This window comes from Mesoplodon mirus, assembly GCF_964341445.2.
Source record: "Mesoplodon mirus genome assembly, chromosome: 16".
NCBI lineage: Eukaryota > Metazoa > Chordata > Mammalia > Artiodactyla > Ziphiidae > Mesoplodon > Mesoplodon mirus.
In genome coordinates, this window is record NC_138992.1 from 66,916,962 (window position 1) to 66,989,050 (window position 72,089).

A 72,089-nucleotide genomic window follows, 5' to 3' on the forward strand; every position below is an offset into this window, starting at 1 on the left:
TTTGCTTTGCAAAATCTTTTGAGTTTCATTAGGTCCCATTTGTTTATTTTTGTTTTTATTTCCATTACTCTAGGAGATGGATCAAAGAAGATCTTGCTGTGATTTATGTCAAAGAGTGTTCTTCCTATGTTTTCCTCTATAAGAGTTTTATAGTGTCCAGTCTTACATTTAGGTCTCTAATCCATTTTGAGTTTATTTTTGTGTATGGTGTTAGGGATTGTTCTAATTTCATTCTTTTACATGTAGCTGTCCAGTTTTCACAGCACCACTTATTGAAGAGACTGTCTTTTCTCCATTGTATATCTTTGCCTCTTTTGTCATAGATTAGTTGACCATAGGTGCGTGGGTTTATCTCTGGGCTTTCTATCTTGTTCCATTGATCTATGTTTCTGTTTTTGTGCCAGTACCATATTGTCTTGATTACTGTAGCTTTGTAGTATAGTCTAAAGTTAGGGAGTCTGATTCCTCCAGCTCCATTTTTTTTCCCTCAAGACTGCTTTGGCTATTTGGGGTCTTTTCTGTCTCCATACAAATTTTAAGATTTTTTGTTCTAGTTCTGTAAAAAATGCCATTGATAATTTGATAGGGATTGCATTGAATCTGTAGAAGCTTTGGGTAGTATAGTCATTTTCACAATATTCATTCTTCCAGTCCAATAACATGGTATATCTCTCCAGCTGTTGGTATCATCTTTAATTTCTTTCATCAGTGTCTTATAGTTTTCTGCATACTGGTCTTTTGTCTCCCTAGGTAGGTTTATTCCTCACTATTTTATTCTTTTTGTTGCAATGGTAAATGGAGTGTTTCCTTAAATTCTCTTTCAGATTTTTCATCATTAGTGTATAGGAATGCAAGAGATTTCTGTGCATTAATTTTGTATCCTGCAACTTTACCAAATTCATTGATTAGCTCTAGTAGTTTTCTGGTGGTATCTTTAGGAGGCTCTATGTAGAGTATCATGTCATCTGCAAACAGTGACAGTTTTACTTCTTTTCCAATTTGTATTCCTTTTATTTCTTTTTCTTCTCTGATTGCCATGGCTAAGACTTCCAAAACTATGTTGAATAATAGTGTGAGAGTGGACATTCTTGTCTTGTTCCTGATCTTAGAAGAAATGCTTTCAGTTTTTCACCATTGAGAATGATGTTTGCTGTGGGTTTGTCATATATGGCCTTTATTATGTTGAGGTAGGCTCCGTCTATGCCCACTTTCTGGAGAGTTTTTATCATAAATGGGTGTTGAATTTTGTCGAAAGCTTTTTCTGCATCTATTGAGATGATCATATGGTTTTTATTCTTCAATTTGTTGATACGGTGTATCACATTGATTGATTTTGGTATACTGAAGAATCCTTGCATCCCTGGGATAAATTCCAGTTGATCATGGTGTATGATCCTTTTAATGTGTTGTTGGATTCTATTTGCTAATATTTTGTTGAGGATTTCTGCATCTATATTCATCAGTGATATTGGTCTGTAATTTTCTTTTTTAGTATCTTTGTCTGGTTTTGGTATCAGGGTGATGGTGGCCTCATAGAATGAGTTTGTGAATGTTCCTTCTCTGCAATTCTTTGGAAGAGTTTGAGAAGGATGGGTGTTAGCTCTTCTCTAAATGTTTGAGAGAATTCACCTGTGAAGCCATCTGGTCCTGGACTTTTGTTTGTTGGAAGATTTTTTTTTTTTTTTTTTTTTTTTATTTTTTATTTTTTTTGTGGTATGCGGGCCTCTCACTGTTGTGGCCTCCCCCGCTGCGGAGCACAGGCTCCGGACGCGCAGGCTCCGCTGCCATGGCTCACGGGCCCAGCCGCTCCGCGGCATATGGGATCCTCCCAGACCGGGGCACGAACCCGTATCCCCTGCATCGGCAGGCGGACTCTCAACCACTGCGCCACCAGGGAGGCCCTGTTGGAAGATTTTTAATCACAGTTTCAATTTCAGTGCTTGTGATTGGTCTGTTCATATTTTCTATTTCTTCCTGGTTCAGTCTTGGAAGGTTACACCTTTCTAAGAATTTGTCCATTTCTTCCAGGTTGTCCATTTTATTGACATAGAGTTGCCTGTAGCAGTCTCTTAGGATGCTTTGTATTTCTGCGGTGTCGTAACTTCTCCTTTTTCATTTCTAATTTTATTGATTTGAGTCCTCTCCCTCTTTTTCTTGATGAGTCTGCCTAATGGTTTATCAATTTTGTTTATCTTCTCAAAGAACCAGCTTTTAGTTTTATTGATCTTTGCTATTGTTTTCTTTGTTTCTATTTCATTAGAAAGTTATCTGTGGTTGTGCTCTAGCAAAATAAATGCAGAAATCAAGAAGGAATAAATCATATGACTCTGGATAGTGAATTCAATCAATAAACAGAAAAGAGAAGTCCCAGGAAGAGAGCTGTGCACCAGACCAGTCTGAAAGCAGCAGGTTAGAGTACTCAAGTAGAGGGGTCTTAAAAATGGTGGTTGAGAGTCCGCCTGCTGATGCAGAGGACACGGGTTCATGCCCCGATCCGGGATGATCCCACATGCCGCGGAGCGGCTAGGCCCGTGAGCCATGGCCACTGAGCCTGCGCGTCCGGAGCCTGTGCTCCGCAACGGGAGAGGCCACAGCAGTGAGAGGCCTGCGTACCGCAAAAAAAAAAAAAAAAAAAAAAAAAAATAGGGGAAGGGCTTGATAGATTGCTTGTCATAATTGAAATTTGAAAGAAATTGGGAAGAAAAGTAAGACAGTAATTCTGGGAAAAACCAAACTGGGAATATAAAAAAGGTAATTGGTAATTGTAGAAAAACAAAAACAAGAAAGGAAATATATCAGAGTCTATGACTTTGTTCTACAGTGAACACTTTTTACATAGTCAATAATTACAAACTATATTGATTTTTAACTTTTAGATCAATCTATAGTCAACACACAGAGTGCTTTAACTATAGCTATGTAAGTATTAACACTGACAATCTAAAAGTACAGTTGAGAGATCCTGGGATATCAAGGTGCAGGAGGGTGTGTGAAAAGCTGAAAGGATACTAACATTCTCATTTTACAGTCCAGAGAGTTAAGAGATATTCTTTATATAGGAAGGATCAGGAAATGATTCTATGAATGTATTACTTAAAGGTGCAAGGGAAAGATGTAGAAGAAAAATTAAAAAGCAGGTCATTAGGATAGTGATCAACAATGAAGAATGAATAGAAAGTGGTACATTTTGATGGAATGCCATGCAGTCAATAAAACATGTCATTTAGATATAGGAAAATGTTTGAGATATTATTTTAAGTGGAGAAAAGTAGATTATAAATTTTTAGATATAAGATGTTATCTAGCAATTTCTATATGATAGGTTTGTAGATTTTTAAAAATACTCCATTCATTGTCTACAGTTCATCCATTCGAAAGGTTTATTGGGTATCTACCATGTTTTAGCACTGTTCTAGGGGCTGGAGTAACAAAAATGGCAGTTTATAAAGAAAATCAAGTCTCTGCCACACAGTTGACAGTCCAGCAAGGAAGATATATATTGTACCAGTAAGGATGTAAAAATGTGAGCTTTATGATGGAGGACATTCATGATGTTAGGAGAACATGGAGCACAGGTCCCAAACCTAATCTAGGAATCTGGGAAAGATTCCTCCGACCAATTACTTTTAAGTTAAGAGGAGGGGGAGGCGGAGGAGTTGTTGTTAGGCAGAAATTCACAATTAGGAACACAGTCTGATCCCAGTTACATAAAATATGTGAGCTCAGGAAAAATTCTCAAGGGAAACAACAAAATATTAATGGAGATTACATTCTGGAATGTGAGGAATTTTGTATTCTTCTTTATACTTTTCCAATTTTTTCTAAGTTTTCTGTAAGGAGGATGAATGGCTTTGATAATCAGAAGAGATTAATAAAAGTTACTGTTACTAGTGAAGCAGTTAGATATTTGTGCTGTTTGAGGTCCTCTCCCTAGCCCTACCTATGGAAGTTACAAACAATTGCCAAACCACCTATCCACCCTCGGCACTGTCAAAGGCTGTCATTGGAGATGGTAGATTCATTTCAACAAATGTTTCAGTTAGCAAACCTGGATTATGTCTTCATTTGCCATGAACTTTGCTAGTAGAAGCATATGCTGGGATCTCCTCAAAAGTCAGGGAGATGCAGATGGCAGGAATATGCCCAGCAGGTACCTATTATTTCTAATATTTCTTTATTCATTGGACTGCTGTGCCATCTTTTTAAATTAAACTATACCCTGTATTATGTTCTTATTGAAAAATGCGGTTGAAAGCATGAAGTAGTCCCTGTTTTGTGCCTGTATTTCTTGGATTGTGTTTTTAGGTTCTAAAAGCATTTAAATTGGTTCTCCAGTGACTCCTTTCAAGAAGTTATTCCTACATGTAAGATTGAATCTGTCAGTGGTAATTTTTACAGACTTGGGTATTTAGCTTGCTGTACATATAAGTCCTCTTGAAATATGTTATTTCTTCAATCACACATTTGTATCATTATTTTGAGAACCACATAACTCTATACTTTATCAAAAGATCTCTTTTTTCCAAAGTAAACTAAGGTGGAAAATCAAATTAATGCAACTTAAGTTGGCAATGCGTTTAAAAACCTCATGTTATAATGACGAGATTCAGCTGACAGGTAAATTGCAGTGTGTGCACAGAGATCAGGTGCTAGGGCATCAGCATGCACAGAGAGTCTCTGTGCTCTCATGCCTTAGGAGATTTATCAATATACGGAAGTCGGAGAAAAGGTAACTCAGGATGGGTGTGTGAACATGTTGCTTTACCTAAATTCATCTTCTCACTTCAATTTGTTTCTGTGTCTCTGCTGGAAAAGGCGGTTCAAAGGGTATTGCTATATTATGGAAATACTACAACTGGTAGTCAAAAGAACTGGATTCTAATTCTGACTTTTATCACTAACTAGCTGAGAGACTTCACGTAAGTCACTTAACCTCTCTGGTTCTCATCAAAACTAAAGGATCTCTTCCAGTCATTTCTAATGTGAATGCTCAGTGATTTGATGAGATCTAGCTTTTGACTAAATTGTGGCGAGTAGGGGCTACTCTGCACAGTTCCTCCTCCGCTGAGATCTAGGCCTTTTGTTCCTCACCCCTAGTCAGAGCCACTTTGCCCAACCAACTGCCTACTCTAGGAAAATCTCACAGCAAGGATTCAGCAGTGCTGAGGGAGCTATACTAAAACAACATCCTCCATATGGCCCAAGAGGAGAGAGATCTGAAAAGGTTTGGGGTTAGTCAAAGCCTAGTTGTATCTTCTCTGGAGGAACCTCCCGGTCTCCCCAGCTAAACCCATGGTCTCATCCCTTTCCTAGTTCTTCTTCTGTATCCGTTAACCTTAACTTCCCCTTTCAGATCTACTTTCACCTCCAGGTTGGTATCCAAGCTGAGATATGCCAATGGGGACAGAAGAGGGCTCTTTTCTTACTAACATAAAACACGGTTTTCCTCTAAAATCTCAACCAATTTCATAATTATGATCTTCTATTAACAACTCACATCTTCCCCAGAAGACACATTTCTTTCTCTGTTCTCTTATGTCAAAACTACATTCCATAGTGCAATGATCCAACTATGGGCTGACTTCTCTGGAAACTGCCAGAATTTCTCTTTCTACCTTCCTTTTGCTTCTAAGAGCAGTTGTGGATTATTATAGACCCAAAAATAGGAGTTGAAATAAGCATTGCATCATTTGTCATGCTAGCTACAAAGGAAGTAGCAGAGGTAACCAGGAATGAGGAAAAGGAAATTTCTGATAAACAGCTCTGATGGTTATGTAGAAGCTGAATTGAATCATAGACACCAGAGTCTGGAAGTGAATTTTGAATTGCAGAACTAGAGGTAACTGCCTCCCACCTATATGATAGTATTGATTTATTTTGAAATTTGAGTGTGGTTTTATAGGCATTCCATTCTGTGGTACTGCCAGAGAGCATTTCTTTATTTACTAGTCTCCCATGTAGCACATTTGAATTTGGAAAAAGAAATAATTAAAACAACAACCTGGGTGCTCCTGATGTGGATACTATCATGGATATTAATAGTATTTGGAATCAAAATGAAGGAGGTTATCTTTTACAGACTCGATATTCATCAGTGAAAACATGTAACTGACAAATTCAGCCCTGTAATCAAGCAGTTTAAGCCTTTTCCAATATAGAATAGGAAGTTAGAATGAATGCTTCTTTCATTGGGCTTGCATTGAGTAAACTAGATAAAGGAAGTTTAACTCACTCACCTCTCACTGGTACTTTCTCTAATTTGGAAACAGAAAAGTCCGAAATTAATTTCAGATTCTGAGAGAGGAGACAAAGGAGGAACAGTGAGTTTCTGGGAGAACTTAAAATCTTCCCCGACTGAACCTGGTTCGTGCCTCTTCATCACGGGAGTACCTCTTGCATCATTTAAAAAACTTGGGCAGTGTTTCAGGAGACTTATTGGTCTTGTCTCTGCAGACTCATAATGCCTTCATCTGTTCTTGGGAGGAAAAAGCAGTTAGAGGCTTAAAAGCTGGACGTCTCTGCACTCCCATCTCCTTGTTCTTCATTCTTATCCAGGCAGAAAGGTAATGGGACACTTTGTCTCTAGCAAAGGGCTATTTTTCCAATACTGAGGTGTTGCCTGACACAGCTGGTCAGAGAAGTTAGGTGGGAGAGGGGAGGGGAGGATCCCGTGTCACCCCCTATCACTGGTTACTGCTTTTCCCACAAGACCGTGTGTTGATAGACGTCCCTTCCTCCCCCCTCTCAGTCACTGTCTCTTTCCTGACCTTCAGCTTGGCCTTTCCTAGTAAGAGGTCAGTATGTTTTCACTCTTGGGAAATCTCATTCAAGAATTTTTGTCAATGGACAAGTCATAAGAAGCCCTTCCATTTTAGGGCTCGTTGACGTCACCAAGGAGGCGATAAATATCTGTTGATATAATTGGATGTGAGATTCAGTGTTGAGAGAGCAAAAATTCTGCCCCTCGCTCCCCGGCAGGGCCCTGTGATTTATGCAGGAGCAGAGGCAGCACGCAATCGAGCTGTCAAGAGAGCGTCAGCTTATTAGGCAGATGCTGCGTGGTTTCTGAAGAGGGTCGACGCTATAAAATCCCACTCCGGGCTCTGGTGGGGAGAAACTCGGAGCCCAGGGCCGTGGAGAGACTGAAGAGAAAGAGAAGAAGAGAGTGGGGAAAGAAAGGAGAAGGGAAGAAAGCCCCGGAGCCGCTCCTCTGCAGAGCGGCGCAGCGCTCCGCTCACCTGCAGAAGCGCCTCAGAAGGTAGGGAGCGCCTAGACGGAAACGCGCCTCCAACTTTGCACCGCCGGAGCGGCCACGGTGTGCGCCGCGCAGCCAGCTGTCCCTAGGCGTGCGTGTGTGTGTGTGTGTGTGTGTGTGCGCGCGTGTGTGTGTGTTTACCGGCTGTGCCTCAAGATTCCGATAGTAGCTGGGATGTGGCTAAAGCGAACTTAGACGGCTGCTCGTCGTTACCCGAGCTGGCAGTTATCCCTCGCTGGCTGCGTAACTGAGCCCCCCATCCAGCCCAGCCGCCGAGAGAAGGATGCAAGGACAGGGGTGGAGAACGACGAGGAGCGGGTAGCAGTTCTCAGTTCGGAGGAAAACGCTGAAACATCCGGAAAGGGTGGGGTGGGGGTGGGGTGGGGGGAGATGTGTAGGACAGGTGAGATCTTACATTTGTAGGTCTTCTCTAGAGTTTGGGGGACCGTTACAAAGGGCACTCAGGGACCGTCCCTTCGTGAGTCTCGTAAGAAGGGTCAGTCCGGCCTGACGAGGGGCTGAGCTTTGGCGCCGAGCCCCGCAGGCGTCCCTTTTCCTGCTCCCCGTCTCGGCCTCCCTCCAACTCTGGAAGTCCGAGTTTGCGCGCTTCAGCACCGCGGACAGCGCCCGCCCGAGCCCCCGAGCCAGATCTGTGGGTGTCGTCCTGTAGGAAGCATCCCCCCCCCCGCGCCCCGAGTGCACCTCCCAGTCGAGCTCAACTCTGATCAACTCTTGCTTTCTCTCTTTCTCTCTCTCGTTCCGCCCTCTGCCCACCTGGGTGCCGCACCTAGCGCCCCTAACATGCGGCTGCCGCTGCTCGTGTCCGCGGGCGTCCTGCTGGTGGCTCTCCTGCCCTGCCCGCCATGCAGGGCCCTCCTGAGCCGGGGGCCCGTCCCGGGGGCCCGGCAGGCCTCGCAGCACCCCCAGCCCCTGGATTTCTTCCAGTCTTCGTCGCAGCCCCAGCAGCCGCAGGCTCGGCCCGGCCTGCTCCGTATGGGGGAGGAGTACTTCCTCCGCCTGGGTAGCCTCAAAAAGAGCCCCGCTGCTCCGCTCTCGGCCGCCTCCTCGCCTCCTGCCGGCAGCAGCGGCAGCCGCCTTTCGCCGGACGAGGTGGCCGCCAACTTTTTCCGCGCGTTGCTGCAGCAGCTGCTGCTGCCCCGGCGCCCGCTCGACAGCCCTGCGAGTCCGGTGGAACGCGGCGCCGAGAACGCCCTCGGTGGCCGCCAGGAGGCACCAGAGAGGGAGAGGCGAGCCGAGGAACCTCCCATCTCCCTGGATCTCACCTTCCACCTCCTCCGAGAAGTCTTGGAAATGGCCAGGGCTGAGCAGTTAGCGCAGCAAGCTCACAGCAACAGGAAACTGATGGAGATTATTGGGAAGTGAAACGGTGCGTTTGGCCAGAAAGATTCTGCATTTAACACAAAAAGTAAAAGTAAAACATCATGCCGTATTCTGTACCACAGCATTGCTCTGATACCATGTGTTTATTTTTATATAGCTTGAGACGTAGAGGATGTACAGCAAGAGCGCCCATACTCCTTAGCGAGCGTGCACGAAGCGTATTCACGTGCAGTAACAGCAACATCCTGTCATTTGTACCGTGTACTTATAGTTTCTGTTTCCCGGTGTCTTTAACAGTGTTTTAAAAGAGAGTATAGACCCAGGAGGAGATGTTTTGAAGAAGCAGACAGAAGTCTCCCAATTGATTTTGTTGTGGTTTGAGCCAAAAAGAATGTCATTCTCTTGGGTGGGTGAGACAAGATCTGTAAGCTCTTTGAACCAACTTTTCCTTGTAAACGTTTCAGTAATAAAAACAGCTTTCCAATCCTTGGTCAATTTGGTTGTGTAAGAGAATGTTGAATATTTATATTTCTAATAAAAGCTGCCAAGGTAATCGTGACTTTATTTTTCCTCTTCAGTGCTCACACGGGAATATACCCTGAGCTCCTTACTTCCTCCAAATTGACTTCAGCCCAAGAGAAAACAAAACTCCTTGCATTTTATTTTCTACTAAAAACACAAACGTATGTCAGTGGCTTACACTGCAACCACCTTGGACTCATCTCTGCACCTCAGATGACTCCCCTGAGGTTAAGTAATTTGGAAAGTTGTTTCCAGTTCTAAGTATTGGTAATTCTGTAAATGGAAGATTGATTCATAATGGAAATAACATCTAACCCTGATTACCTATAAGATGTGAAATAATTGGGGACAGTGGGGAAGGAGGAAAGGAAAAGAGGACAAGGGCTGTGGCGGGGCTTTCCTCCAATTAGGGGCCAAAATGCTGCTTTGTTTTCCCATGAGAAAGGCTTACTTTATCAAACGATTACTTTGGTACCATTAATTCTCTTTTTTTCTAAGCTATTTTCCACTGCTGTCTTCTAGTAGGAGAAACTTAATAGCCTCTCCACTTAAAAGAACTAAATGTAGTTGCTGTAAAATGGCCCTTGGGAACATTTTTTTTTATAAAGCACATTTTGACTTTAATAACTTCACACATACCTCATGTATGTCTATGCCAACCCTAATCACTTTAATTCTTAGGAATACAAACTATCTCTATGCACTTCTAAAATCTAACAGCACACCTAATTAGTTTTACAATGCACTCGCCTTTGGTAGTTTAGTTATAACTTTAAAAATTCAATCAAATGTTTAATACTTCAAAATTAATTTGGATGGATGAGGGTGCTTCTTCCCTTGAGACCCTTTAAATTCACTTGATTAGTGGATTAATAAGATGATATGAAACATAATAAATCATTGTAAGACTAAATTGTTAAAAACAGCATTTATTTAAGAGTTCATACAGAGTAAAGTTAAACTTATATTTTGAAGGAGGCAAAATTATGGTGGAACAAATAAAGCATGATTTAAATACATATATTTGTACATGTATAATGTGTATTGTGTGTGTGTATATATATATTTAAATACATGCAGTTATTCTACAGTTCAGCAGATTGGTGCCTCAGTGGATACATAAGAAAACAGACAGTTCCTGTTGAAAAGTCTTTTTTAGTTAAAGTGCCTGATATCTGCATATCTAAAACTAAGATTAGAAAAATGTCACAAGAAATGTCCTTGGCCTTTAGCCTTCTGGACTATGAAAGTGTCACCAGAGTCAAAGAACATTTCTGGCTATCCATTCAGCGACATCTGTTTTGGAAAAGAGGAAAGCTTCGTGAAGCATCTCATATCTTTGGTCAATGATTTACCTTTTGTCCATATATTGATAAATCAGTCACTTCTGAATTAACACTGAATTTCACTGACCACCTGCACTGTTAAAGAGGAAAGAGAATAAGAGCTACTACGATTTCATAACAAAAGACGGTGCCTATTAGAGATGAGAGTGTAGTGCCCACATTTTTCAACACCTGCCACTTGTTACTGAAACACACACACACATAACCACACCTACAAACCCTTCATAATGTTTCCCACACAATAAAAGATTTGCGTAAGATCAAGTTCCTTTTTTCCCAATGCTTTCTGCAACTGTTTTCTCAAAGCATTGTTTTCCCTCAATGTGTTAGCTAAGTCATCTGGAATTAAAGGGTATTTTTGGTAGAAATCCTGTTCAGAGGTCCCTTTCATCACCTGCATACTATTAGTTTCATCTAGGTTCCCTGCTGCCTGTGTGAATCTCAGCCAGGCAGACAGAGGTGCAGCAGTTGGAATGAACATCATTCATTCAGGGAGTTCAACCAGGAAAAGGAGAAGACATGGCGAGCTGGCTGAGAATCAGCTCCATTCCCACTCCCTGAAGCTGCAGCCTGTCCCTGGAGGGGAGGGTCCTCAAATCCAGTCTGCAACAGAAGAAAATCTGCATCAGAGGAAAAAGAGGCCAGTCTTTTTTGAGTTGATCCAGTCACTTTTCTATTGAGGAGAAAGGATAATAATAATTATATAGGACATAATTATTATTAGGAATGGAAAGCAAGCTCAGGTTATCTTGGCTATGGCCAAGAGCCATGAAAGGAATTCACACTCATGATCTAAAAAGGGGCAACGGTAATGCATGCCCCTTGGGAACCAGTACAGTCTATTCTACTTTTTTTTAAAGTCCACTTGTACATGATTTACTGAGGTGAAAATAACATTAAATCTACTAGGAATTTGGGTTTAGAAAAATCTTCAAAATAAATAAAATCCTGATTTAAATGACTTCACTATATCACATGACATATAATCTCTCCACTGCTAAAGTAGGAATTTCTACCAGCATGTGAAGAATATATATATATATATATATGTAATTTTTGCAAAACTGCAGGCTTAGTTTTGAGCAAATCATGAATAAAAGGACTTTTTTTCTCCAGGCAATAAAATCTAATTACATAGACATTCCTAAAGAGATATCTATCTTTTATAGATACCAGACAGATACAAGTTACGATTTTGAAGTCATTGATCTATCTAATCTCATAAGTGAAATTTATTTATGATGCCTTGAGTTTAAAAAATAATCACTCAGTGGAATGAGGGACAATCATAAAGAAGTCTTGCTGAAATGCAACTTGATGTAAAAATGCAGACTGCTTACATTGAGGGTACCATGACCAACAGTTCTTCCTCAGAGAACTACCAAACGCAGACTAACATTCTGATGACTTCACTGGTAAAGTTATCCCATGGGATTAGAATGCCACTGATACCAAAGCAATGAGGTAAGCACATGCATTCAACCCAGAAGCCCTGGGTGATGTTATGAAGCTGCTGTATGAATGGACAGTACCTGGCACAGGCAAAGCAGAACTTCAGTAAGTATGTTGTCTTGTTGCCACTCAAACTAGTTTCAAGAGAAAAATGAGTGCTTGTCCTGCACTTCACCAGATTTTACCCTAAGCATATACTGGGTGCTGATGTTTCAAGTTCACTAAAATTTTCCCAAGTCCTTATGGCTTTAGGATTATCCTTCCCCCTGCCATGTTGTTCCCTGATAGAAAGTTAAGAAGGGCCATGGAATCATATTAGCCACAGTAGAATAAAACTAAAGCAGGTAGATGTCTATAAAGGAATAGTTGAGACATCAAGTGTGATCGGGCCTTTTTTTTAAAGAAGATGTTGGGGGTAGGAGTGTATTAATTTACTTATTTATTTTTGCTGTGTTGGATCTTCGTTTCTGTGTGAGGGCTTTCTCTAGTTGTGGCAAGCGGGGGCCACCCCTCATTGCGGTGCGCGGCCCTCTCACTGTCGTGGCCTCTCTTTTGCGGAGCACAGGCTCCAGACGTGCAGGCTCCAGACGCGCAGGCTCAGTAGCTGTGGCTCATGGGCCTAGTTGCTCTGCGGCATATGAGATCTTCCCGGACCAGGGCTCGAACCCGTGTCCCGTGCATTAGCAGGCAGATTCTCAACCACTGCGCCACCAGGGAAGCCTGATCGGGCTTTTTTTAAAAGGCTGTTACTAGATTCTGTTGGTAATGGGTTAGCCACTTCAATGTCCTTGAAGTTGACTTGGAATAAACATCGTCCTGACAGAAGCCGGTGCCTATGCTGAACTCTTCTCTTCCCTGTCATAGTCATCTTACTCTTGCGAATCCTGAAACAACCCAAGTGATCTAGGCATATCATTAATGTGTAAAGTACTTTTCTCTGGCCATTCTGTATGAGTGAAGAGTGAATTCTGCCTAGATGAACAGACCATCAGGCTTCATTTTGTAGCCTCTTGAAGGCAATTTCTAATCTAGAGGAAACTTCCATGACAGTTGTTCTGAAATATCTGAAGGGTGAAACTAGAGTTGGGTAAGGTATTTTCTGCAGAGGGACAGAATCTTCGTGACACTGCTGGTGGCTTGCAAGCCATTTGGGGCTGCTTTTGGAATCTGTATATATTCTAGTGCTTTTTTTTATACTCGAGATTAAAATCTACCATTTTCAATGTTTTAGCTGTTAATATCCTACAGCCTTCAAAACTTGGTATTAAATAGTTTGGGTTTGCTACTTTTACACTCTCATGTTTTCAGTCAGTTATTAGATTCCAAACAATATGGACCAATGCTGTCTTTCAGAGAAGAAAGGCTGGTGCCAGAGCAGGGGCCTAAGAGCAGAGATTATCCTGAGTATCTATAGGTGATTATACCGTCTCCCTGGTCTTATTTATGTGAACTTGAGGACCACCCCGCCGTGAACCATCTCAGCAAGGAAGTTTTATGCAAAGAGGCTTAGCCTGGTTTTGAATCCCAGACTAACAACTTATTAGCTGTATGACTCGGGCAAGTCACTTAACCTCTCTGAGCCTTAGTTTTCTCTTTTGTGAAATAGAGGTGACACCCTATCTCACAAGGTTGTTGTAAGGGCTGAATAAATAAAGTAATGCACTAAAGCACTTTGCACACGACTCACTTATATTAACTGCTTCATAAATGTCCTTTTCCTCCCTCCCTCCTTTCCTTTTCCTCCCTCCCTCCTTCCTCCCTCCCTTCCTTCCTTCCTGCCTCCCTCCCTCCCCCTCCCTCCCTTCCTTCCTCCCTTCCTCCCTCTCTTCCTCCCTCCTCCTTCCTCCCTCCCTCCCCCTCCCTCCCTTCCTTCCTCCCTTCCTCCCTCTCTTCCTCCCTTCCTTCCTTCCTTCCTCCCTCCCTCCTTCCTCCCTTCCTTCCTCCCTCCCTCCCTCCCTCCCTTCCGTCCTTCCTTCCTTCCTCCCTCCCTTCCTCCCTCCCTCCTTCCTCCCTTCCTTCCTCCCTCCCTCCCTCCCTCCCTTCCGTCCTTCCTTCCTTCCTCCCTCCCTTCCTCCCTCCCTCCTTCCTCCCTTCCTTCCTCCCTCCCTCCCTCCCTTCCTTCCTCCCTCCCTCCCTCCCTTCCTTCCTCCCTCCCTCCCTCCATCCCTTCTTCCCTCCCTCCCTCCCTTCCTTCCTCCCTCCCTTCCTCCCTCCCTCCTTCCTCCCTTCCTTCCTCCCTCCCTCCCTCCCTTCCTTCCTCCCTTCCTCCCTCCCTTCCTCCCTTCCTCCCTCCCTTCCTTCCTCCCTTCCTCCCTCTCTTCCTTCCTTCCTTCCTTCCTTCCTCCCTCCCTCCCTTCCTTCCTTCCTTTTCTTCTCATATTAGCAAAGAGGCTCCTCTGCCACACAGAAACACCTGGGGACTGTCTGTGAGGAACGATATACAACAGCCAAGACGCCCCAGTAAAGAAAGACAATTGTATTTGTGATGCTCATCTTTCCAGAACTGGACATCATGTGTAAGTTTTAGTTCCTTTGGCATGCTGTAATCATGGTTAGTCACCACCCAGTCCAGTGTACCTCCACATGGCCCGACTTTATATATGGCTCTCTCATAAAGGAAGAATGAGTTAAAAACTTAGAAATCTTTCTATAAGCACAGCCCATTCAGTCATAAGCGGACATTTTCCTTACAGCCTTCCCCAAGAGAACTGTGTATATGTATTCCTTTAAATCGTTTTCCAAATGCTGGCTCTCCTTCATCACAGGAAGTGCTATTTCTTGGGCATAAGGATGTCTCATTGAAGCCGAACAAAGGACAGAGAATGATAAGCACTGACCTCCTCTACCTGCTTTTGAGTTTGCCCTGCATTCCAGTTTATTCTGAGATGTATGACAAGGGGAAGAAAGGATTGTTAGTCCGACATTATTTCTGAATTTTACACACTTTCCTCAGGTAACAAATGAACAAACTTACAACCATCATTTAACACTGCTCTGTCAGCACAGGGCTTCAGATAAGTTTAGAAATGTGAGTTTTAGTCATAAAATAAAACCAGGAAATGGAACAGGGAGGCAGAATTTTCCATCTCAACTGGGAGACCCAGTTCAGTCAAGATCCACAGAAGACTAGCCGAAGGGAATGATACACCTTTGCTTAAAGGAAAGACCATTCTTCTCACATGAACTTGACCAGAAATTCTGGGTATTCATGAACCAGACTCACTCAGAAACACAAAATCTTTTCTTTTCCTTTGATTTATTTCCTGTTACTATCAAATGCCGTTTGAAAGGGAAAAAAAAAATAGTGTCAGATTCTGATGCTAGGCTATCCTTTCCCTGCCCTGAAGAGCAGGTGGTAAGAGTTGCTCCTGCTTAGGGCTGAGTGATGTGTAAGCATCATCCTTGTTATGTCATCGAGAACCATTTCTTGCTGATGGGGATAAAGTAGCATGAATTCTGCCAGAGGCCTGTGGATATCTTTCTCTGTGTATAGCACAGTTCCAGGTTATGGCCAGTGTTTGCTTGGCCTGAACTGTGCATGGTATTTTGAAAAAGGCTTGAATTAGTTGCAAACATTAAAAAATTAGGAGCAAGGGTGTGGAAAAATAGAAACTCTTGTGCACTGTTGGTGGGAATGTAAACCAGTGCAACATAGCATAGCGATTCCTCAAAAAACTAAACAGAGAATTACCGTATGATTCTGCAATTCAGTAAGAATTGAAAACAGGAACTCACACAGATATCTGTACAACCATGTTTACAATGGCACTATTCACAATAGGTGAAAGCAACCCAAGTATCCGTCAACGGGTAAATAGATAAACAAAATGTGGCATATACTTATAATGGGATATTACTCCATCTGAAAAAGGAAGGAAATTCTGACACAGGCTACAACATGGGTGAACCTTGAGGACATTATGCTAAGTGAGATAAGCCAGCCACTAAAAGACAAATTCAGTACAATCCCACTTACATGAGGTATCTAAAGTCGTCAAATTCATAGAAGCAGAAAGTAGAATGGTGGTTGCCAGGGGTTAGGGGGAGGGGGCAATGGGAAGATATTGCTTAATGGGTATAGAGTTTCAGTTTTGCAAGATAAAGAAGTTCTGGAGATTGGTTGCATAATAGTGGGAATTTACTCAGTGCTACTGAACTGGACACTTCAAAATGGTGGTTAAGGTGGTCATTTTTATGTTATGTATTTTTAACCACAATTAAAACAATATTTTTAATTAGGAGATTTCCCATTAAAATCTGGATTAGCAGGTCCTCTTGGCAAAGCAGAAATTTAGCAACCCAGAACCTACAGGAAGGGCTGAGCAGCACGGTCACTTTGGGCTGGGATGCACTCGCCCACAGAGTTTTCCACAGTGCTCACCATTCCCTTTTGCCTCCCCTGCTGCAAGGCTGTTTTCAGCGGTCATTTGTCACTATGCCTGTACACTTGCTATGCTCAAAGTAAGTTAAGAGGAAAGCAAACAATGTCATGTATTATGTTTGTGCTCCTATCAACATTTTTTCTTTCACCTCACCTGCTTTTTCATTAATCGTACCTTCTTGGTCTCTAAAGGCACACAAGCTTGTTGCTCTTAACAGAAGGTTAGTTTTTAGTAGGAAGGTGTCAAAGAAAAGAGAGGATAATACTCAATGGAGTCTTTGGCTTGATTTTTATGCTAAATGGGATGAATATTTTAAAAAAGCCAACATGCTTCTTGTGGCAATATTCTTGACAATCAAAGCGTGAAACTGCCTTCGGCGTTTCACTAAGGCCAAATGTGTCCCTGGACACTTAGAGCAGGGGATATGATATAACTGGGTGCCGTTTTGGAGGAAATGCTCTTGTTTGGGCTTGGGGGCAACACCAGTAGCCCCCTTTACCTAAATGCGGCTTGACCCACTTGATTCACTGACTGAACAAAACAAAACAGACGCTTTTCTGATATTCACTCTGGCCCACATTTATAAGAGGAATTATTTTTTGCTAGCCCGAAATAAAAGAGTGATCTGTGCCAGGTCATTTTGATGAGTAACCAGTGCCCTCAGACTGCCTCTAAGCTTCCCAGGGCCTCCGTAAGGTGCCAGCCTCAGCCCTTCCCCAAATGAGCATCGTGTACACCACCCACGATTCTGATCCATTACAATGTAACTGTCCTGCGTTCCATTCCCTCAGGCTTATCCAAGTGATAGTAACTGATTGGATAAACTGAATTGCAACTGAGACATTAATGGACGCTGATGGCTCCAGGTCCACCCCTGCCAGTTACCATTTTACCTAGAAATGGCCCGGCCTCACCCTGAGGGCCGGGCGTTGTGGACATGTCAGCCACATGCCCAGCACGGAAGGAGGTGCTGGGGGCAGTGAGGAAACTGTGTCCAGCCCCACACCTGGGCCTCCCCCTCCTCTCTGCCGCCGTGAATGCCAATCACAAATTCAACCTGACGGAAGGATCTGGTTACCATGCATGTTAAATGCCAGTCTTTCCAGGTCAATCCAAAAGAAGCCTTGAGCATCCACAGTGAAAGCCATTTGCCTTAAAGGAATGTGGGTGAGAAGGGTAAGGCTAGACTTGAGGCCACTGAGTGGGCGACCACCAGTGTCTGTCCTGCACCTGCTGGGCTGGGTCAGAGAATCAGAGCCAGATGCTGGAAACAGGTGTGAGGAGGAATGCCGAGGTCAAGGGTAGAAGGTTTATTCAGGAAGATTGAACCCAAGCATTGGCCTGCCCCCTGCTTAGCATTCCTGAATCTCAGGCCCTTGGAGAGCTTAAGCATTATGGATTCCAGACTGGAAAAGAGAGTACAGCCAAGACCCTGGGCCAGTCATCAGTGCCTGAGAAGTGACTGGGGCATGGTCTGTGACTCACAGCCAAGGGTCGAAGCCCTGGAAACTGGGTTGGGCAGGTCCATCGTGGGCAATTCTTTCACAGGAGCGCAGTCATCTCTGCTCAGTGGCAGAACAGTCAAGGTACGTTAGGGATGCAGTACAGAGCTGTGACAATACAGCATGCTCTGCACAGATGCTAGAGGAAGGAGAAAGGTACCCCTCGCCCCACCAAATGAGCCCTGGAAGGAAAACATTCACTAAAGAGCATTTTTTTTTCCCTTGGGAGAGTTTACAGTTGTGCACACCGAAGGGTGGAAGGGATGGATGAAGGGAGTTGATCTCGGGGCTTCGTTGCCGTTAGCTGTCTCCCTCTTGCTAAGTTAGGGAAGATCAGAAACCAGGACTATGAGACGAGAAGAAATTAAACTCACTTCCTTCTTCTTAACCTAGAGGAAGATGAGTGGTGTACTCTCTGTGGTCTGTTTCAAACATGGTGTCTAGGAATTGATGGGGTCGGTGGGGAGCAGGAAGGAGGAATGAAAATGCTGATATCACAGTTCTGCAAAAACCTACAGGCAGCCCTATTCTCAGGCACGGACCTGACATTGTGGGTCCGGCATGGAGTGTGTGTGTGTTCTCAGCCTTTCTGAAAGGAGAACTGAATTACAAAGGATGCTAATTAGATCATTAATTCCTCACAAACGGGACTTCTTTGCCTTGTGTGGGGGAAACAGGCAAACAGGTTTTCCAGGGCCGTGGGAGGCTGATGGTATTGCTGTGCCCAATTCATGGACAAGAAAGCATGGGATGGTTGAGCAATTGGCTCAGAGTAACGCGGTGGGTTATGCTGAGACCATAAACCCAAGGAGAAAAGAGGCAGCGAGTGCTGCTGAGCATGCGAGACTCAGGGCGCAGTCTGACGCCACCCCAGGAAGTCAAAGACAGGGAGGCAGGTGGGTCAGCAGCCTGGGGTGCAGCTGAAGGACTGGTGCACTCATCTGCAATGTATGCGCCCATCACTGCAGGCAGTGGAGGCCGAGAACCGACTTCTCTATGCCCATGTGTCATGGGTGGTGAGTCAATGCAGAGAACCCTCGGTCACACTATTTTTGCCTCAGTCACATCAACCCAGGAAAAGTGGGGGTTCACCCACTTTTCCTAGATGTGGGCACGGCCTCCATTCTACTGCACGCACACACTCCGTGGTGGTGGACAAGGGGTCACTGGGCACCAAGCTCCCAGCTGCTCCATGATTTGGAGCAGGTCACTCACCCCCTATAATCCTCCACTAAAAAATGAGGAAGTTTAACAGTTCGTACTGTGCAGGGTTGTTGTGAGGTTTGAATGAGAGAATCTCTGGCAAAGACCTTGCCCTTTAGTTATGGTCATTACCACGTGGCACTGGTTTCTCACGATGGTGGATTCCTTCTTTGCTTTGTTGGTTGTAGTGGGGAAAAGCCCTGGAAATCACTGAGATACATAAATAAAGACAGAAAAATATCCACAGGATGTACAACACCAACAAGAGTCTTAGAATCAGAATAATAAACATTTAAAAAATACGGTAAGCAGGGCTTCCCTGGTGGCGCAGTGGTTGGGGGTCCGCCTGCTGATGCAGGGGACGCGGGTTCGTGCCCCGGTCCGGGAAGATCCCACATGCCACGGAGCGGCTGGGCCCGTGAGCCGTGGCCGCTGAGCCTACGCGTCCGGAGCCTGTGCTCCGCGACGGGAGAGGCCACAACAGTGAGAGGCCCGCGTACCGCAAAAAAAAAAAAAAAAAAATACGGGAAGCAAAACCCAACTAGCTATGTCATAACACCTCCCCCAGAGAGCTGTCCCCAGTGCCTGCGTTACTGTTTTCAGGAATCGGAGAGCTGTAGGCACAGGTTGCCAGGGGAAATGAATTCATTACGCTGCTCACACACAATTTACATTACATTTCCCTCTTTAAAACAGATACATCCATTTTAGCTTCCTATTAAAGTGACTTTTACTAAGGAAGCTATTTGATGCTGAGAAATATAGCCTACAGTTTCAGTATAGAATTTTTTTTTTTTGGCCCTTCTAGAAAAGTCCCCAAATTGACAGTTATTAGGATGTCACTTTCCCAGCAGGAAAAAAAAAAAAAAAAAAAACCCAGAAAGAGAAAATTGCAGCTGCAGGATACAAATGAAAAAGCATTAATAATATTCATATAATAGTCTCATTAAAACTGACTTCTTTAAATAAAAACCTTACTCCAAAATTTTTTCTATGTAAAAATGCCTGCATTTCATTATCAGAACTTCTTACAATTTCCGGGACTATTAAGTACTGGACAATGTTATGCAGTAAATGTAGGCTAGTCCTGAGTGCTGATTGGTTGTCTCTCTGTTTTTACCAAGTGAAATTCCAGCACAGTCAGGGTGCCTGGCTTATCAGCGACTCGATTCATGAGCTAATTTGTAAAACACAAGCAATTGCTCTCAGTGGGGGTTTCTATTTGAAAATAATTTGACACCCTGAGTCTCTCAATTAAATTTAGAGAACATAGTTAAATTTTCATTCATTTCAGTTTGTTTTGGAAAATTAAATAGATCATTTCAAAGAACACAGGACCTATAGTCACACTCATGGGAAATCATATCCTTTCCTTTTTTTTTTTTGAGGTACACGGGCCTCTCACTGTTGTGGCCTCTCCCGTTGCGGAGCACAGGCTCCGGATGCGCAGGCCCAGCAGCCACGGCTCATGGGCCCAGCCGCTCCGTGGCATGTGGGATATTCCCGGACCAGGGCACGAACCCGTGTCCCATGCATCGGCAGGCGGACTCTCAACCACTGCGCCACCAGGGAAGCCCCGGAAATCATATTCTTGGTCTCTTGCTTTATTTTTTTAAATGTTCTGTGATACCTTGTGAAATTGATCTTGCTCAGAAAAGAAGCTTTCTGGACGTATAGCCTCAGGCATCTCTCACCTCTCAGTCCCTAGTGGCAGCTGGAGTTGATATTTGCCCTTAAGATCGGAGTGAATGATTTGGTCTCAAAGGTTATTTGCATGAAAATTATTTTATCTTTGTGTGTGTGACAGCTCGTGGGGACCCAGAGCTCCACACACCTGCTTTTCCTTGGAACGTTGGCTATTGTTCATCCCAGTTTAAGAAAATATTAATATTTTCAAGGGGACTGAATCTTGGGTTAGTGAGAAATTTGATAAGATCTCGGGTCTAGGGACACATGTATTGGTTTCTGAGACTCTAGGAAATAAACTCTGGGCTTTAAGAATCTTGGCTAGTGCCATGTGTCTTTCTTTCCTCCTTCTTGCCTTCTTTCCTTCTTTCTTCTAAGAAATGTTTCTTATTTTCCCCTGGAAACACCTTTATAACCTCACGGGACAACATTTATAGAACCTGGGTTGGGGACTAAGATGGCCATGGGCTGGTTTTCCTTGGAGATACTTCCCGCACTGGACTCCACATATCCCTTTTGCTATTTTAGAGTGAAGAGCCCAAAGGTGTGGGTAACCCACATTGTCCCTGATGTTCTGTCTCTGAGCTCATGATATATTCAATAGGAAGCATCTGGGAGCACTCAGGAAGCATCTGGGAGCACTCAGGACAGGAGGAAGGACCACCTGCACCTTCTTGTCAACACTTGGGCTGGGAACCTTGGACCTTCTCAGCCAAGAGGACAAGCCCAGGGTTGGAAGTCCCTGGCCCACGACAGGGTGGCCTCTGTAGTTCCGTGGAAAGTGGTGTAGCCAGGACAAAGAGTGAACTGGGCCAGAGGCACGTCATTAAAATGTACAGACATATTAGCTCATAAAGCAATTTACACTTAAGCTAAAAATAGGGCCCCACAGACCGGTGAAAACCAATCATCAGACTGTAAAGTTCAGCCTTGTCACTTAAAAGCACCAGGCACCTCAGCCATCGTGGCCCTTGCTATGCTTGGCCCTGTGCGTGGCTGTGAAAGGAAGGGGATACCGGTGTGTTGGATTTAGGCCGTGAGGTCTTCCGTGGCCAGCCGTTTGGAACGTCTTAAGGATTGTCAGCATCTTCCTCCTCCAGGCTCTCCCCATCGGCCCTCTAACTTTTCTACCCAACCTTAAAAAATAGTATTGATCTATGAGAGCGAGGACCTCTCTGTATCCATTCAAGCAGGCAGACACAAAAAGAGTTATTTTTTTTAACACTTATCTTGGGATAAATTCTTGAAGAAAATATAACAATGCTAAGATAGGCACCTAAACAGAGTTTCAAAATACATGAGGCAAAGCGGATAGAACTGCAAGGATAAATAGACAAATCCACAATGAGAGTCATAGATCTCAAAATTCCCCTCAGCGACTGATAAAACAAGTAAGCAGGAGATCAGTGAGGATAGAGTGAAGCTGAACAACACTCTCTGACCCGGTGGACATTTATAGAACACCCCACCCAACAACAACAGAAAATACAAGGTTTTCAACTGCACATGGAACATTCACCAACTTAGCTCATATTTGGGGCCATAAAACAGATCTTAATACATTTAAAAGGACTGGAATCATATAACAAATATTCTCTCTCCACAACGGAATCAAACCAGAAATCAAACAGAAGGCAATCTGGAAAATCTCCATACAATGAAATACTACTCAGGAATAAAAAGAAAGGAGCTACTGATACATGCAACTGAATGGATGACTCAAGAGCGTTATGCAAAGTGAAAAAAGCCAGTCACAGAAGTCTATATATTGGACGTTTCACTTATACAGTCTTCTAGAACTGGCAAAACTATAATGACAAGCAAAACAGCAGCTGGGATGCAGGAAGGAGATTAACTGCAAAGGCACATGAGGGAACTTCTTGGAGTGACAGAAATACTCTATAGCTTTACTGTGATAGTGGCTACACACTTGTCAAAATGTATTGACCCGTACACTTAGAATAGGTAAATTAAAAATTCACATCATTTGTCATCTCTTCATTCATCTAATATTCCGTGACTACCTTTACTGTGTACATTCTAAGTCTTTGCTCTACTGGGCAATGAGGCCTAAGTACCTTTAGGTGGACTTAGACATGGACTTTGTGGAGTTTATAGCATCTCAAAGGGTAAAATCACAGCTGTGTAAACATTCAGCTAAAGGGGTGCCTAGGAGGAGATTTGGAAACAGTTTAGGAATTAGGGATTTATGTAAGAGCTTCAAGGCAAGAAATACATTTTGAGAAATGCAATGGCTAATCTATTTCACTGAAAATCTATTATTATTATTGTCACCCAGAATGATTTGTGTCAGGCCTAAGTCCATAACCCTCCCAATGAAAACATCCTAAAACAATTGATAAAATTCTTAGTACTAGATTTTTCCCTCTCTAATGTTGTGTAAATAGATGAATCCTTTCATCGAGTAGTTGCTTCCTTTTCCTCATGAGAAAACTAAGGCTCAAAGAAATTAAGTGTCCAGAGTCACACGCAGAAGGGGCAGGACAGGAGCCTGAGTCCTGTCTCTTGATTTCATTGATCTTTCCGGAGCCCCAAGCCTTCGCAGAGCAGCTATCCAACTTGTTTGTCTATTTTCAGACTTGAAGAATGGAATGTGGAAAGTGGATATTCTATCCTTGCAACTACAAATAGCTACGATATGGTGAAAGCTTTTAGGGTCTCTGACCAAACTACAGCTTCATGCTCTGGTGAACTAGATAAGCTGTGGTTCTTTACAGAGGTAGACGTGGCAGAGATTTTAATGTCAACAACCCCCTTTCCAAAGCAACTGGCTTTCTGCAGAGGGGTGTGTGTGTGTGTGTGTGCGTGTGGTGGAAGTGGGGCTGGGGTCCTCCGACCTTGAGGCAGCTGCCATGGTCCAGAGCAAATGTCAGCCAGAGCAGCTGCCCAGTTAATCTACCAAATAGGGAGACATTTCTCTGGAAGTCCCTGTTCCCTGTACAGCTCTCATCAAATGGTTTGAATAAACTCTTCCAACCAAAGCCACTAAGCCTCACTGGGAAGGGAGGAAGGGGAACATGGAGGGGCTTTCAATTGTTGCTGCTCCCACTTCTGGAAAAATCTAATTGCCACACATATGCCCAATAAAATACCCAGTTATCCATGAGGGTGGGTGCGGTCCCTGTGTTAACACTTGGGTGTGATTTGCATGTAAGTAGGTGGGAAGAGCAGGGCGGCAGAGGAAGCAGGTTGGACAAGGAAATCACCCAGGAGATGCGGCTCACAGAGACTGCTTTCCAAGGGCAGCTGACCTCATCACAGTGTGCTCCCATCTTATTATTGCCCTGTCTTCTGAGGTGGACTAGGGCGTGGTGCAATTTTTAAAAAAAATAAAATTTAAAATTAACACATGAAGTAGATCGAATGCTATTTCCTCCAAACTCTCTTTGCATTGACTGAGCATACAGCAGGCCTGGTCTAGAAGGGTGGGAACTTAGAGGGCCATTTTGCAGCTAAAGACCAGTTCATGGGATTTCCCTGGTGGTCCAGTGGTTAAGACTCCACACTTCCACTGCAGGGGGCACGGGTTTGATTCCTAGTCTCCTGATTGGGGGACCTAAGATCTCACACGCCTTGCAGTGCGGCCAAAAAAACAAAAACAAAAACAGTTCATGTATATGGGCTTTGCACAGTGTGATATAGGGCTGAATCCAAACCTTGTTGAGAAATTAGTTTTTCTTTGAGAATGAAGGTGGGGAAGGCAACATGTACCTCTGATCTAACAAAAAGCAGAATCCCGGTTCACCACGGGTGCAGAGTCAACGTCTGTTTTTTTTGCCATGGCCAATTTCTGACGCATAATCTGCCTACGTAATTAGGTGAAGAGAGAAGGTATGTGGTAAAGTAGAGTTAATACAGCATCAGAAACCACAGGCAGCAAAAGCAAGGGCAGGCTGTGTGTATGGCCATGAGGAAAGCACCTGGAAACATTTGCCTTCTTAAAAGGTTTGCAGTTCCACTGATGGGGCTGAAGTGAGTTTACAGATCAGCAAGATCCTTAGATGCTTCTGAAAGTCTAAGGCAACCTCGTTTCCTGACAGGGGACCATATGCTTAAGAGAGGTAAGACTACCAGTGAATCAAGGGGAACTTTTGTGTCACATCCTCAATGTTCAGGGAAAGACTAATGATGAAGTGTGAAATTCTAACAAGCTAACATTGCGTTGGACAAATATTAATCTAGTGAGCTGGGTTCTGAGGTAGTGAAGGTGAATCAGGCCTGCGAAACCTTCACAGAGGTGGGGAATTGGATGCTGTGGTGACATCTCTGTCCATCTGTTCATACCCTCTTTCAGGCAGGGATCAAAGAGTGGTCCTGCATTATGAATAGGTTTCCTTCGCTACGTGAACGGCCCTTTCTCAAACACCAGGAATGACACAAGCACGGTTCTTTGAAATAAGAAGGTCAGTTCACCCTATCCACCCCGCCCCACCTGCCTCAGCCTCGTGACAGGCATGTGAATGACAGCGTCCATGACATGGGCTCAGTGGGTGGCAGACAAGAAGCATGACTCTCCCCCTGCAGCCTCGGAGAAGCATTCCACAGATATATGGCCACAAAGCCCCAAACCTGAATTCTCAGAATGTAAACTGAACTCTTCAGACAATTATTCAGATCCAGTTATTCAGGATATTCCAATTATGCATGGAGTTTTCTCTCTCCCCATTGGCCCCACTGAGTCCATGGCCAGTACTTCCTCCCCTGCTTTTCACCACAAATAATGACAGGAGGAGGAGTTATGCACCTGAGCGGATGATAAGGACACTCAGAACATTCTAGGGTACACAGGTTTCCGGCTGACTGTTGGACACTGGGGCAGGTCCTACTCACACACAGTTATAGACATGACAGGGACCCATGGAGAGCCTACTGCCATTGCTGAGCAGACAGCTAATGAGGCAGAAAGGAGCTATGATGGGAGCTTCCAGAGGAGTCAATGTCAACCAGGGAAAAGTCAGCAAGCCAGAAATAGCTGAGTCCTTTCAGCACTAGTCACCCCGAATCACTTCTGAGCTACAGACACAGGGAGCTGGGTCTTGGGTCCAGCAAGGTCATTTACTCAAAAGCACGTGGGGTTTGAATCTTTAAATATGATTCATTAAGCTGATACTTTTCAAAAGGCTGCAAAAGGAGTAAGATGTCGGTCCCTAAGCAAACCTCCTAAAAGTAATCAAGAAAAGCCTTGACCATGAGAAAGTATATCAAAAATAATATGCTGTTTGCTGGCTTTATGACTTTTCTTTGGTTCTGATTCTTTATGGCCAGTAGATGAACATTGGCCTTCTGGCTCCTTATGCATTCAGATCTCACCTGGCTGAAATGTCCCTGATGTGGCTGTCCCCATGGCACCCTTCTCTCAGGGCTCCCCTCTCCCAGGAGAGACACTGTAGAGTCTGAGGGTTCAGAAAGAACTAGAAGTCACCTGGTCCACCTGCCCATCAACGCAGTTACCTGGCCACCACCTGGGCACCTCTCTGGTGAGGCAGATGAAACACTGCTACGTAACCGATGGAAACCCTGCGTATTCCTGAATCAGGCCTTTGCTGGTCCTCGATCTACTTTAAGAGCGTGTAAGTCCTCTCAGCATTATGGACATCTTTTGAAACTGGCCTCCCCTAATGGCTATTCTGGAGGGTCCACTCCCACTGGATTACTGAATAATTGCCCACGGAGTCTCTGTTCTGAGTCAGGATCCCCCTCCATGCAGGTTTAGATGATGGAGTGATTCTCCTCAGGAAGGTGCCTTAAGGCCACGAGTACTGTCTAAGAACTTGGTTCTTTTTAGGTGGCTGAGCCTCAGAGTTGGGGAGAAATCCATCCCTGGGCCTATGGAAGAGGGACATTCTAGAAGAACTACACGAGGTGTTAGTCAAGGGAAAAGAAAATATTTCCTACCCATTAAAGTAAAAATCAAGCACTGAGTCTGACTCCAGATGTAGTGCAGTACAAGAAAAGCCCAAAGCGCTAGGCAGATTGCTAACTCCTGTGAGAGAACAAGAAGAAAGCTTCACTGATATTATCACAAATAATATTTTTCAACATCATTTAGATAGATCTTTCATTTTCGTTTGGAGCGTTCTCCTATTTCGGGTTATTATTGTATTACTGTTTTCAGAAAACGGCTCCTCCTGACTCAACTTCCACTAAATATGTAAGGAATCCCATAAACTTTCTAGAAATAAAGTTCCCATCAATTTTCTAGAAAACTTTCTACTCCATTTTTTTTAACCTAAAAACAATCACAAAAGGTTTCCTTATACCAAACGTTTAGTTTTGTCATTTTTCATCTGTGACAATAAATACGTGGCACAAAAGCATGTTCATCTTTGAATTTTCCAAAAATCATGTCCACTTATTACCTCATGGAATCGAGGTTCACTTGAGCAGGTACAGTCAAGAGAGTAATTTTATGATTTCTGAAAAAAATGCTATTTGTTGTTCGTAATCACCCGATGACCCAGGAGCACAGAACTCGAGCATATTTCTCTGCCAGCCCCGTGTCTGGGTGACACTCACACGCACACGTCGTGTAAGAATACTCATGGGTATGGAGTAACCATGAACATTCTTCCATGTGAAGAAATTGTGCAAGATTTCTTCTATGGAATCTTTGAGCCATGCAAACATCTAACCCAGTGTTAGGAAGAAGACGTGGACTTCAAACTTGCATTATAAAAAGATAAAAAGGGGGTATTGAATGACCCTTTAAAAAATTCCAAAGGAAGAAAACCTGTGCTTTTCTGCTCCCAGGAGCACATGCTTAGGAAGCACCAGTTTAATTAAGCCAAGACTATCTTTGCCCAGCTGTCACTGGCACACGCCCAGAACCCATGAATCAGGTTATTTTTCCAGAGTGGACACAGAACTCAATTGAAACGTGTTCCTTGGGGGTTGTTGGGAACGACACAAAAGCAGGTGATTAGTCTCTGGAAGCTCAAGGAGGTTACAGAAAAGGCCGACCAAGGTCAAGTGGCCTTTGCAGAGGGGAGCTAGGGACACCAGCCAGTCACTGCAGACGGAGCAGCTTTCACCTGCAGGCCTAAGGGCCAGGCTCGCTCGCACCCCTCCCCTGGGAAGCCAGGTGTGAGGTCGCCACGCATGAGCAGAGTGAAGTCAAATATGTGTTTCTTGTGTTTCATGTAAGGCTTCGAGAAACAAGCCAACCCGGGAGGGATGAGTTGTTTCTGTGTTTCCCAAGGGCCTGGGTTCTCTCTGCCCCTTTGGAAGCCCTTCCTTCTTGCCCTCATCCCGGCTGGACCCCGGGCGGCACGGGGGGGTGCGGGTAGCATTCAGACACCAGAGCATCGACACTGACCTGAGAAGCAGCCGCAGGCGAGCTAGTCTCCTTACCGCTCCCTGCTGCCCTCTCACTGGCTGCGGCGTCGGCCCCTTCTGCCTTCCGCACACTCGGAGCCTCAGAACCCGAAGGCCCTACGAGCCCCAGACCTTCGCTCCCTGGGGTGGAAGGTGGGTTTGTGTTGTTTTTCCGCGTTTGGCCTTTATACCAACTAGGGTAAAACAAGGGATCCGCAGTGTCCGTTGCTGCAGGGACTGGAGTTTCAGACTCTGTGGTCTGCTGAGAGCCAGTGGGTACAACCTCCCCCTTCACAGGACAGATACATTCAAAAGTAAAAAAAAAAAAAAAAAAGGAAGAAGAAGAAAAAAAAAAGCCAGTTGATTTTAGTTCCCTTGCGGTTTGAAAACTGATAGGTCTCTGCGCAGTGCCCGATCGAGTGCAGCTTTCAGCTCACCCCACCCTCCGCAAGCACTAAAGGCAAGAACGCAGCTAGCGGCCCTCTCTCTCGGCATCTGCACGTGCCCCTCTTCTTTTCTGGGCTTGTCTTTCACCAGATGGTGGCCTGGGCAGGCAGACAGCAGAAGCCTAAAACAAAGGTTGCTCATAAAATATCAGATATGGGAGAAGGGGCAAATTATTGACCAGCATTAATTTTTTTTATGTTATATGTGGGCCCCCAAAACCTCTTTTCTAAAACCAAACATTGATCTGATTGATCAAACCCAACTCTCATTCAGTTGCCACACCACTTTCGATTTCACTGCAATTGGTATCCCCAGAATTTCAAGATTCTAGGAGCTATAAATAGTATTTTAGCCCAGTTTCGTATGGAGACAGAGTATAGGATATAATTCCGTCTCTGAGTTGCCTCTCTGAGGTTTTATTGCTATAGAGAATTCCAATCCACTTTGAAACCAGGACTTTTTTTTTTTTTAATGCATCTTCATTGTCCACAAACTCAACAGGTTGGGATCTGTCTGTTAAAGGTGTCATGCAGTCAGTACAGAGGCTTGAACACCAAACAGTGACATCTTAGAAACATAAAGTCAGTCAATCAAGTACAGTATCTGGGATGAGCTAATTTCCTAAGAAATTTTTAAGAACAATTCTGTCAACACATCATCTCATCAAATGACAGAAACACAGAAAACTAAGCTTCACCTATTTGCCCATGGAACAAAAGCTACGGTTCTGTTTCAGGGTAAGCAACGGGGACATAAACTAGCATGGCTTCTCTGTTTAGTTCCTTTATTACCTACAGAAAATTCAAAGTTCCGAAAGTATAACCATTTTTATTTCTCAACCTATATCCTACATCTGTACTCAATCCTCACGATATCAGCTCTCTGTGAACTAACATGCTACGCACACACACACAATTTCCAAAGAGTGCCTCAGATTTGAGGGTGACATTGGTGAGAAAATCATGTGAAACTAAGTCTTGCCAACCAGTTATAACCACAGAGAACCTGCTGAATCACCTAGAGGACTTTCTCCCTGACGCTGCGACTGCCCTGAAATCTTTTGTCTTCCACGTACAAGTGTCTGGCATAGAGTTTCCTTTCCTTGACGTAGAATAAATTGTTCAGGCTGTTCAGCAAGGAAGCATGAGTGCGTGGCCTGTAAGAAGGGGCTCAGGAACGGTTACCTGTGTCACCGGGGCATCCGCAGCGGGTGGCAGGGCTGGGGGAGGCTCCGGGGCAGCCTGGAGCTCTGAGGTGGGCGGACAGGGCTCCAGGCCTTTCTCTGGACTTTCATCTCCTCCTGATGACTCTGTTTGAACATTTTCCGCCTCTTCCACTTCTACTACCTCTTCTCCCTCTCCCTCTCCTTCTTCTTCATCTTCATCTTCTGGTAAGGCAATGCATTTTCATATCGTTATGATTACCACTGCGGCCAGGAAAAACACTACTGGCCACTATTTATAGCTCAGATTAAGGTCAGGGCTGGGGAGATCCTGTCCATCAGACACTTAACTGTGGCCCGAGTATGCCACGGGGGGGGGGCTTGAGCTTCTAATTAAATGTGGACAACTGTGAGAAAGGTTCCAGCCATCACCATCCTCCTTGTTCCCCTCGCCAGTACAGAGAGCTGTCCTCACCACCGTGCACCATCCACCTGACCCCCGGAGGCTGTCCCCATTTTTATCCTGTTCTGTCACATTTGCAAGCTCCCGGAGGGCTGGGACTGTCACTTATTTATCTCTGTCAAATTAAATGGAAACACAACTCTCTTCCCTATGTCCGAAAACACCAGCCCTGTTTAATTTATCACATTCTTTGTTCAGTGAATGCTGACTTTTGCCACAGTTAACGCCTCGACTCTTTTCTTCACCTACTGATCTTAATATTTCCTCAGGCAATATTAATGAGAGACGGTATTAAGGATTTTTTAAAAAGATTCATCCTGAAGATTTGCTTCTAAAGTTCTATCTGTGGGCACTGATACAAGTTTACGGCATCATAGTGGTCTAGCCAAGGAATCTCATCGTCTAAATCAACTCTTTCATCAGGATCAATTTCCAAGCATGGCATTTCTAGGCCAAATGATAGGGGTGTGTTTAGAACTCATTGAGTGCATCTGATCACATAGCCTCAGCTTTATTTCCAGGTGTGACTTACTCTATGACCCATTGCTTTTCTTGCCCTCTAGAGTTTAACTGAAAGTGCTACAAAGTCTAATCCAAGTGTCTACTATGTTTTATTTTTATCTCATCCTTAACCTTGCCCCTGATGACACTTCACATTATTATGATTATGGCTGACACCTTGTGTAGGGTTGAAGTTGAGATATTATCATCACCATCGGTTATTAAATATTTGACAACCCAGAGTTAAATGCCCAATACCAGAATTATAATAAGCACTGTGATATGCAAAGCTAAATAAACACCGTCAACAAACGATATGATTCTGTCATGAAATAGAGCTTCACGTTGGATTATGATCCTTGTAAAGTTGTCGACACCCATTGAGGAGAGGATCCTGAATCCCCCTTTCCTCCCACCGAACCCATCTGACGCTTTCACACACCTGAGATTTTGGCCAAATGGTCACAAGAATAACAAACCTCTGTAAAAATCAATTTCGCGTATTATTTTTTCTTCTCTACTGAGGTTGACTGCAAAGTGGTTCATGCTCTCATAACCATGTTCTATTTTCTCCATCTGAAATGCCTTCGATGCTTCAGAAATTCTGCAACAAAGACAAGTTGCCACTTTCTGTCACTGTGTAAAGTTTGACAGCCTTGGGTAAAAATGAAAAGTATACTTTTTTCATGAAATGAAAACGACTTACTTTTGTAACAGGGTTTTGGCATTCTGTGGAAGCAAACAAAAGACAGGCTGACTTAGATTGATTTCATCAAAGACGGTGTTGAGATTTAATTCTTTCCTTTGCTGACTCTGAACATCTCATAGCTTAGTTTCTAAATGCTGTAAAGAACTGCTGTTTTATACCAGAACCCTTTCATATTTAAGCAATGCCATGGTCCCTTAAATATATGCTTATGAAATAGTTTAAACAGATGGAGATATAAGCACATATATTTTGGTTGAGAAGATAGATCAAAATGAGATGTACAGAAAATAATGAAAATGTGATGACAGCTATTCAGGATCATCTCCCCACCGTCTTGGTTTGTTTCCTCAGGGGCCAAAGGGATACTTACCTGCAGAAACACTGCCATTTCCGGCTCATCCATGAACTGTATCCCTGACTCAACCAACTTTGACACGTTCTCCAAATGGTCAGAATACTTTTTGATGAGAGCACGGACATGTTCCAGCTTCTCCTCTTGGGTTCGGGTGATGACTTGGGTCATTTCGTTCTTCCTCTCCTCCAAGATGCCATACAGGTAATCAAACTTCTCACAAAGTTCCTGTTTCTGTTTTCTGCAGCATTCCTGTTAGTTGGGTTAGCTAATGTTAGAAAGTGTTCAAAAGAGTGTCTATCTGGAGAAATCACCTGGACATTTCGGGAGAAAAGAAAATTTACTTACGTAGGATATTTTTTTCTTTTCCCTTAGCCTGTCCCTTAGGTATACATACCCACTGTGTTGAAAATCCCATTTTTATCATATTTGATACTTAGACCATCCCAAATCAATCAAATTGGCTAAATGGATGGATGATTTTTCATTTTTTTGGCCACATCACATGGTTTGTGGGATCTTAGTTCCCTGACCAGGGATTGAACCCAGGCCACGGCAGTGAAAGCACCGAGTCCTAACCACTGAACCACCGGGGAATTCCCTGGATGATTTTTCAGTCTTCTGTTCTTTATAATTGGAGAATTATCAGAATTAGGACAGATTTGGTTTTAAGTTATATATTTTATATTTTCTTTGGAATGAGTATATGTGTGTATTTGGAAAAAACCATGGTACTTCCTGATTAGTACCCTTCAGACTCTCTCTGCTCCATCTACATTGCTATTGTCCTAGTTTCAGTCCTCCCATGTAGATTCTGGAGCTTCCCAATGGCCTCTGTATCTGGGATTCCCTCCTTCAAGTCAGCTCACACACTGTAGCCAAATTCGTTTTCCTGGCGTACAGTGCTTCTTCTCTACTATGACTCCCCATTGCTCAAAGAATAACATTAACTTCATAACTAGCTTTCAAGCCTGTCCATGACCTGTTTCCAGCTTTCCTTCGTAATATTCTACTATCCTCCATCACATACCCTGTGTCCAGCAAAAAATGAACCACTCGCTTTCTTTGCTCGTGCTCTCCCCTCTGTTTAGAATGTTTTTCCCCAATTCACAGTTGCAAACTCTAAGCAGTCTTAAAAGACACTGTTGACATACCGCTTCTTCCATAAAGAATCTCTATGACGGAATGTCATCTTGGTTTTTTTTTTTTTTTTTGCGGTACGCGGGCCTCTCACTGCTGTGGCCTCTCCCATTGTGGAGCACAGGCTCTGGATGCACAGGCTCAGCGGCTATGGCTCACGGGCCCAGCCGCTCCGCGGCATGTGGGATCTTCCCGGAATGGGGCATGAACCCGCGTCCCCTGCATCGGCAGGCGGACTCTCAACCACTGCGCCACCAGGGAAGCCCCTGAATGTCATCTTTTAATCCTCTGAAATCCTATAATGGTTACTATGTATGGCATATACCTGTATCCACCAGATCCTCTATTTATCCAGTACTGTCCAAGAGAGGGAAATACTGGATCTAGTCTTTGATTCCTGGAGAGAAGGTTTGCATGTGAGGTCAGGCTTGTGCACTTGCATTGTGTGGCTGAAGCATCTCCCATTCCATCCAGCTCCCTTTACTCTGAATCCATGTTTAAGCCCTAATTAACTTTCTAGTTGGCCTTGTCATTGGCCTTTTGGTTTTCTAAGTTCCAGTAAGCTTGTGTGTGTGTGTGTGTGTGTGTGTGTGTGTGTGTGTGCGCGCGCACCAATTTCCTTGGACCCGACCATCTCTGGGTCCAAGACCTTTACAACTTAGAGCAGGTTTTGAGCCATGATGATCCAACCTAGGTCTCCTGCCTGGTAGGGGCTTCTTGTGAATCCAGCCATTTATCTCTGACATCTCTGACCCTTGTATGACCATTATTACATGTTTTTTCATTTTAGTAAACACTGGTCTCTTTGATGTCATGTGTCACTTTCTTCCTTTCTTAAATATCTAAACTATGGTCTCCTTGAGGATAGAATCTGGGTCTGCCTAGGACACATACCACTTTGGATAGTAGATGCTCAGTAAATCTCCATTGAGTAGATTTTTTTTAATGATGTTTTATCTTCCCACAACTTATCTCCTATTCTCAGAGTAAGCGGGGGAGGATGAACCAAACCAAATTGTTGATTATGAAGATACTCCTCAAATGTGCAAGAAATACATCCCTCACCCTGCTGACTCCTTTGGACACAGTCAATTCTCATCACAGTTTCCAACCAATTATAATTATAATGCACAAAGATGGTTCAAATTATTTTATTAGTGAATAATAGCTATTGCTGTCATCCACCCACCCATTCATTCATTTAACAAGCAATTCTTAAGTGGGACATTTGTGTCAACCGCTCTCCAAGGCTCTGGTGATCCAACAATGAATTAAACATGGTTCTTGTTCTCAAGGAGCTCACAGTTTACTTAATGAGAAAGACTACGAGCCAATAGGGTAATCTGACCTAGTAGCCGGAATAATCAAATTATGTTAGAGATTCATACCAGGGTCTGTAGAAGCATAGAGGTGGGGCCTTAAGCAACCCTCTGTGTGGGTGGGGGCCATTTGAGGGGAGCAGGGAGGGGTTGCCTCAGGAAAAGCTTCTTAGAGGAGGTGGTGCCCGAGTTTGGCCATAAAGGATGAGTAAGAGCAGAGGAAGTACAGGGAGGTGAGAAAAGCTTGGGGTCTCGGCAGTTGTCAAAGTAATAGGACAAGGGCCCACGCAGCATGTCCAGACATGGAAAGTGCTGGACTTGCCGAAGTTCCATCCAGTTTTAGCCATTTCGCTTGAGATTTGGACCATTATGAGGCCTAGGAACTGTAGTCTGTTAGTATCTTCCCAATCAAAATTTCTTCCATTGTATTACTTACTGTTCTAAGCTTACAGGCAACCATGTACCCACTGCACTTCTCAAATATGCCTTTGATGTCCAGAAGCTCTGCTGTTTTCTGTGATCATACATTGGTTTCTAGCTTATTTTTCTAAAACAAATTGTGCACTTGAAACATTTATAATGAATACCATATTACGATGTATTACTGGTAGAATATCTTTGTTTCATAAGCGTTTTCTGCTACATGATTTCACATGTGTGAACGTTCAAGCCTCGGAAAGCCAGTGGTTTGCAGTGGGAGCGATGTGACGTCAGGCGTCACAGCTAATGTATTCTCCCAAGTCCAATAAAAATTAGATCACTTATTTCAGCCACCTAAAGTTTACTTAGTGGTTTAAACAGGATAACTACTTTATTCTTATATTATTTTGAATCCCAAGTATTATTTTATTTCTACCCTGCGTTTTTAATGATTTGTACTATATTGAACTTTAATAAAATTACTGTCATTTTAATAGCAGCTATCATTTGCTTATACTTCACAGTGTAGGAAATACTACCCCATGCATAGTATATGCTTAATCATTATTATTATATGACTACATAGTGTGTAAAGCACTTATAATATTACCTGGCACACAGTAGGCACTATGTCAGTGTTTGTTAAACTTAGATTCAATTCTCCTTAATTTGAGTCATTCAACTGTAGAATTTTGAAGCTGCACGGACTACCAGAAGTAACCTGCTCCAAACTAACCATTTCACCTATGTGGAAACTGAAACTCGGCAGAGTTAAGTCACTTTCTCAAGCCATTTACTGTTGGTGCCTGGTATAGAGCCAAGGTCTCTGAACTCCTGGGTCATTGCCACTCCCACCACACAGCTGTGATATACTCTAAAGTAACTTGGAAAAAAAAAGTGTGACCTGCTTATGTACTGAATATATACCTTTTAACAAATCTACCATCTGAAAGTAGGCTTTTAAAGGCAAGAATCCTCAAATTGTTTCAGAAATATATTCATTATAATTCTTTCAACAAAGTTCACTAAATGCTTACTATGTATCAGGCATTATAAGATCTAAAAACCAGCCATACTTTCCCAGTGTTCAGGGGGATGGTAGAAAAATGATCGTATTTTCTAATTTCTAACAGAAAAAAACTCACTTCTTTTTTTTCTCTTGCTGACCTTGCCTTTAATATAATTCTATGCAAAATATGTAAGAGTTGGACAACTCTGTTTCTAAAAGAGGAAAAATGCATGCTTCTTTTTTGGAATTATGAAATTGGTACTTACAAACTTTTAGAAATTCACTTAAGATGTTCAGGTTAACCTAATGTCAGATTAAAATGAAAAATAGAAATACTCCATGAAATTGAAATTCTTCTATTTTTCACACATACTCTTTGAGGTAGAAGCAATACATGAGATACTAACGTGGTCACCCTTCAATCTTTCTTGGCTACGAGACCTTCAAAGTGCTATGAAAGTCACTGAACATCAAACAGCTCAGTTTATCAACTTGTCCTCTGAGGTAATTAGGGAACAGGTGTATATGTTATAAGAAAAAAACAAAAACAAAAAACCACACTCTCAGAGGCCACCTTGCTACTGACAGTGATTGATTACTCTGATATCAGTACCTACTGTGCCTTTGTAAGTGTGGACCTGAAATGCTTTTAACAGAGTCTTTCTAGCAACATAAAAATGGAATGGAAAAAATGTGGACTTCTGCATCATCAAAACCTCTTCAGAGAGTACACTTTAAAGGATGATTGTTACCTGCAAAAGCATGATAGCAACCATGTTTATCTCTTCTGCACAAAAACCTCCTCACCTCAAAGATTTCTCCTTGCTTTTATCATACCTTTTCATTTATTTGAGTAAAAAGGCATGTATCTTTAAGCCCAGTTCCAGGCTGTGTACCTCCCCCCATTTCTCTGTATACTAATTGAATCAACATCTATACATTCTGAACTTTCAAGTTTATTTTTTCAAATATTGTCCATTTTATTCCTTTTGATGCCTGTAGTTCCTTTGTCCCCTCTATGTGGGGTGTGGTGTTGGATGTGTGTGTGTGTGTGTATGCACACACATGTTTCTGCATGAGTGTGTTTAGCAACTGAAGTAACTTCCATCATAAATGCACTGGTGTTGGCCTCCAAGTATATTGTGATGCAAAGCCTCTGACTGCAACATGACCTTCCTCCTGGGGCTCCTAAGACAGTTATGTTTATATTTATTTATGTAGAAGAACAAATTAAACTTGTCTGTAATACTTTAATGGAAATAAAAATCCATCCCATCTCTAGGGAGAACCCAGTATGGGAGCAATATACCAAAAAGGGGTGATTTTATAAAAGGAAGACTAGTTTGCCCACATTTAGATGGTGAAATAATGACAGGTAGAATATTTGTTTCTAACCAATGCCATAATATCTGGATGAAAAGAAAAAACTGAGTAGTCATTTGGTTGTTTCCTTAGAAGTGAGTAGATAACCTTCAATATTTATCTTAAAAACATTGTTTAGATGTTGCCTTTATAGAAATGTTAAAATTGACAGATTCTAATTTTTAGCCATCCTTATATTTTAGTGGCAATAAGAAAAAATAAGATACATGACTGCAAAGAGAAGTTTTCATGGAAAAAAAATCAGCAATAGATGATCATATACTAAAGAGTAGATAGCCTGCCAAGCAAAGCACCGTTATGAGGTTTTATCATTAGATTTTCAGTGGCTCACCCTTTCCCCAGGCACTTATTACTCTTTGCAAACAATCTTGTTATTTGTTTGCCTTATTGTCTAACTCCTCTACCGGAATAAAACCTTCTTAAGGGCAGGAACATTTTCTGTTTATTTCATCTTTATTTCCCAGCATTACATGTGCAGGATATGGCATGTAATGTTTGAACGACTGGATGAATGAATGATACATGACTTGTATTTAGGGATAGTCAGCCCTCACTCACAAGTTCCTACTTTGTTCTGTTCCCAAGGCATAGGTATTTAAGTGGATACTCCAAACCTCTTCTTCTTTCAACACTCAAAAGAAAACAGCAAAAAATAGCTAGGCAACTTTAGGGAAGACATGTAACTCAGGACAGTTTTTTTAATGTGTACAAGAAGGGATGGGATTGGATGATTGCTAAGGTCCCTTCTCACTCTACAGTTTCAAGGCTCTACAACTTCAGGTAAATGTGGAGTTATTTGGAGTCTTTAGACTATAAGGTGCCTCTGTATAAGTAAGATGCCTTTTTCCAATCATGGCAAGTTTCAGAGTGGTCATCACAGCACTGAGATGTGAATTACACATCCTAGCCCAGCAACGTCAGTCCCAGGTTTGGAATGTGCCAAGGCCACGACAGGAAACCTAAGACAATTGTGACCACTGCTCTTACCATGTAAGGAGCATAGCTCTGTGACCAAAATAGAGCTGAAGATAAGCTCTGAGCCCCATCACTTGTCACTGAGCAACTGTGGCTCTACTCGGCCCATTCATATCTACACCACATTCCTCAACTTTCGAGACACCCTTGTTCAAAACAGCAGCTCTGGGTCTGGAAGGGCCCACTCAGCTTTATTTGACATATGGTACTTCAAAATTCCCTTCATTAAACCAAACAGGGTTTCCTTCCCTTTCCCCTCAACACCCCTCTCCCCCCCAAAAAAATCAGACAGTAGATTAATAATATTAAAGAAAGAACTATATTAAGGTAGGAAGATTCTCCTGAGGAGTTCAAGTCCAACCCTTCACTGGTAAAGCCCAATTCCAATTACGAGCACATGACAGAAGCCCCATGAGCGCAGACTAGGATGAGAACCCAGGTCTCTGACAGGCTGCCCTAGAAAAGGGGCAGACAAATTAGAAAAATATCATCCCTCAAGGCACACAGACTGGAGTTCAGCCCCTCCCCATCCACTCAGTGTCTCTGTGCAGGGCTTAGTGGAAGAACTCTATTCAATGGCCATGGGTCTCAGGACTCCCAAACTTATGCTCGTTTCCACCATGTTGCATTACCACCCACTTCGTGTTAGAAGAAGAATTATGTTATAACTTGCGGCATTTCAATTCTTATTCCTGGGTTTCTTGGTATTAGGGGTTTTCTGGACCAGTCCAGATCACTTAGAAGATCCTTGAGAAATCCTCTGAAGGCTGAGGGTCAGGTGAGCCTGCCCTGACTTGAGCCCCATGGTTCAGCGAAAGCATGGGACCAGACCGAGGCAAGCTGGGCAGTTGTTTCATTCACTCCCGTCTGCTGTTGGATAATCAGCACGTTTCCTGGAAGGGGCTCAGCCTCCCTTTGTTGCCGGTATTTCGAGTTATCACAAAGCCTCAAAGAATAGAGCTAATATCTACTTCCATTCATTTTCGATTTTTCCCACCGCAGGGAGTTGCTTCACCCTGCCTTCATAATTGATCAAGACCTTGAGGTCTTATTCCGACACCATTTAAAAGATGCTCCAGATGCTCCAGTGGTTCAAACAATTATTAGCATCATTAGATTACGTGTCCTCTTTCCAAGCTGAGCGTGACAGCAATACAAGGTGACACTTACGGAGCCCCCAGCATGTGCCTCTTAGTCATCACCAGCAGCACTGTGAAGGTTTATTAACCACTCTGTTCCACTGAGGGCATTGAGGGACGGGGAGAGGAAGTAACTTGACCAAGGTCGTATCACTCAGTGGCAGAGCCAAAATGCAAACTCTGAAATCTATTCTTCAAGCACATGTCATAATCCTGGCGTGCTTATTAGGATGATTCTCACTATATTCATACTTCATATTTGTAACTGCATGGACCATGTCTCAAAGCTGTTTGGTTAAAATCACTGATTTGGAAATATAATGGATTTGTTGTCATTGCAAAATCATTGGAGGATTTTATTAAAGGTGCTGTTTTTAGATACTGGAAATGCTCAAGATCAAATATTTATGATTCAGCTTGCAGCTGTTTCCCCTAGACGGACGTCCACGCAGAACATTATTTCTAGGCCGATCTGCCTCGGGACGGCTCGTGTGAGTAGCCTTCTCTCTTGGGTTTCCAGTGACCTAGGATAAGCGCCATTTGGAAAGACTACAAGAGGGAGGTTACGTTTTCTAGGGATGAGGAATGAAAGTCAAGCACGTTCTTCTGGAAGCAGAGAGCTCCCGAGGCAGCGCAGTTCTCCACCCCCCACCAGCAGCCCCCCTCCTGTCCCACCCCATCCCAGAACAGCTCCAGGCCTGGAGAGGCAAGTGTAGCTTTAGATCATGCTGGGCTCGTCTAGAACAGCCCAGAAGGCCCTCCAACAACCTGCAATCACAAGCTCTGAGAACGTTTCAGGCTGAGCCACCTCGGTCAGGAGGGCCAGGAAGACTGCGGGTTCCTCCATCCCCCATCAGCCCACAGCAAAGAGGGAATGCCACTCCTCCCCAACTCAGTTCAGACTCCCTTTTGTGACTGTGGTCTGTCTCAAAGCCACTCTCATCATCACTGCAAACTCACATCAACCGCATACATTGCGTTTAAAGGATTACAAGGAGTCCCCAGCGTAATTTATGCTAAGCTCAGCAGTTCTCCAGGGCTGATCCTGGGCCAGCTGCCTGCCCAGGCCAGCCCAGCAAGACATTACATGATTAGGGACAAAATTAGACATTTGCAAGGAACGGGCACTACTACCAAAGGGCAGGTGTCAGGGCCCCGAATGGGAGGCCACGTAATTAGGGAAGGATAGTGCCCACCCCAGGGGCTGCTCCATTTCCTGTCCCTACGGAGCTCTTCACCAATCAGAAAAGAGAATTCTTCAAAAATAGCTCCCCACCCCCTGGCTGGGAGCCGCCAATGGCTTCTCGGAAAATGTTTCCAGGCAGATGATGAGCAGAGCCACAAAGGGAAACAACCACCCCAGGCAGGACAGGAGACACAGGAGCTCTGTGACCCTGACCCCTGGTACAGAATTCACCTGCTTGGCAAGGTAGACCCCAGTGCGCTTGGCTGCGCGCTGCCCTGCTGCTTGGCCTGCTGATAGGGCCCTGGCTCTGCGGGAGGCCACATAAGTGATTCCGGGTGCACGATGGGGCCATTTATAGCTGTGTCTCTGTCCTCAGGGCCTCTTCAAATGGAGGGTATTTGCATCAAGTAGGAATCATAAAATCAGAGACCTCTGTGGGGCTCTGAGCCAATGCCTACATTTCCAGGTGAGCCACTTAAACTGATCTGAAAGAACTGTGCTTATCTGAGCCTTATTCATTCATGTATCATTTCTTTATTTTATTGGTTATTTTAAAAATCTCAGGCTCACTTTAGAAAAATGTGAAATACAGGCATGTATAAGGAAGGCCTTGAAAATCACCTGTCATCCCACTATTCCCTGCTCTTACACTTTTGGTTTCTGGCTCGTTTTCCACCTATGAATACAGACATTCTGTCCTGTTTATATACCACGTCTTCATCTTATTTCCTTAAGTTAAAATCCCAGGGGTGAATGAAATGCGTAAAGGGGATGGACTCCTCCTGACAATTTGCTGACTCATCGTGAAGCCTCCTGGGGGCAAATTACACAGCTTCCTCTGGGGAACTGTGAAAATACACGTAAAAGGGGAAAATTACACAGCTTCCTCTGGGGAACTGTGAAAATACATGTAAAAGTGTGAACATTAGACCAACGTTTTCATCAGTAACAATAGGGGTTATCATCCTGACCTTCACTCTCAGGCAGTTCTTTCTGATATCTACACTTAATCCCTCCTGCGCGCTTAACTTCAAACCTGTTTCTCCTTGTCTTGTTCTCAATGAAAGAACAAACAGCTGCTTCCCACTGTGCCCCTGACAGGCCTCCAGGAAGAAAACCTGTTGTCAAGTCTCTCCTCGCCCTCTCAGTGTCCTCCGGGGCTGCCTGAATGGAGCAGGGCCCTTTGCATCTGCTCAAGGCCCAGCGTGCGGCACAGGACTTTTGTCGTTTGTGTTCTCCAGCCTCAACGTCCCCAACGGAAAGCCCGTTCCCCTGACAGAGGACTCTGATGAAGGCGCGAGCAGAGACCAGCATAGAGATGACCTCACTTGCCCACAAGCAGCACATTCCTATTTATACACTCAAGACTCAGTGCGGTACCACACTGAGTGCTGATTCATGGCCTAATGATTAAGTTGTATTTGGCCTTTACTGTGAATAAGTAAAAAGCAAAAAAGTTTATATTGTCCATTTCAGAATCTCTTGGAGCTCTTCAAGAGAAAACTGTCCTTCTATAAATGGATTCCAGATCCATCATGAATCTTTTCAGGAATGTGAGTATGGGGAAGAGAGGAGACTGACTTTAATGATGTGTAAATCTGAAATGAGATGATTTTGGCCAACATCTTGAAGTCATCATCTAGGAACTGGCCTTTGGCTTTTGATAGAATTTGCCTTTCAAGCGACAAAATGGTAAGACTAGAGCATTTATCAGGCACTCACCATATGCCAGGCACTGGGCTAAGCACTGTGTTTATGCTTACTTAACTTCTCACGGTTAACTCTATAAAATGGGTACTTTGCCCTGTTTTTCCAGGAGAGAACTGAAGGAATGAATGTACACGTGAATGGATCTTAAAACATAAAGTTTAGTTTAAAAAAAGTAAGAAGCAGAATGAGAAGGACCACAAAATACCATGTATAAAATTAACAGACGCATATAAAACAATACACATGTAGTAGGAATACAGGTAAATGGAACATTAAACAGGTTAGAGTAAGTAGTTAGTTACAGAGAAAAGAACAGGAGTGGGAAATGGGGATAAAAGGACATAAATAGATAACAAGAGGGGCCGTGTCCACAGCAGTAAGGACAACATGCCATTAACTGAGCAGTACAGGCTTCTGAAGTCCAACTGAAGCACAACCCCAAAGCTTAGAGCAGGGAGTAGTAATAAACTGCTCCAGGTTAAAGAGCCAAAGACCTGGACTCAAACCCAGGTGGCTTGCACCTGCCACCATGCAGCAGGGCTGAACTAACCTGTGGACCTTCAATTCTTGGAAAGATACCTGCCACATGGCAAAACCCCTTTGGCTTCAGCATTTATACAGTTTATATTTGATCTTGAGAAAAAGTGGATTCCCAATATTTCTCACATGCCAAACCTAAGTGTGAGCCATTTGTTCATCAAGTTTTTAATTGAGTGTTTATAATGTGCCGGGCACTGGGCCAGACAGAGGGCCAGCGGGGATGAAGGAGCCGGGACTCTGGCCTCAGTGAGCTCCCAGATACTGACCCTCTCTCTCCCTGCAGGCAGGCAGCAACTCCACTGTCAGAGCTTAGATATGCAGCTCGAATCTGCACATGACTTTCTAAAGCACCAGCTAGCATTTCTTAAGACCGTTTAGATTTCCACAAAGAAACTGTGCTATGATGGTGGAAAACACTCATTGTCACTTCTGGAAACTGATTTTTCTTATAGCTAATCTTTCAGAACAGGTTGCCCAAGAAAGAACAACACCTGTAACGACCACCTTGATAAATGTGGTAAGATCTGCCTTGTTGCCTCATGTGGTAACTTCTCTTTTCTGTGCCAGGAGGTAAATATTTTAGAGACACATCAGGAAGGAGGTCATCCTATACGGAAAGACTGAAATGTTGGAACGGGGATTTCTAGGGTGGCGTTGAGGAAGCCACAAAACCCCAGGGGTTCAGGCACGGTTTACACTCCGTTGAGGCCACCTGACTCACCTCGATCGTTTTGCAGGCGTCCTCCAGCTGGCTGATCACTCCCTGGACCCGATCATTGCTTCCCACAAGGACAGCAATGCCGTCGCTGAGCTCAGACTAATGGAGAGAAAAGAGGGGTGCAAGATTTTAGGGGCTTTCTAGTCAGCGCTGACTGAGTTCATCTGAGTAGTGTCCTCATGGGTTCTTAATTTAGGGTCCATGGAACCCCCCAAAGGAGGAACAGTGAGGCTGGGAGGCCTGAGAACCTCCTGATCTTGTAAATAAAATTCTGAATGGATGTGTGTATAAATGCATTTGTCTGGGAAGAAGTTTCATAGTTTTCATCAAATTCCTAATAGAGACTGTGACCCTGCTAAAAACATTAAGAACACCGAATTATAGGCCATAGAGAATAGCACATCCAGGGTAAAGAATTCTAAGAATTGTTTATTGAATGAAGACCAAAATGTGACATCAGGGGCCCAAAATGAATTGTTTGTCTAGTGCAGCTCAGGATCAGTTTTACTAGAGAAATATTCATTTATTCAACGTATACCTATTACGCATCCTCTACATGCTAGATGCAAACAAATACTCATATTCTAGACTAAGTCATTACAAACTTAAAACTGTAACATTCAACTGTTTCCAGGAAAAACATTTCAACTTGAAATTCCTCTCAGGACTCTTTGGACCCCAAAGCGATTCCGTTGCTCTTACTCACCCCCTCGCAAGGCTGGCCTCTGGAGCACAAGAAACACTGAACGCGTGGGACTCAGGAAACCTACACGCTTGGTCCAGCTCTGCCTTCAACTTCTCTATGATGTTGGGCAAGACATGTAATCAATTTGGACCTTCATTGTCTCACATATAAAGTGAGAAGACTGGACCAGAAGAGTGGTTGCAAAACATTTTAAAGCTGTAGAACCCTTTCTTCAAATGGAAGCTAATAAATAATCCCAATAGGTAAAAAGTGAGGCTGCTTTGGCCAAACCGGAGCGGGCTGGAAGCTCTGCCCACCTGCCTCTGTCCATCCCACATGGGCCTCAGGGCTCTGAGGGGAATGGTGTGACACAGGTACCATTCAGTTCTAACAGGTATGACTGGGGGGGCAGGTAAAAGGGAAACGGGGGATAAGTCTTAAGTGGATTGAAAAATAAATGTTATGGATATCTTGCTAAATCCTGCCGCTTTAGCAGTTAGTACTCACCGGTTGCAACTGGTGTTGCCCCAAGTTTGGTTTCCAAATTTAATTCCAGCTCTATACTGTATTTGGTGTAAAACACTGACCGAATGTGGAATCTCTGATTCTTACAGAAAGACGCTGAGATGTGGAGCTTCTCAAACTCTAGATGCCAAGACTTGGTTGCAGCTCTCTGAGCACACAACCCCACAGTTTATTTGCATCAAATGGATAAGCTTCTACTTGCCGGTGGGTGAAACCCGGTTGGCAGGTGAGTGATAAGCTAGGACACCCTGTATTTGGTCAGAATGAGGGGGCTGAGGCCCTGGGGTGAGGGCACGGACGGTGCCCGCAGTGCTGGCCTAGGTTGAAAGGCTAGGAGGCCAGTTTAACCCAGGCTGGAGGGCCAGCCCAAGGGAACGTGTAACGCAATGTCATTCATTGTAACTCTACCAACTAGGAGTGTGCGAGCAAAGGCCTTGAGGAAGGCCAAAGGAATCTTTGGTTGGTGAATGAAGAAAAATGTTCTGAGTGGAGTAAAAAGTTATCCTTTTATTACCTATAGTCTGAACCTCAAATAATGTTTGAGCAGCTTGAGCTCGGACCGAGTCCCATAACAATGCTCATCTTCAGCAGCCTCCAACGGGCGCAAACACAGCGACCCTTCCCCTCCGGACCCCTTCCTGACCCTCTGCATCTCTTCCCTCCCCCACCTTCCCCACCAGCCTCCAGGGCATTAAGCGTGTGGAGGGTGCGCAGCATCCCTTCCGGCTCTACCCTCCGCGCCCGCCCAGCCTCAGGGCCCTGTGGCCCTGTGCACTGGGCATCTCTCCCTGGGGGGCAGCGAGTCAATGATGCAGGCACTTGGAAGGGGCTTCGGAGGAGGGGCGGAAAGGCCTCTGTTACCTTCTGCCTCTGGAACACGTGGGTGAGGGGAGCCACCTGGCAGTCCTTGTGCGCCCCAAAGACCTTGCACAGAGAGCAGGTGGGCACCTCGCAGTTCAGACAGTAGATGTTGATGCGCTCGTCTTCATGCTCCTCACACAGGGGCTGGTCGGACTTCTTTTCTGGTCTGGGAGGAGATACGTGGATAAGTGTCAGCTCCGGTTGCGGCAGAGCTGAGCCGGGTGGCCCAACGGGGTGGTCAGCATCGCATCCTATCCCGCACGACCCTGTACCCCCAGCAGACTTCCAGAGCCCCTTCCATGCGCTCAGAGCCCTCCAAATTCTCTACGGGTTTATCAGCAGTATCCTGACAAATTTCCAACTAGCCTGGGGGGGAGGACATGGAGACTGTGACCTGTAGCATTTGCCAATTTCTGTGGTGTCAGTATTCCCCCCATTGGCCGATTTCAAAGTTTAAAAACGGGCTACTGGGGCTTCCCTGGTGGCGCAGTGGTTGAGAGTCCACCTGCCGATGCAGGGGACGCGGGTTCGTGCCCTGGTCCGGGAAGATCCCACATGCCACGGAGCGGCTGGGCCCGTGAGCCATGGCCGCTGAGCCTGCACATCCGGAGCCTGTGCTCCGCAGCGGGAGAGGCCACAGCAGTGAGAGGCCGGCGTACCGCAAAAAACAAAAACAAAAACAAAACGGGCTAATGCAATTCCTGAAAGCCGAACACCAGATTCTTTCCTTAGGAGATGCTTCAGCACCATCTCTACATGCTCACAAGTCTCTCAGGAGAGACTTTACAATTACAGGTAAAGAGGAGCAGGTTGGCGATAAACTAAATGTCAAGTTTGCACCCGCTTTGGGGAGGCCCATTTACCCCACCGCCGCGGCCTCTGGCCCCAGCAAAAGGAGTGAGCGTGGAGGTGGGCTGGGGGAGCCCAAATCTCTGATTATTCATCTCGGCGCTGGTTGGAAGTAGTTGTGTGTAAAGAGGAAAAATATCAGCGAGTGCTTTTTTCATTTGTTTGGGTCTCCTCCTGCCATTAGCACAGAAAATTAAATGTACATAACTTCCTGAGGACTCAGCAGTAGTTCAGAGTGGGTAGTATACGCTCAGTGAATGTGAACAATTACACTGAATGCTTTAGGCAACAAGAAAAGTGCAAAATGTTGTTCTGGGACATGGTGCCCGGAAGTCCACATCTCACAGAGAATCCGCAAGTTTCAGTTTTCCCAAACCAAACCAACCAAAACTTTTCAAAGCTGCCCAGGTCATAATGGAGCACTGGGTTTGTATGTGCTAGTGAGGTTTGCACTTCCGGGGTACCACCATGTCCAAGCAATGAAGAAGCATGAGAGAGGTAGTGACAAATTATGGCTGCTTAAGGATAACCTGTTAGCTGCGCAATCACCTGGAGAGTCCAGGTTCACATCACGTGGTAGGACCTGGTATATTTCCCTAACCATCATCATGGTTCAGGTGTTAGAATACATCAAGATCAAAATTATGTCACCTTGTGATGCTGTGGGCTCCCTCGAGATCCTGGGGAGATGGGTGGTTGTCGCCTACTTATACGAAATCTGGAATTTTGATATGTCCTATCCAAAGACTGAGGCTGTTAATCGTTTTCTGAATTGTTTGGAAAATTTAAATACAAATCCAAAATCTTTCCTCATTTTCCCAAACGTATGATTATTTAGAAGCATCTCAGATTTGGAACTGAATTTTTATTTTATTGGAGTATAGTTGATTTACAATATTGTGTTAGTTTCAGGTGTACAGCAAGGTGATTCAGTTATACATATATATATTTCCAGATTATTTGCCATTATAGGTTTTTACAAGATATTGAATATAATTCCCTGCTCTATGCAGGAAATTCTTGTAGCTTATCTATTTTTTTAAATATAGTAGCTTGTTTAATCCCATACTCCTAATTTATCCCTCTCTCCCTTTCCTTTCCCCTTTAGTAACCATAAGTTTTTCTATGTCTGGTGTGAGTCTTTTTACGTTTTGTATATAGATTCATTTGTATTATTTTTTAGATTCCACATATAAGTGATATCATATAATATTTGTCTTTCTCTGTCTGACTTACTTCACTAAGTATAATATTCTCTAGGTCCATCCATGTTGCTGCAAATGGCAATATTTCATTCTTTTGTATGGCTGAATAATATTCCATTATATATATTATGGTCTGTTTCCTCCACTGGAATGTGAGCTCTATGAGGGCAGGGTCCATGGTCTGTCTCCTTTTTTGCTGGGTTCCCAGTGCCAAGAACAGTGCCTTGCATAGAGTAGGTGCTCAGTACATATTTGTTGAATGAATGAGAAGTAAAAGGGAATTTGCTAGATTCTTGGACAGTGTTCCCTGTGCTCTAACATAAAATCGCTCATCTGGAGAAGGCGTGTAAACTATGGGGAAAACTTAGTCACTTGGCTCTCCTGAGTGGCAAAGGAAAAGACCAGACAACAAGACTCCACTTATAAATGACAAAGGCCTCCGGGGGTTATCTAGAGACTAGGAGTGGCGATTCAGTCTTTGCTTGGCCAAAGGCTTCTCTTCCTCTAAAACCTTCCCTCCCCTGTACCTCCACCTCGTAATAAATGTCAAGCAAATGTCCAGAGCACATTAACTGGGAGATGGCACAGCTGATGCTCCTGCGGCCCCTCTCCCCCAGGCATTTCCCGAGGGTAGCCTGCGTCCCACGTACTGCTCTGATGTTAGCAGCTCTGACCAGAGACGATATTGTAGAGCTCAGATATTTGCAGGGTGTGCAATACTGAAAATGTGGAAACAGGCATGGGCTCTTCATTTAGTTGTCGATTGTGATTACTTTTTCATTATGCAATACAGACCAAGGACTGCCTGCAATATCCCTTATTAGGTTGTTCTTGTTCAAGTGGCAACGCAGGCCAAGAGGCATCCCCCACTTACAAATGGGTGTAGAATGAAAACCTTGCGCCACATAACAGACTTGGGACAAACGTGGCATGTAGAATAAAGACGCAAAGGCAACTTCACGAGGTCAGGGTGTCTGAGCTCTCAGTTGTGGTTCGGATCTCAGTGCCAAATGCTGGCTGTGGCCCCCAGCCGTTCTGTGCAGGCTAGTCTCAGGGAGTCTGTAGCCTGTTCCCTCTGCTCTCTGGGGTTTCGGGGGCCATCCTCAAGTTTCCTGAAGGATGGGCATCTGGTGCTGATGAGGCATTTCAGGCAGCACTTTTGGTTTTTTTAAACATCTTTATTGGAGTATCATTGCTTTACATTGTTATGGTAGTTGCTGCTGTATAACAGAGTGAATCAGCTATATGTATACATATATCCCCATATCCCCTCCCTCTTGCGTCTCCCTCCCACCCTCCCTATCCCACCCCTCTAGGTGGTCACAAAGCACCGAGCTGATCTCCCTGTGCTATGCGGCTGCTTCCCACTAGCTATCTGTTTTACATTTGGTAGTGTATATATGTCCATGCCACTCTCTCACTTCATCCCAGCTTACCCTTTCCCCTCCCCGTGTCCTCAAGTCCATTCTCTACGTCTGCATCTTTATTCCTGTCCTGCCCCTAGGTTCTTCAGAGCCATTTTTTTTTTTTAGATTCCATATATATGTGTTAGCATACGGTATTTGTTTTTCTCTTTCTGATTTCCTTCACTCTCTGTGACAGACTCTAGGTCCATCCACCCCACTCCAAATAACTCAGTTTCATTTCTTTTTATGGCTGAGTAATATTCCATTGTAAATATGTGCCACATCTTCTTTCTCCATTCATCTGTCAATGGACACTTAGGTTGCTTCCATGTTCAGGCAGTACTTTTACAGTCAAACTGATCTCAAAGTTTAATCCCAACTCAGTTTCTCCAAGTGGTGGCCGTATGGCCTTAGGTGAGTTCCTTCAACTCTTTCAGGCTCAGCTTTTACTCATATCTGAAAATTGGACTAGGAGTCTTCTAATTAAATATGACAGAATGAACGCATGCATTTATTTATTTATGTTTCCTGCTGCAATCCCACTAAAATGAGAGTAAGGGAATAAAAAGGTATACATCAATAAGGACAAAAAGTGAGCAAAATAACAGCAGAGGAGAGATGCAACCAAATGTTGGAAACTGGGAACAGCTGGACGAAGGGAAGTGACCTGCTTGAAATGCATCTTGGCTCTGCTGAGAGCCTGCAGGGTAAAGGCGCACAGGACAAGCTGCTCAAGCTTCACAGGCTCCCCCTGCAAAGGCCCTGGGACTGCAGAGGCCAGGCACCCAGAAGGCAGGGCGGGGGCGGGGGTGAGACTGGAAGGAGGAGGGCTTTTTGCACACTTTAGGGGATTACTTGAGGATGTGCTCCACAAAAACAGTAGAGTAAACCAACAAAGAGGACGACAGAGGATCCAGGAAACAAGGGCTTCAACCCAGGGGAGAGTAAAAGAAAAGTAAAAGGTAAAGCCAACCACGCGGGGGCTCAGCCCTAATTGTCTACAGTGAAGTCAATAGATAATGTCTAAAACTGAAAAACCAAAGAATAGGAGCCTGCTAGTAGCCTACACACATCACTGGGTGATGAATGGCAGAAGAACAGCTGAAAGAATTAAACGTGGCTGACTCTGCAGAGTGAGACTCGGGGGCAAAGAGAGTAGGGCAGGGAATGCAGCTCTCTTTCGAGGCCTTGTAGTGCGACTGGAATGTTTAAAATTATGCATATGCATAGGAATTACTTTGAATAAAATATTTAAAATACTCGTGAATTAAAGAATTACACATGATTCATGTGTATAATACCCTGAACAGTGGCTGACGCATATTCAACACATATTGGTTTGACTTGCTGTATTTTTTTTTTTTTTTTTGCGGTACGCGGGCCTCTCACTGCTGTGGCCTCTCCCGCATGTGGGATCTTCCCGGACCGGCGCACGAACCCGTGTCCCCTGCATCCGCAGGCGGCCTCTCAACCACTGCGCCACCAGGGAAGCCCTGACTTGCTGTATTTTCAAGTTAATTATTATGGGGGGTTTTTTGTTTTGTATTTTTGGCTGTGGGACATGTGGAATCTTAGCTCCCCGACCAGGGATTGAACCCGTGCCCCCTGCAGTGGAAGCGCGGAGCCCTAGCCACTGGACCACCAGGGAAGTCCCATTATGTTCATTATTAATATTAGTGAAATTAGTTCCTTCTCGCATCGTCCCCCCCACCTCCCCCGCAAGCTGTGGCTAGCTCAGCACCAGGCAGAATTCTAGATAAGAAGGACAGGTTTTATTGAGACCTACAATCTCTAGCCATTCTGCAGGAGGCCAGAGTTGACCAGCCCCCTGCCCTTTCTGCTTCCATCTTAATGTAGGCCAGGGTTCATCTCACTCTGTATTTCAAAGTTATTCCAGAGTCACCTCACATACCCTGAGGCTTAAGATTCTGGGTTGGTAAAGCTCCCAGCCCTCAGGGAACAACTGGGTTTATGTCCAAACATGTGCCCGAGCTCTCTTGTACAATTTGTGGTTTTGCTACCAATTAAAAATGTCCCAAAGGCAAGTCTCAGGTTCAAGAAACAGCAGCATAAGAAGAATTTGATAATCACAAAAATACCACTAGGCTACTCAGCTGTGAGCTTCATTGTTAGAAATTGGTTCATTGCTTTTAATTTGTTCACCTAGGCACTAGTTTTGGCAGATGCATTGCATAGACTTTAAAGCCAGGATGTGTCATGTAGTGTTACACTACAGATTTTAACATCTCTTCTTCTCGGGATTACATAACAATTATTGTTATTATTTCACATCAAGCTCTCACTGTGGCAAGTAGCAAAACAGAAAATTATTGCAATAAATAGAACGTGTAAGAAGATTTATGGTGCTGCTTAAACATCTGGTACTTACAGAGCAACTATTCTGTGCAAGGCGCTGTCGCAGGCACTGAATCAGTTGTTATATAAACAGCCTTAATAATTAGTTGGTTATTAATTGGCTGGTTAACTTTTTTAAGAGACAGTGTATCTATTTGCATCTTAAAATAATGAAATAAAATGAGATCAGATCTTAATTACAGCAGCGGTACTTTCCTTCTTCTCAAGAGATTTTGGAAGCGAGGGAAATAGCCCACTCCATATCTCTGCAACGTGTCATCAGCAATTCTTCTTCTCAGTGCCATCTATATCCTGGCACTATCTAATTTAGTTTTGAATCTTAAGCAGAAATGAATAGCCATGGCAATTATAATAATTATATGTTCGATTTATAGAACAGCTTTCCTTCTAAGAGCACAAGGCTCTTCGAGCCCTGCAGATGTTCCGTGAATCCGTGTCTCCTACTAGGAAGCACAGTGAGATCATTTCTAGATGGTCTCAGTATTGCTGTCAAGCGCTATGGACTTGACTGCCTTGTGTACAGTTGAAAAAGGGCTCCTCAACACCAGCACTTCTAGGAATGAACTCCCCCTGTGTTGTCTCTAGGAAAGGAATTCTATAGCCAGGGTGATTCGATGAATAAGAAGTCCTTTTCAAAAAAATAAAAAATGACTGATGTATATGCTGCATGTCAATCAGCAGGTGAATGCCAAGAGTATTCAGGAAGAATAACCTAGAGAATAGGGAAACACAACCTGAGCTCCATCCTTTTGTTCCCTCCTCTGTCTCTAAACTCTAAGTTGCTAAATCCCAGGAGTCTACCTTGCTTTGCTACTTCCCAGAGTCACTACCATGACTAACTATGTCAGAGGATTTTGTTTTTATTATTATCCTCTAGATAATTTTAAAATGAGACTGTCTGAACTAAGGACAGGCTGATTTGGGGAGATGCCATTTCTGTTCATTTTCTTTAGAGTTTTGCACTCTAATTTTTCTGCTGTGTAGAATCTGGAGCTATAAAGGAGCTGTGTAGTTAGTGCAGAAACGTCTACAAGGGATGTAGTACAAGGCTGGGGGTAGGGCAGCATTATGCCTCTTTCAATATCACCATCTGGACTGGATTAGTGTTAATGAGTTACTTCATTCTGAAATTGATACAAAAGCATGGGCCCCAGCTTCCTTCTCTCCTCCCAAGAGCAACTCTCACTCCCATTGGGAAGGACTGACTTGGAAAAACATTTTCCTATAAAACAATTAGCCCCTGATTGGTAAACAAGCATTCAGTATAGCGACCCACTAAAACAAACAAATAACTAATGAAGACAAGCTTCCGATGTGTCTGACACACAGGAGAACCCTACCTGGTGGACTCCTGCTTGTAGATGTCAATGATATTTTCCACCAGCAGGTTCCTCTGAAGCCCGTAGATCCCATGTCTGTCCAAAACCACTTCGTGTCTGCAGGATGGGCAACGGAACCGGCCCCCCGAGGCCACAGTGCTACCTCCTCTTGTGGGCAGGTACGGGTTAGAGGCCTGGTCTCGCCAAGCAAGAAAAGAGGAATTGAGTAATGCCACAGGTAGCTTTCCAGAGGCTTCTCTTCACTCTCTGTTACACTATGAGCAACATCAACGCCTGCTTTCAGCTTGCTGTGAGATCGTCCCTTAGGGCATGATCAGCAAGTGATCCTGAAATGCAGGGCCATCACTTCTCCCCAGTCAAGTGCCATGTACCATCTTCACCATGAGATGCTTTTCCACCCAGCATTTTCATAACCAAAAGTTCCAGCCAGAAACTCCAACATTAATGTCTTGGGCAGTAATTCATTTACAATTTTGAGACAGATTCAATTTTTTTTAAACAAGTATGATTCTTGGGATTGAAATAAAATTAGATTTGAGAGTACGAAGGAGGCTGACAGCAAAGTACAAAGCAAATCACTTTAAAAACTTTTTTTTTTTAACAAATGCAACCTTATACAGCTTTCTAAAGAAATTACCTCAAAGTTAAGCGCTTGATTCAGAGAAGAGGGAATCTTTTCCACCCCCTACATTCCAAACAGACCTACCTGGAAAATGTCACTGGCACATTTCCTACACAGGTTATGCTGGCAGGGGAGAATGACCACGGGTTTCGTGAACATCTCTAAACAGATGGGACAGATAAGTTGCTTCTCCAAGTTATCCATGGTCTGCTGCTCTTTGGAAAAAGACTTGTAATTCAAAGATGCGCTCATCTCCTGGCCGTCCCTGTGTGCTCTGCCAGGGAAAGGGCGCTTCGAATGGTTTCTGCAAGTGATTCCTGGAAATAATTCCAAGGATTGTGTGATCAAGTGTCCTTTACGTTTCTTTCCGTGGAGGACATTGTTTCAGGCCCAGGTTCAGAGTGGGGCTGGAGCTGTTTTTAGCAGCCGAGGGTCACATGACAGCGGACAGACTTGTCCGTATAAGCCAGTGACAGGAGGATGGATTCTGACAGGTGACAGAGAACAGGGGCCAACATTTCCACCCCAGGGAGTGAAGAGAGTGGGTGGGAAGGAGGATTACAAACCCCATTTAGACGGGGTTGTGAGGAGAGGGAGGTGAAGCTGACAGTTGTCAACAACAGATGCAAATGTTGGTGCCCAGCCGCTGAGCCATGCCCCCTGTGAGCAACCAGCAAGGGCTTGGTGATGGGCTTCTCCAGGACCAGGGAGAATGTAGTCCAAGAGTCTCACTGTATAACGAATGCCATTTCTGTCTTGAGAATTTAGGAAGCGAGTCACCAAAAGTAGTGTGATCATACTATCCTAGGTGAAAACAAACAAAGCATGTCTGCTTGGCATATCATTATCCTGGCTTCACAAGGGTAATCAACTAAAAAGACTTGCTTAGTGTTAAATATTTCATCTTTGTGAGGGTTGTGAAATGGGAAAAATTTCAACTTAAAAACTGATTTCTGGGCTTCCCTGGTGGCGCAGTGGTTGAGAGTCCGCCAGCCGATGCAGGGGACATGGGTTTGTGCCCCGGTCTGGGAGGATCCCACATGCCGCGGAGCGGCTGGGCCCGTGAGCCATGGCCGCTGAGCCTGCGCATCCGGAGCCTGTGCTCCGCAACGGGAGAGGCCACAGCAGTGAGAGGCCCGCGTACCGCAAAAAAAAAAAAAAAAAAAAAAAAAAACTGATTTCAAATCTTTTCACCATAAAAGTATCCACAAAATTTAAAAAATATCCAAATACCAGTTGATCCAATTTTTTTTTAAAAGTTGTATAATAAAGCTCTAGTATGCTCTTTTCTCTCTCTTTTTCCTAATCCTCCTTCATCCTATACACCACCACTACACACACCTAGAAACACAAAGAAAATTTGGCAATCTTTAAAAATTTTAGTTTGCACCAACAATCAGTAATGAGGTAGTGACTGGCACATGGGGTGGCACACCCATTATTTTATTTTGCCATATCGTGGGGGACAAATATCAGTGCCATTTTCAGTGACTTCCACTGAAAATGGAATCCTGCTTCCACACCTGGGTTTTATCTGGTCTGAAATATCTATACCCCTCTGCATTAGTCTCATTTACCAAGTTGATTTCTTAAATGATAGTTTCCCTAGTCATTTCTGAGCATTCTTGGTCTGCTCGTAAGTCATCAGTTTCAATTCTGATATTTGCCAGGATTTTGTGAAACAGCTGTTTCATCTATATGTTTTAGTTAAAGATTTAAAATCAGATCAAAAATGAAATAAGAAACACATGTCTATTTTTTTTTTTTTTTTTTTTTTGCGGTACACAGGCCTCTCACTGTTGTGGCCTCTCCCGTTGCGGAGCACAGGCTCCGGACGCGCAGGCTCAGTGGTCATGGCTCACGGCATGTGGGATCCTCCCGGACCGGGGCACGAACCCCTGTCCCCTGCATCAGCAGGCGGACTCTCAACCACTGCGCCACCAGGGAAGCCCCACATGTCTATTTTTTTATGTGATGAATTTGCAGCTTTATTTCTCCTTGATTTAAAAAACGCCATACAGTGAACACATTTTGTTAACACAGCCCCAGGGTGCAATAATTACCAGTAAGGAGTAGATCGTTGACTGGTTATGTACGCCCTTAGTGCTGTGTGCACTGAGAGTTTATTGAGAATCTAATAAGCTCTATTAACTAATAATAAGTTATATGTATTCATAAACATTTCAGGGATCTTGGGAGAATTTTGTTATTCCTTTCAATGTCTGTTTAGCAACTACAGTGAAGAAGGGAATTGGTGATATTGTTTTACTGAGTTAATTCAGTTCACCTAGCCTAGACAGTTAACTGTGTTTATTGTTACATGGGCTATGGAGGTCTGAGCAAAATAAGAGAGCTATTTTCTAAGAAAGATGAAGTTTCTACTGTAAAAGACCTTGCAACCTAAGGAAAAGCACTTAAACTAATACTATACACTATAGCCAAGCCTATCCTTTTAAGAGGAATTCATTCTTTCAAAAAATATTTGTTGAGTGTTTATCATGTGTCCTGAAAGACGAACAAGGTACAGGTCATTGTCCTCAAGGAGCTCAGTCTAATAAATAGTAGAGATAAGACACGCATATACAGAACCACAGTACAAAACAAAATGTGATAAAGAACTTCAGGGACTTCCCTTGTGGTCCAGTGGTTAAGACTCTGCACTTCCAGTGGGCACGGGTTTGATCCCTGGTTGGGAAACTAAGATCCCCATTCCGTGCGGCACGGCCAAAAAAAACCCCCAAAAACCCCAGAGAATTCCAGAGTTGGAAGAATCAGGAGGGCTTCATGGGTGGGGTGGCATTTGCACTGATCCACTGAGGAACCTAGACACCAATGGGCATGTCGTTCTGTGGGCAGTGGGGCGTAGGTGGGGCTTCCAAGAAAAGGCACAGAAGCAGACAGGAGTGCCGGGAACGCACAGAGCGTGTGGTGCTTTGGGCTGGAGTGCAGAGCATGCTTCTGGCACATTGGCAGCCCATGAATACTGGGCTGAAGAGTTTTTACCACTTAATAAATTAGGCAACAGGAAGTCATTGAGAGTGTCTCACATGGACGTTTCCCTGAGAGCTGTGCATTGGTGAAATTAATCTCAGTGCTGGTTGGGATAGGTCAGTGTGAAGGTGACCTGGCTAAAGACCAGATGGGAGGTTGTTGCCTAGGTGAGAGGTCATGACGCCCTGGCACTGGATGACGAATGGCAGTGGGGAAGGAAAGGAGGAAATGGACTCTGGTGGCTATGAGAGTAGAATCCTCAGGGGTGACTCAAGTGCCTGAGCCAGAGCAACCAAGATGATGCAGTGAGAGGCTGCACAGGGAGTCAGGAGGTCCAGGTCCCATGTCCACCTCACCTGGTGATCCTGGGAAAGTGACCTCACCTAGTTGGATTTCAGTTCTTTTATCTGTGAGTGGGGTCCATAACCTAACTTAGCAGTATTTGTAGGAAAAAAACACTCTGAAACTGCATGAACATTGAGAATCCCCAGTTGAATTATTTGATGGAGAGTTGAACCCTACCCTCTCCTTTTACTCTCTGCTCCTTCTTGCTCTCTGCCTTTCATTTTGTCTTAGAACTGCCCCTGGAAGCTACAGAGGAAACTAGCAAGAAGCCCACAGGAAGAAGAGCCAGGTTGATGGATAAGAACCACCTTCCCTTCCTCATCCTTTTTCCTCCATTCCTGCTCCTCCCTCTCTCAGAGACCAGCCATCTATGGGGTGGGCATGTGAATTGGGAGTGGGACATGGGGGTAGCACTCTGGTTCCTAGGGGGGAACCAGAAAATTTTAGTCTGCTCCCAAATCATTCAGAGTCTGAGAGATGGCAAAAATTCTGGAAATGAATCAGAATTGAAGTCAGCTTCAAGGCTCTGGAATTTGCAGTGGACCTGGGCCTCCACAGAGATGCGAAAACCAGCTTAGTCTCCTCAAGGCACCTTGGACTCTTATAGGGGTGGTGCATGACTTCCTCCCCTCTCCTACCCACACCCTAGCACAGGGGGTTGAAACCAATCAGGGGTAATTACACAGGAAGTTGCCATAGTTTGAAGCACCAATTTCCCCCCATTCTTGAGTCCTACCACACTGCGGTACAGGTGTGTTTAGACACATTGAGAAGCTGAAGCAAAACCACCATGGCTCTCACCTCCTCCAGAAGTTTCCCAAATCCCCCAGATAAGTCAAAGGAAGCAAGATGGGTCCCTAAGAACCTGAGTTTATGCCCACGGTGGACTTGGCACTGAGAGGTGACAACAGAAAGAGAAGACTCTTGACCTCTTTCAACCTCTAGCTACCAGGCCAAATGAACCCAGACTTCAGGGTCCAGCGAAATGTAGATCTCAGTGTGTTCTTAATCTCAAGGAGGGAGAAAATGAGGTTCTAGAATCCCTTACTTTAGTACTACACCACCACAACAAACATAATAAATGTTTGCAGAGTACCAATCATTTCTTAGTCTAGCGCTCTAGAGTACATATTATTATCTCCATTGAGCCAACTGTGGCTCAGGGAAGTTAAGTAGTTGCGCAGAATGATACCTTTTGACTCATCCACTAAGCTACCCCACCCCATACTCTACAGCACATTGTCCATTAGAATTTTCTGCAATGATGTAAATGTTCTACATCTGTGCTGGCCAACCTCTAGCCACAGGTAGCTATTGAGTACTTGAAATATGTATAGTGCAACTCAGGAACTGAATTTTTTTTTCATTATTTATTTATTTATGGCAGCGTTGGGTCTTCATTGCTTCACGTGGGCTCTCTCCAGTTGCAGCAAGCGGGGGCTACTTTTTGTTGCGGTACATGGGTTTCTCATTGTGGTGGCCCCTCCTGTTGCAAAGCATGGGCTCCAGGTGCGCGGACTTCAGTAGTTGTGGCACGTGGGCCCAGCAGTTGTGGCTCGCGGGCTCCAGAGCGCAGGCTCAGCGGTTATGGCGCACGGGCTCAGCCGCTCCGAAGCAAGTGGGATCTTCCTGGACCAGGGCTCGAATCTGTGTCCACTGCATTGGCAGGCAGATTCCCAACCACTGTACCACCAGGGAAGTCTGTGAATTTTTAATTTCATTCAATTTAAACATATGTTTAAATAACCATATGGGGCTGGAGGTCACCATATTGGACATAAGTCCTAGAACATAAGATATTAAAAAACCTTTGGGGAAAATTGAAATGTATATGAAGGATTCTCTGGCAGGAACTGGGTTCCTCTCTTTTGGTGGATTTTGTACTTTCTGGTTAGGGTGATATGAAACTCCTCTAACCCCAGAATAGTTAGAAAAGCAACATCAACTCTAGATTCCAACTTGCAAAACAAGACAGAGTACTCTGGGGAATAGGAGGCATTAGAAAGTTCCCAGAGAATCAGTGTCAGAATCAGTGTACTTCCCAAGGATTCCAGAATGTCCTCAGCATTTCAGTTACCCATGTTCTTTTTGTCTCTTTAACATACATAATTGCAAATCCAGGTACTTGAAAATAATCCAGGCTTAGCTCCAGGAACTAGCTAGCCATTCATCAAACCAAACATGGAAAGTGGAGCTAAAGGGAAGTAAAAAATAGATATAGTTTGAAGCAAAGCAGTGAGGCAGCGTGCAGCCCTGGAGGAAGAGAAAACAAGAGGAACTGGAAGACTGATCTTGATTTCAGCTCATTCTCTAAGGTAGAGGAAGGAGAATTCTTCCTTCTTTTACCCACCAGAAGTGAGAAAGTTGGTGTTTGACAAAATCGTTAAAACAAGGAGAGAAACACCAGACTGTGTGGATATGGAGGCAGACAGTAGGGGTTGCTGGAGAAGAAGGTTTAGTTAGACTGGAACACTAGGTCATGAGTGGACTGAGACTTTCAGGTCAACTCCAGCACCAGTTAAGTCTCCTGAAAATCACTTTAATCCCATGCCAAAACAAAAGCCAGTGCTTAATAGTTTACAGACCAGGGCCTCGTAAACTAAGACAATGAGGTTGTTAGTTTTTCCCTGCAGTATTGATCCATTCATCCGTCCGTCCATCCATCCGTCCATCTTCTTACACCAAGGACTCTTGACATCTACAAAATGCTTAACATTTTCCTTCGGTTTACATTGTCAATCTTTTCAGTTTAGCTGTTTTTCTGGCAATAGGCAGCTTGAATATGTGATTTTAAATTTTTTAGTGAAAAGAAACATTTTACAAAAGCTAAACTAAAAATGAAATTAACTAACTTGAAAAGTACTTAACAGAAGCTAAGTGGCATTTCTTTCATTAGATAGTTTGCAAACTTCTGGCTGAAAGCTTTTTTTCTTCTTGATAATTAATCCTTCTCCAAATCTGTTGTTTATAAATTGTACTTCATCATACATATCTCTAAGGAAATGTTAGAAAACTAACATATTGTACTTTCCTCTGAACATTTCTTGGCATAGTTCACATGCCAGAAATAAACAGTGGCAGTCCCTAAGAGTAGCAAATACTTTAGTGTAAGGCCTTCCCAGTGGCCATGTCTGAACTCCTTACCTTGGCTCCAAGATCAAGGACACTTGGCTCCACCCTCAATGCACACAATCTAGTCTTACCTCCCCTCCACCCCAGCCTGCTAACTGATGTCTCTGAATTTACTCTTGCCTTCTGCAATCTGCTTCTCATGTGTCACACTCTATTTAAATCCCATTAATGGTCATATTACCCCTAGGGATAAAGACATTAATCATCACTGTGATCCCTAAGGCCTGACATGATTTGGCCCGTACGTACCTCTCTGACCTAACTGTACAATAGAAATAAGATGTGAGTAACAAATATGAGCCATATATAAGATTTTAAATTTCTAGTAGCCACATTAAAAAACAGAAACCAATGAAATTAATTTTATTAATATATTTTATTTAACCCCAAACCATATAAACTATTATCATTTCAACATAGAATCAGTATTTTAAATAATCAGATAGTTTTATTTCTTCCCTTCCAATCTGGAAGTCTTTTACTTTATTTTTCTTGCCATATTGCACTGGCTAGAGACCCCAGAGTGGTTTTCCTTGCTTCTTTCCTGATCTTAAGAGGAAAGCATTCATATTACTAAGTATAATGTTAGCTGTGTGTTTTTCATTGATGCCCTTTATCAGGTTGGGGAAGTTCCCTTCTCCCTACCTTCCAAGCCTGCTGACAGTTTGAAAAATCAGGACTGGATGTTGAATTTTGTCAAATGCTTTTTCTGCATCTACTGAAATGATCGTGTAGTTTTTCTTCTTTAGTACTGTGATGAATTACCTTGATTTTTGAATGTTGAACTAGTCTTGTATTCTTGGAAAAGACCCATTCAGTCATGATGTATTTTCCTTTTTATATATTGTTGGATTTAACTGGCTAAAATTTTGTTGAAAAATTTTGCATCTATGTTCATGAAGGATATTGGTCTGTAGTTTTCTTTTCGTGTAATGTCTTTGCTTGGTTTTGGGATCAAGATAATGAGGGCTTCATGGAATAAGTTAGACAATACTCCCTCCTCTTCAATTTTCTGGAAGTTTGTGTACAATTGGTGTGATTTCTTCCTTAAATGTTTGGTAAAATCACCACTGAAGGCATCTGGGCCTGGTGTTTTCTTTATGAGAGAAATAAATGAGTTAACACATGTGAAGTAACTAGAACTGTGCTTAGCTTGTCAGAGGTGCTGAATAAATGTTAGCTTTTAATTTTTTAGAATTCATCTATATTTTCAATTAAATTAATAAATGGTTATTACAGAACTTAGAACGTATTTTTAAATTTTAAGGAAGAAGAAATCACAGTAATCCTACTAGCCAAAGATCACTAGTGTTAACATTTTAATGCATTCTTCAGTGTTTCCTACAGGTAATTCATGCTTGTTTATATTGTTATTGTTTATATTGCTCTGTGCCTACTTTATTCACTTAATATTCAATTATTAACATTTCCCAAGTCAGTAAAAGCTCTTAATAAATAAAATTTCAAAGGCTATACTATTATATGGTCATACCATAATTCACTTAACCATCATTTTGTATTTTTAGAATTGTTCTACTTTCCCTGCAGAGGAGATCCAAGCACCTCTTTCCTGCACTTTCATATATATTTATATAAATGCTCGTATAAACTCTAGAATATTCCCTCCAGGCCTTCCCTCTGTGGTGTGCTAATAACATACACTGATAACAGCTAATGTTCATTGTGTGTTTACTATGTGCCAGGCACTGTAAGAAGGGCTTTACATTAAAAGTAGGTGCCATTATTATCATTCCTATTTTACAGATGAGGAAACTGAAGTACCAAGATGTCAAGCAACTTGCCCAAGGCCACCCAGATAGGGAATGGCAAAGACAAGAAAGTCTATCAGGTTTCGCAGCCCACATGACTAACCATTAGGCAATAGTGCCTCTCAGCTTATATCTATAGACTTTTTATATGAATTCCATTCCACACCTGAGTTGCTGATCCTGAGATATTGTTTGAGTTCTTGCCCAGCTCACTTGTCCCACACATGTGTTCTCCACCTGGATTTGGGGTGCAGTTGCTAACAATTCCTTTACTTATTACCTGTTTCTTGCTCTTGTAGTTATTATAGTTTCACTGCCAGCTCCTCCAGCCCACCAGCTAGAACACCCATCATCCCAACCAGAAATTGGGACATATCATCTGATAAAAGGATTCTTTTTCCTACTTTGTAAATTTGTTTTCACGAAAAAAAATGATGTATTTTAAGTGAATCATTATACATTCAGTAAAGAGACTTTACTGAAAAGAATTTAAAATGGAAGCTGCCCTAGAAAATGAAAGACACGCCAGTAAAAAACAGCAGGTTGTACACATTGGTAACAAAAATATACAGGTTGTCTAGAATCCTAAAACGGAAATAAGATAAAAGTATTTTCACTTCTCAACTGTAATCCTCATAAAAGGTGTTATCTCCGCCTTTGTCTAGGTTTATATTTTGTGTTGACAACTGCAATATCGTTTCAACAGCTTTTTCATGGCTATATTCTAGAAAATTAGGATAGAGAGACTTCATTACCAGAAAAGACTTTGTGTGTGTTCTGCTAAATTGAATTTTTCAATGAGTGTGTGTATTTGTGTTTGTTTTTGTCATGTCTTTTAACAAAACAGACCACTCTCAAGGGCAGCCCGAGCTAGAACTTTTCTCCAGCTGACTCCCTCTCTGTGGTGGTCTCTAATTAACTCTCCAAAGTTACTTCCCAGGAGGAAAGTGGCGTTAGAATCCTCCTCCAACAAGAAGCCTCTGGGTCCAGGGTCTTTTCCACTTCCTCACCTGTCCTCAGGTACCCGCCTTGCTTTATCATATCCGTCTTGGATCTGCCAGGAGCCAGGCACCCCACTGTATGCAGATGAGATGGACCAGAATAGTCCCCGCCTCCTCAGCTCAACGTAAGTTTAAAGTAGCAGCGTCCTTTTCCAAGTTCTGTTTTTCATTTTGTTTTTCTGTCAGGTCCCCTTAATTATGCGTAGTTTAGACTCCCTGTAAGTGCAGCCATCAATCACAAATCACAAAAGACTCAGAGTGCCGACAGACGTGGTTGCAATCTGTCTCCATTTTTGGAGAGAAAAAGAACCAATTTCGTGAACTTCACAAAGTAAATGGGTCTAAAATTTTAAAATTAGAAAAATTACCCCCTCAAGTACCCTCGTCTGGAAAGTTTTAATAGCGGTAACCTCAAGCTCGCCCAACTACTTTCAACTCTTGTTCGAGTTGAATGAGAATCAAAAAAAGACCACTGGCGATCAGGAGAAAAACTGGAGGATGCGGGCATCGATCCCGCTACCTCTCGCATGCTAAGCGAGCGCTCTACCATTTGAGCTAATCCCCCACCGCTGGCCACGGCTGCTTATCTCTTCCTCTAGAGACAGAACAGGGCGTTTAGAAGCGAAGATAAATATTCTTGACCACATTCTTGTCCCTGTTTCATGGTTAAGGCCAAAGTAACAAAAAATAAGTCTCTCTCCTTCGAGCCGGAATCGAACCAGCGACCTAAGGATAGCTATGAACACCACTCTACAGTCCTCCGCTCTACCAGCTGAGCTATCGAAGGGAGCGGCGTGGTAGGCTCTCAACCCATCATCATAACTTTTAGTCATTTTTCTAGGCTTCGTGTGCTTTCTACCGCGTTGCCTTCGTGATTCCCAGGTTCCTTGGGCACGAGATCCTCCTTGCGGACCTCCCAGCTCCTCACGGCAGCCGCCGCCCCGAGCGCTCGCATCGCCGACCTTGCACGGGCTCTGAGGACTAGGTCAGGGGCCTGGCCCCGGGGAGCCGGCCGTTGGCCCGGGACGCGGCTTGGCCGCGTCGGCACTCAGGGGTTCGGGAAACGCCAAAGACGCTTTAGAAACAAGCGAAGGCCGTGACCCGGCAGCCTCCCCGCTGAGCTCTGCGCAGACTCAGTGCCCCGCTCGCTCAGAACTCGGACCGCATGTCCCCGTTTCCGGGATTCGCAAAAGATTCACACCGAGAAAGTTAAGGGTTTGGTCCTGTTATTTGGAAAGTAATGTATTATCAGAGAAATCCTTATGCGGAAAGGACCATAAAAATCGTAGGAAGCTCGACAAAAGAATCCTCGTCTCCTTCGAGCCGGAGTCGAACCAGCGACCTAAGGATGCCCGTTAAGAGTGTCAACTACAGTCCTCCGCTCTACCAGCTGAGCTATCGAAGGGACGTGAAGAAGTCGTGCCCCCGCCCCCTGAGATTCAATATCTAGGAACCAGAGCGCGCTCAACCCTTAGCCAGAGATGAAATTGAGCATGCGTAATGGAGGGAGTGGGGCGCGAAGGGAGTAGGTGCCCGAATGTTGTTTGACGCGTGCGCAGAAAGACTATCCGGCTGTGGCTCGCGGAGCCTGACTGCGGCAGGAGTGAGTTCCGAACTCTCGTGGCAAGACTCCTCCGCGTGTCTGTCGTACTTTTTCTTTACTCCCGGTGTTAGGGGAGTTACTGTCGGGTGTGCTTTCCCTATTCTGTAACCTTTATGTCTCCTCACCCCTCGTGTGAGGGGTCCGTGGTGCAGGGTGATGCGTCCGACTACGAATCAGAGGACTGTAGGTACGAGTCCTTCCAGTCTTGGCGTTTTTGTCCCCTTAGTTTTCAAAACCAGAGATTTTTACTACTTTGGGGTTCTCCCAAGCTCAAATGCCGAGAGTTTACCACACCTCGAGGTTGGAGAGCCACCAGGCTTGGTTTCCGATGCCGCCTGTCGAACTTTCGAGATGTTGAGAGGTTCGCGAACACTAATAACGGGACGCCGGTGGCCGGGCGAGGAGGACGGCGCGGGGCAAAGCCGAGGAAAGGAGGGGCGGTTCCCGCGGGCTCCAGGTAGGAAGCGGGGAGGGAGCCCCCAGGTCAAGCCCGCAGTTCCCAGGACAAAGCTGGTTAATGTCGCGGGGCTGCGTCTACCGCGGCTCGGCTCGTCAGGTCTTGGAAGGTATTTGAAGACGTTGCAGTTACCCAGTTACTAAACCACGCCAGCCATGCCCGACAATGCAGAGGGAACAAAGTTATTTACAAGGTTCTTTGGAGCCCGCTCCCATTTTACATTTCATTTAACAAACCCCTTCTCGGTTGTCAGCAGAGCAGAAAAACCATCTAATGATTTGGGTTCTGCCCTCAAGCGCCTTTCAAGCAAGAGGGCATAATGTTGGTTTGAGCAAACTGAGTTTTTATTTTGAAGTTATTGATCTTATTTGTGGAAAGGGGTTTAGAATTAGTTCTTAAGTCTCCCCAAGTAAGGGAACAGCTCCCCAAAGTAAAAGTTTTAAGAAATGTGAGGATGAGTTAAGGAAGAGAAAATGCAAGGTTAGGGAAACGGGCTAGTCATTAAGTGGGAAAGCGGCTTCCTTAAGGCCACACAAACATGGTTTAAAAGGAGTTAAAAATTTAGAGGGTGGGGCAAGCACAGACTATTTGAACGAAATGGTGGGCTTTATTTTTGTTTCCTAGTGCACATTTTGCCATTTTTCGCACGTAACAAGCCGGTATCTCTTTAAAGTTATATAGTGTCTCCGAGAGTTAAAAAAAATACTACCTCTGTGAGAGGTGGGGGAGATGTGTCACACCCCTCCCCCCAAGTTTATGGAAAGAACCTTGTAAATTAGGCTAAGAGGAAAGGGCCTTCATTTTATTCGTACTGTCTTCATTTTATAGGGTGGCAAGTCAGGTGTTTATTATCTGCAGAGGTCACTGCCTTGGCCATCACTGCACTGTGGTGGAATCCTGGCCCCTTGGTGTGTAACCCCCTCCTGATACACCCTCTTCCAAAACAGCCAGCCAGATCAGAGTGATGCGTTCCAGGAGGGCCAAGATGTTTCTTGATTTCTGGCCCTCTTGTGATAGAAATCCACACAGAGCTAATGTAAGCAAGTGGCCTATATTACCGTGATACAGGAGTGTCCCAGGGAAACCATGGAGGAGTGGTAACTAAGCCTTCTTGTGGTTTTCCTCAGTGCCTCTCAGCTTCTCTCTCTGCTTCTCTAGTGTGCACAGTTGGAAACATGGTGCTGCACCCCTCCATCCCCACTACCCTAAAAGTTCCTGACGTTTATCCCTTAGTCTATTGCCGAAGATTGAATATTTAGTCCCTCCACATGGCCCCAGATTGATATGTTGAAAATCTAATGCCCAACTGATGGTATTAGGAGGTGGAGCCTATGGGAAGTGATTAAGTCGTGAGGTCACAGCCCTGATGAATGGGATTAGTGCCCTTATGAAAGAGGCCTCAGAGAGATGCCTCCTCTCTTCCAGTCATGTGAGCATACAGTGAGAAGGGTTGGACACACATGATTGCATCCCTCTTTCCTAGGATGCCAGTGAAAGATAGTAAAGACATACAAGAAGAAAAAGTCTCCTGCCACATGGAAAACAAAGTAGGTACAATCAGCAAACCTGAGCTTTAAAATAATTTCTGGGATTGTGGAAAGCAAGTGAGATTGAATAGATACATGGCCCAAAATGGAGAAAATCACAGCTCAGAATACACGTTCTAGAAGCTTGCAGAAACAACCATTTTCCCCATGGAGCTCCGAAGAGGCTTCAGGCACAGAGGCATCAGCTCAAAGGTCGGAGGCCCACAGCAATGTGCAGCTGCTGTAGCCTTTGCCCCAGCTGGAGCCACTTGGAGAACTGATGAAGCAGAGTGGATTTGCCTGGGGAGAGCCTATGGGGTATAGGGCTGGGGAGAGCGGCAGAGTAGAGCCTAATAATCAGAGACCTGGAGAGGAAGAAAGGCTGCCCCACCCCACTCGCAATTAAGTTGGCAGTTTGGAGCATCTTGGGCCAGCACCATAGAAATGAAAAACCCTGCTTATCCCCAGGACCCAGGCATTTTACAAGCACCCATCAACGTAGTCCTTGATTCATGAATATGAACATATGTCTACCAGACATTTGAGAGGAAACAAAAACAACTTAAAGTCCAAGATGAACAAACAAAATAACTGGTCCAGGAGGAAACAGATGATGCAAGGAGTAATACAAAAGCACTTTTTAAAATGCTAATTGATAGTCTCAGGGACATCCAAGAGGATATTGCAGCAATAAAAACCAGAACAAGGTGGTATTAAAAGGAGCAAGGAGAGAAAAATTGACCTCTTGAAAACTAAGAGTGATTGCTAAGGTGAAAAATAACACTGATCATGGCAAAAGATCAAATTTCAAGTTATAGAAGATAGAATGGAAAATATCTCCCAGGACACCAGAATAGAGAGAGCAGAAAATATACACCTAAAAGCATGGCGGATAGACCCAGAAGACACAATGGCTATCTAGTCAGAGTTCCAGAAAGGGAAAACAGAGACAATGTAAGGAGAGGAATGGAAGAAAGACACTAGTTATTGAAAGGGCCATCCAAGTAAGATGCATGAAAAACAGCTGTGTCTGGACACAACCTAGTGGAATTTTAAAGCATTAAGGATAAAGATGAAACCCCCAAAGCTTTCATAGGTGGGGAAAAAACAAACAAAAAAACAGTCTAGCTACAAAGGAATGAGAATCAGATTATGATCAGATTTCTTATCAGAAATACTGGATGCTAGAAGACAGTAGAGCAAGGCCTTCAAAGTTCTGTGGGAAAATAATTTTGAACCTAGAATTGTATAACCAGTCACAGTAGCGATCACATATGAGGACAAATAGATAATTCACACAAAGTCTCACAGTTTAAATCTCGTGATTCCTTTCTGAAACAAATTTTTTTAAAAAATATTACTTGAGGTTCTTATAATGATTGGTTTCTCCAGGAAGCAGAAGCTGATACAGAATTAAGAGTACAAAATTTTACTGGACAGTAACATCCGTGAACAGAAAAGGGGAAGACACAGTATTGGGTGGGGGTAGCCATCAGACAGTGACGCAGACCTGACAAAGTCTCTGCCTGCCCCCTTGGTAGCTGCAGAGCAGATTTCCCTTTGGTGGAGTCCTGAGTGGGGCAGAAATGGCTAGGCCCTTATACAACCTCCTTGTCAGAAGCTGACAACCTTGGCCAGGAAACTGAGGTGAATCCTGAAGAAGTTAACACCAGGAGGCTCTCAGTTAACCACCCTCCTTGCAGCTGGGCAGTGAGTCCTTTCTGGAAAGGCAGTCTAGGAGCAAATACTCTATGTCTGCCACAGATGTACTTCATCAAAACAAGAATCCAAGAAAGAGGAGTACCCAGGATTTAAAAAGAAGAAAGGGACCAACTCAGGAACTCAACGTAAATCCCAGGTTAACAGTGATGCAGCAAGCCAAGAAAGCAATCAGGACGAATTAGGAAAAAACAGAAGAGGTCAGAGGGCTCTAGGAAGATGATCTTTGAAGAAGAAAATGGATTCTTTCACAGTGAACGTGACGAAGGACGAGGAAGAGCTTAGGGATGTGATAAAGGTATGTTGCTTTTCTCAGAAAGCAAACCAAAACTAATTAGGAATTTCTAAAAAAGTACATAGAGCTTCATAAAGAACTCATGGTCCAAATATATGGCGAACTGAAATCTGGCATGATTTTGAGAAATTGATGACCTGTGTTGCGGGCTAACATATGCCCCCCCCCCACTTATAGGGAACCTCGAACTTTCAGAATGTGACTATATTTGGAGATAGGGCCTTTAAAGAGACAATTGAAATGGGGTTGTTAGCGTGGGTCCTCATCCACTTTTGACTAGTGTCCTTGTAAGATGAGGATATAGGGAGAGGGAGAGACACCAGACACACATGTGAACGCACGGCAAGAAGGCACGCACCTGCAAGCCCGGGAGAGAGGCCTCAGAAGAAACCAAGCCTGCTGACATTTTGATTGTGGACCTCTTGCCTCCACAACGGTGAGAAAACAAACTGTTGTTTAAGCCACCCAGTCTGTGGTATTTTGTTATGGTAACCCTAGCAAATGAATACAGACAGGCATGGTGAGGAAAGAGAACTTTGCTTTCTTTTCTGTGTCCACTGGTATGGTTTCCATGTTTGTTTGACCACATGCAAACACGTGTGGGGCAGTCAGTCCCATAGTTGTCATCTAATACAGCATTTAATAACAGTTGCATGTATTTATTTATTTATTTGGTAGTGTTTGTAAATGCTTGGCATTCTCGTTATTAGCAATAGAGTGTTTTTGCATTCTTTTTTTTTGAATTTTTGAAGTTACTTTATTATTTTTTATACAGGAGGTTGTTATTGGTTATCTGTTTTATACATATTAGTGAATACATGTCAGTCCCACTCTCCCAATTCATCCCACCACCACCGCCCCCAACACTTGCCCCTGCTTTCCCCCCTTGGTGTCCATACGTTTGTTCTCTACATCTGTGTCTGTATTTCTGCCGTGCAAACCGGTTCATCTGTACCATTTTTCTAGGTTCCACATACATGCGTTAATATACGATATTTGTTTTTCTATTTCTGACTTACTTTACTCTGTATGACAGTCTCTAGATCCATCCACGTCTCTACAAATGACCCAATTTCGCTCCTTTTTATGGCTGAGTAATACTCCATTGTGTATATGTGCCACATCTTCTTTATCCGTTCATATGTCAGTGAGCATTTAGGTTGCTTGCATGACCTGGCTGTTGTAAATAGTGCTGCAGTGAACACTGGGGTGCATGTGTCTTTTTGAATTATGGTTTTCTCTGGGTCTATGCCCAATAGTGGGATTGCTGGGTCATATGGTAGTTCTATTTTTAGTGTTTTGAGGAACCTCCATACTGTTCTCCATAGTGGCTGCATCAATTTACATTCCCACCAACAGTGCAACAGGGGTCCCTTTTCTCCACACCCTCTCTAGCATTTGTTGTTTGTAGATTTTCTGATGATGCCCATTCTAACTGGTGCAAGGTGATACCTCATTGTAGTTTTGACTTGCATTTCTCTAATAATTAGTGATGCTGAGCAGCTTTTCATGTGCTTCTTGGCCATCTGTATATCTTCTTTGGAGAAATGTCTATTTAGGTCTTCTGCCCATTTTTGAATTGGGTTGTTTCTTTTTTAAATATTGAGCTGCATGAGCTGTTTATATATTTTGGCGATTAATCCTCTGTCTGTTGACTCATTTGCAAATATTTTCTCCCATTCTGAGGGTTGTCTTTTCGTCTTGTTTATAGTTTCCTTTGCTGTACAAAAGCTTTTAAGTTTCATTAGGTCCCATTTGTTTATTTTTTTTCCCCATTACTCTAGGAGGTGGGTCAAGAAAGATCTTGCTGTGATTTATGTCCAAGGGTGTTCTTCTTATGTTTTCCTCTAAGAGTTTGATAGTGTCTGGCCTTACATTTAGGTCTTTAATCCATTTTGAGTTTATTTTTGTGTATGGTGTTAGGGAGTGTCCTGATTTTATTCTTTTACATGTAGCTGTCCAGTTTTCCCAGCACCACTTACTAAAGAGGCTGTCTTTTCTCCATTGTATATCCTTGCCTCTTTTTTCATAGATAGTTGACCAGAGGTGTGTGGGTTTATCTCTGGGCTTTCTATCCTGTTCCATTGATCTATATTTCTGTTTTTGTGCCTGTACCATATTGTCTTGATTACTGTAGCTTTGTAGTATAGTCTGAAGTCAGGGAGTCTGATTCCTCCAGCTCTGTTTTTCTTTCTCAAGATTGCTTTTGCTATTTGGGGTCTTTTGTGTCTCCATACAAATTTTAAGATTTTTTGTTTTAGTTCTGTAAAAAATGCCACTGGTAATTTGATAGGGATTGCATTCAATCTGTAGTTTGCTTTGGGTAGTATAGTTCACAATATTGATTCTTCCAATCCAAGAACATGGTATATCTCTCCATCTGTTTGTGTCATCTTTGATTTCTTTCATCAGTGTCTTTTAGGTTTTTTAAAATTTTTATTTATTTATTTTGGCTGCGTTGGGTCTTTGTTGCTGCGCGTGGGCTCTCTCCAGTTGCGGTGAGCGGTGACCACTGTTCTCTGTGGTGCACGGTCTTCTCATTGTGGTGGCCTTTCTTGTTGCAGAGCACGGCTCTAAGCACGCAGGCTTCAGTAGCTGTGGTGCACGGACCTAGTTGCTCTGCGGCATCCTCCTCGACCAGGGCTCGAACCCGTGTCCCCTGCATTGGCAGGTGGACTTAACCACTGTGCCACCAGGGAAGCCTGTCTTATAGTTTTCTGAGTACAGGTCTTTTACCTCCTTAGGTAGGTTTATTCTTAGGTATTCTGTTCTTTTTGTTGCAGTGGTAATGGGTTTGTTTCCCTAATTTCTCTTTCTGATCTTTCGTTGTTAGTGTATAGGAATGCAAGAGATTTCTGTGCATTAATTTTGTATCCTGCAACTTTACCAGATTCATTGATTTGCTCTAGTAGTTTTCTGGTGGCATCTTTAGGATTCTGTATGTATAGTATCATGTCATCTGCAAACAGTGACAGTTTTACTTCTTTTCCAATTTATATTCCTTTTATTTATTTTTCTTCTCTAATTGCCGTGACTAGGACTTCCAAAACTATGTTGAATAATAGTGGCAAGAGTGGACATCCTTGTCTTGTTCCTGATCTTAGAGGAAATGCTTTCAGTTTTTCACCATTGAGAATGATGTTTGCTGTGGGTTTGTCATATATGGCCTTTATTATGTTGAGGTAGGTTCCCTCTATGCCCGCTGTCTGGAGAGTTTTTATCATAAATGGATGTTGAATTTTGTCAAAAGGTTTTTCTGCATCTATTGAGATGATCATATGGTTTTTATTCTTCAATTTGTTAATATGGTGTATCACATTGATTAATTTGCGTATATTGAAGAATCCTTGCATCCCTGGGATAAATCCCACTTGATCATGGTATATAATCCTTTTAATGTGTTGTTGAATTCTGTTTGCTAGTATTTTGTTGAGGATTTTTGCATCTATATTCATCAGTGATATTGGTCTGTAATCTTCTTTTTTTGTAGTATCTTTGGTTTTGGTATCAGGGTGATGGTGGCCTCGTAGAATGAGTCTGTGAGTGTTCCTTCCTCTGCAATTTTTGGAAGAGTTTGAAAAGGATGAGTGTTAGCTCTTCTCTAAATGTTTGATAGAATTCACCTGTGAAGCCATCTGGTCCTAGACTTTTGTTTGTTGGAAGATTTTTAATCACAGTTTCAATTTCATTGCTTGTGATTGGTCTGTTCATATTTTCTATTTCTTCCTGGTTCAGCCTTGGAAGGTTATACCTTTCTAAGAATTTGTCCATTTCTTCCAGGTTGTCCATGTTATTGGCATAGAGTTGCTTGTAGTAGTCTCTCAGGATGCTTTGTATTTCTGTGGTGTCTGTTGTAACTTCTCCTTTTTCATTTCTCATTTATTGATATGAGTCCTCTCCCTCTTTTTCTTGATGAGTCTGGCTAAAGGTTTATCAATTTTGTTTATCTTCTAAAAAAAAACAGCTTTTAGTTTTATTGATCTTTGCTATTGTTTTCTTTGTTGCTATTTTATTTATTTCTACTGTGATCTTTATGATTTCTTTCCTTCTACTAACTTTGGGTTTTGTTTGTTCTTCTTTCTCTAGTTCCTTTAGGTATAAAGTTAGATGGTTTATTTCAGATTTTTCTTGTTTCTTGAGGTAGGCTTGTATTGCTATAAACTTCCCTCTTAGGACTGCTTTTGC

General features: G+C 43.6%; 2 protein-coding genes across 4 annotated transcripts; one reads left to right on the forward strand and one right to left on the reverse strand.

Moving 5' to 3' along the window:
* Positions 1-8,050: 8,050 nt before the first annotated feature.
* CRH (corticotropin releasing hormone) lies at positions 8,051-8,638 on the forward strand (the record flags this gene model as incomplete). Its single annotated transcript, XM_082601111.1, has 1 exon — positions 8,051-8,638. The coding sequence occupies exon 1, from the start codon at positions 8,057-8,059 to the stop codon at positions 8,636-8,638; it is 582 nt and encodes a 193-aa protein (XP_082457237.1). The 5' UTR covers positions 8,051-8,056.
* A 2,306-nt stretch (positions 8,639-10,944) lies between these two features.
* Positions 10,945-53,318, reverse strand: TRIM55 (tripartite motif containing 55; the record flags this gene model as incomplete). Of its 3 annotated transcripts, XM_082601166.1 has the most annotated exons (10): positions 10,945-11,067; positions 28,026-28,313; positions 29,656-29,858; positions 31,077-31,201; positions 31,304-31,326; positions 31,677-31,910; positions 43,201-43,296; positions 45,269-45,434; positions 52,445-52,617; positions 53,151-53,318. In XM_082601166.1, the coding sequence occupies 10 exons, from the start codon at positions 53,316-53,318 to the stop codon at positions 10,945-10,947; spliced, it is 1,599 nt and encodes a 532-aa protein (XP_082457292.1). The 3 variants fall into 3 exon arrangements, with proteins under 3 accessions (XP_082457292.1, XP_082457293.1, XP_082457294.1); XM_082601167.1 differs by lacking the exon at positions 28,026-28,313; XM_082601168.1 differs by lacking the exons at positions 28,026-28,313; positions 29,656-29,858; positions 31,077-31,201; positions 31,304-31,326; positions 31,677-31,910.
* Between the last annotated feature and the right edge of the window lie 18,771 nt (positions 53,319-72,089).